The sequence below is a fragment of the Lactuca serriola genome, chromosome 9, assembly GCF_051521515.1.
Source record: "Lactuca serriola cultivar US96UC23 chromosome 9, Lser_US96UC23_V15, whole genome shotgun sequence".
In the NCBI taxonomy this organism is placed as follows: Eukaryota; Viridiplantae; Streptophyta; class Magnoliopsida; order Asterales; family Asteraceae; genus Lactuca; species Lactuca serriola.
Genome location: NC_136416.1, coordinates 169,915,351 through 169,987,439, shown reverse-complemented (window position 1 = coordinate 169,987,439; position 72,089 = coordinate 169,915,351).

The window sequence follows — 72,089 nt, the reverse complement described above, 5'->3', positions numbered from 1 at the left end:
AATCCATCACTCTGAGATTATCCAACCCTTGTCACATGTGACATAAAATATTCACTTAATAGCTAACTCGCTTCACTTAGGGGTTCCACAAAGCACAAACAAAGAAACATCCGCAGTAGCACTCCAATCCGTAGACTAATTAAGAAGGCTTTTCAAGCTTACTGGCTACCTGCGTCTTTCCTGCACTAACATTCTTCTTAGATTCTTCTAGGGCAACCAAGACACTGCTCCCTAACATCAGCTGCATAATGAACTACCCTAACACTCTCTAAATAGCTTATAAACACAATTACATATCACTGACACTAGATAATTCATCGAATGAAAGGTCTCATACTAAAACGGTTGGACTTAGACAAGAGTTGCACCAAATGGTTAAAACCCAACCTTCTAAAATTATCCACTCTTAAGAATATGTAACTAAGTATATTCGCTTACTAGTTAGCCAAGGTCAATGGGAACTCCTAAATGCATAAACTATACATGGCATCCTTTCACTGACTGATCGGTTCTAGCATACAAGTCTACAAGCTTATACAACAGGTATACCAATGCATCTCTCCTAGATTCTCAACCATATTCTAGCATGAAATTCTCATAAAATAGCAAAAAAAATATAACATGCATAGGTATTTTGGGAAGAGTTACTTGAACTCGACTGATTGTACGCATCACACCCTTTTTCATTAATTAAAATCCTTGATTAAAATGTTTTTTTTATGAAAAATCTACCAAACCCTCGATTTGAGTCTAGGCATACCTTAGAGTATGCCCAAATCCCTCAAACCATGGCTTTGATACCAACTTGCAACCACCCAAAAATGATGAGGTAAAATTTTCATTTTTAACATGGATGGATGCGTCACGATCAACCCAGGCCCTTTCCTAACAAACTGGAAGTACCTGAAACATAAATTGAAAAATGTAAACAAAAAGCTTAGTGAGTTCTCCAAAAGACCACATATTAATCAAACATACTGCCAAACATATCTAGGTGCTTGCCTACCACTTCGGTCTATTTTAGTCGGATACTATCAAGCATATACGGGTGCTTGCAATCCCTTTCGGTCTATTTCAACCAGATACTATCAAGCATATATGGGTGTTTGGAATCTCTTTTGGTCTATTTCAACCGGATGCTATCAACCATTTATGGGTGCTTGCAATCCCCTTCGGTCTATTTCAACCGGATATCGGGTCTACTTCACCCTACCACTACCGCATAATAAAATCACATAATCATCAAGCAAATATAGGCATAAATGATGATTCTCATAAAGAAAATCATCACACTACATCATAAACTAGTGAGTCGGCGTTAGTGCCTTTGACCTACGGATACTGCAAAGGAAGACTCACCTCAAACCGCTAATAACCAACTAACTGCTCGGGTCGTCAAACCGGATAACCTCGCACCAAGTAACAAAAAATACAATCTTAATTAATAAATAACCTGATTACTCAAAAGTCGAGGCTGAATCCAATATCCAACTTCCTAAAGTGTAAAAGACCATTTTACCCTTTCCTTTCTTGGACCAAACCCAATGCCTAGCCCATTTGCTCAAAAATCCCAATTTCCTAAAAGGCATCCCGAGTCCCAATATGGCCTATCTTCCTAATTTGGGCCAAAAACCATCATGGACCTAGTTCCAAGAAAACTCTTAGTGTATCCATGGCCCAATGTCAAAAGTCCAATGGACCAACAAGGCCCAAACATTAAAAGGCCTAAAATTGACTTACTGGGGAGTACGCCTCGCGTACAAGTAGGGTATGCATCGTATACTCACCTTCGAAGCACAATGTACAAGTTGTCTATGCATTACAATGAGCTTACTTCCCACGTACACCCTGCGTACTCATGGGAGGCCCAAAAATAAAAAATAAGCTCTTAATGGTCAAGACAAAAGCATCAGAACAATTATCTTGACCCTAAATGATGTCTTAAGACATAAAGTTGGCAACTTTACTCCTTTGCATGGCTTAATGGGACCAAACCCTCAATAAAATCCATAATAAACATTCAAACTCATGCATGATCCAAAATAACTCATCAATATGACATTTTTATGAACAAGGGACCTCCTAAAGGCCAAGATCCAACATTCTAAGCTCTTAGAGTAGCTCATACTAAGAAGGATGACTCTAAGGACCAAAATGAAGCGAAAATACTCCTTAAATTACATCTAACAACTATAGTCATCAAGATATAAATTTTATACATCTAGAAGATAAATCAAGGTGCACAAAGGTTGGATCCAACAGCTCCAAGAAATCTCACACTTCTCCTAGAAGCTCCTTCTTCTTTAATGACCACCAAAAAGCATGAAAACTCTCCAAAAGCTTAAGAACCCACCAATGGAGGGTAGGTTTCGATTTTAGGATTTAAAGGGATGGAGGCTGAAGATAATAAGGTTTAGTATGGAGTTAAGGAGATTAAATACTAAGACCCTAAATTAGAATTTGGGTCTGACTGGAGTACGCCATGTGTAACTATGGTACGCCCAGCATATTCGAAGGAGCACTGGCGACTCCCTTGCCTAGTACCCCCTGCATACTTCCCAAGTACACCCTGCATACTAGGCTCTCCCCCAATCCTTCAAACTTCCGAATGCCATATATTCTTCGTTCTAAGTCTGATTTCAATGATCCTTATATCCATAGAAAGGTGACAAGAATCTCTACACTTCTATGAACTCATACTTGACTTAAAACTTCCTGAACTAAAATCCAAAATTCAACAAAAGCCTGGACTGACACTTTACCATTATACCCATTAGCTCCAAAACACAAACCAAACTCTAGGATCATCAAACTTACCTTACCCACACCCAACGGGTCTAAATTCCTCTTTCTCAAAGGCCTTAAGCCTTATAATAACCAATCTTCGGGCCACAACCTCGAATATGAAAACGATTTGGAACATGGTGTTACAAGCTAAAGGATGTACGATGGGTTGTTTCATTCTTAACGTGGTTTCTAAGAAACTATATATATAGCCTGTATTGATATGAATAAAATAGGAGGTCTTTGTCTTTACCTCTCTCCATTATCTACGCATTATATTTAGTTTATCCAGAGAAGTTTCTTTCTCCTTTTTCTTGTTTCATAGTTTTGTAATAAGAAGAAGCTATCAGCCATTTTATTTATTTTATATTCTGCATTTACCTCCAGGTCGTAATCCACTTGGTTACCATTTGAGGTTTAAGAAAAAGATGAAAATTAATTGTAGTATTGATATATACAAGGCAAGGTTGGTGATCAAAGGGTATAGACAAAAGGAAGGTATATATTACTTTGATATATATTCAACAGTAATGCGAATAACATCCATTTGATTGGTGCTTGACATTGCAACTATTATAACCTACAGGTTCACCAATTGGATGTGAAAAAACTTTTCTAAATGTAGATTTGTAAGAATAAATATATTTGGAGCAACCTGAGGGAATTATTTTCCTCGGGACAAGAAATAAAGTTTGTAAAATAGTTATGTCATTGTACAGTTTAAAGCAAGCTCCAAAGCAGTGACATCAAATGTTTTATCAAGCCATATTGGAAAGTGGATTTAGAATAAATGAGTAACAAGTGTGTCTATGTGAAAAATACTACTCATGGTTACGTCATCATATTTTTATATTTTGATGATATGCTCATCATTAGAGTGATGACAAGATGATAACGTCTACTAAGGATATGTTAAGATCCAAGTTCAACATGAAAGATATGGGTTTAGTTGAGGTGATTCTTGGAGTCAAGATCACGAGAACCCCAGATAGCTTGGTATTAAGTCCAACACATTATGTGGACAAGATTCTTGAAAAGTTTGCTAATGTATATACTAGAATGTCTAGCACTCCTAATGATACTAGTCAACACCTATCTAAAACTAGAGGGGAGAGTTTTTCGTAAGTGAAATATTGAAGAATCATTGGCAATTTGATGTACTAATGAACAGTGCCAAACTAGACTTAGCATATGTTATAATCAGGCTAAGTAGATATACTAGTAAACCCAATTCTAAAAACTAGAAGTGTTGGGTTTTGATACGAAATAAAAGTTTGTTTCTTACAAAAACCGGCAACGGAAGACTTTAAAAATAACAAGTTTATTTTTAGTTCATAACAAAATAGAACCATCATGGATCCACTTATAGAGGTTAGAATGAAATAAAACCAACCATAGGATGTTTTAGAGATAACCTTTGAAGCCTTTGAACCCACTTAGTTTTGGGGTGTTGATGAAGATAACAAAAAATCAAAGTGTGTGATCTTCTCTAGAAGTATCCACCATCAAGAGTAAGGCCCTTGGAATGCTAGTTCCTTCTTGTATTCTTGAGTGTCTAAAGCTTTTAAGTGCTTAAATCAATTAAGCACTAAAGGGAACAATTCAAGTGGCCTTCTAAACACCAAGCTAACTTTAGAAGAGAGAGAAGAAGAAGTGAAGGAGAACTCACAGTTCTAGAGAGAAAAGAGAGGAAGAAGAAGAGCTTCACTCTTCAAAAATGCAAGCCTCATGCATCTCTTATATAGCCCATGAAAAGTAAGGCCTAATCATTAAAATAATCTAAAGTAATGGTAGCCTTTAGAAGCATGGGAGACAAAAGGTGGAAAGTTGAAAACACAACCTCCTACACCATCAATATGCCTTATAAATTATAAACTTTTTCTTTTGGTAAATGAGAAAAAGAATCCAACTAGTCCAAAATGTTGTGCATGACTTATTAATTCATACCATATGAAATAATAACTAGTAATACTCTCTTATAATTATTTTCACAAAACAATAGTTATTCCCTAATTAAAATTAATCATATTAATAATAAATATACCAAATGTGCAAACGTGAAAAAGGTGTGAACCTATAGGATCATATATTATTAGCAATATCACTCCATAATGATTGTCACAACCCCAAACCTAAACGGAAGAAACATTCAAGGGTGGAGGAAATCAGTATATTCCCAACGTATTGCTTAGCGAGTACTAGGGCTGCTGGGAAGCACAAAAGAGTTTTCGAAAACTCCAAGTTGTTTTCGGATCTAGGTTACTCTATGGCAGGGTTTTCGGACCTAGGAGAAAACACGAAAGAGTTTTCGAAAACTCCAATTTATATAATATACTCAAACCGAAAACCTACTTGGTGGGGGTATATACCATGTATTTGATTTAATTCTTTGACTTGCATTGACTTATAACAATTAAATCTAACATAGTTTTCACACATATTATATATATATATATATATATATATATATATATAACCCATATAACCATGGTTTTCAAAATGTAAGAATGTATAACTTATATAGGTATGGTTTTCAAAGTATGTTCATACAATAACTTATATAAACATGCCCTTATGGCATTCAAAGTTCTTATTGTATAAATGTTATGATGTGAATTCACTTACACATGGTTGTAGTCTAGACTTTTATTGCCATGAAATAATGGGTTGTTACAATGATTCTTGGGCATATAGATCCAACAATCTCCCACTTGCACAAGATTCATTATAGACTGAGATAGACAGTAGCTGATGTCTAGCGATGGGCTACTGCCCCTAACAACATATGAAGGGTGTAATCTCATCAACAGCCAATTCCAAGAGCTATAAGTTGCAATTGTTACTAAAGGTGTGGTCTCAATTATTCATTTGTCTCAAACATCATGTCGAACGTGATATATGGATCATGATCAATCTCATTTACTATTCAACTTTATGAAACAACGTTAAACCATATCAAAGAAAAATAATTCCTACAGTTCAAGTCCCAAATATGCATCTCAGTTCTAAGAATACAAAGATCATCTTGATTACATATGCCCATCAATGCAGTTCATGTCATACCCAACGATGGCCCTTATGACTGCTTTTTATGAAACAATGTTAAACCATGTCTAAGAACAACAATCGCTACACTTCAAGTCCCAAATATGTATCTCAGGTCTAAGATTAAAAATATACAACCTTGATCAAAACATCACTCTTGACTACGGTCCATAAAGTGTTTTTGATGCAAGTCAAGTCCAATACTTATTCCCCCAATCAAGTATCTATGAAGTTGGTAGCATCTCTTTTCCAATCTCGTCTCTATGAGAATCCACCAGTCCACTCATATTATTCCTACCTCATAGATTCTTTCACAACTATAAACAACTATGGACATTTAGAATAACCTAGTTATTCAAGGATTTAGACATGCTAATATAGAATACAACAATAATTTCATGACACATATCCAATATATCATTCATTACAAAATATGTGGTTTTATTTTTCCAATATCCAAATACTAAATTTAAATTAAATACATCAACTTGTATCAACAATGCTCTATAGCACCAGCTTGACTTTCATGCTTTAAGTAATGAAGCAGCTTTGTTAAGTAGATTTAAGAAACTTGATTTGTGTGAACTTAAAATACAATCATTCTCAGTTTTTTTTATATATATATATATATATATATATATATATATATATATATATATATATATATATATAACTCACGTATAAATAAAAACTATTGAGAATGAATTAGATGCTTGAATATGAATTAGATACCAATACTTGCATAGTGGGAGTACTCATAGTCATAATGAACTATACATTAAGCATCTTTATACGTGGTTCTCCAAACCACGAGATATTCTAACTTTGATGTGTAACTGTATATTAAAATCTACATGGAACCACTATCCATATAACTAACTCTTCATTCATAATGAGGACACACCTGATTCTGACTGAGAGCCATCTCAATCTATTTGAAAATTTAGCACATATGTAACAACTTTAAACATAGCTTCCTTTTAAATACTCCATAGACTAGGAATATTTCTCTAGTTATCGCAAGTACTATGGAATATTCCTATAAGTCGCACAATGACTTGTTCTCGGATTATACATGTATCATTCGTCATGCTCTAAGCATACGAATTATTTGGCCTTTATGCATAATAATGACATATATGAGTAATCCAATTGCATCAAAATACGTAATACAATCACATTATCTAGTTCAAAATCATTTGCATAGGATTTTGCTCAAAATCATGTCATATGTTATTTGACAAGATGACTCTTTCAGAGTCCTTTATCTTAAGCTCCTTTAAGATGCTTGACAATTAATGCAATTATACATAATACTTTAAGTTGCCATGGTCTATCTATATAGATTCTTATTCCATGAATTAATATGTCGACTGCATATAACTTTAGGAATGTTACTGCAATCCTACTAGCTTTGTGGAAAAACACAAGTGTCATCTTGATTCATTATTAAATCACACTATGTAATTATCTTATAAGAAATAAGATTCTTACTTTGAGATGTTAGCTTAAATCTTGGAAAGATTTTTATTCATGTATGTTTTCTCCCTTGAAAACTCAGTTACTCTTTATAGTCAAACTACATCGAGGAAGATTAATCATGCTCATACTTGATAATCATACATGAATGTTAGTTTCTGATAAACTATTTAGTAGATTCAACAACAGTTGGAAACTTGTTAGTTCCAAACTATGATGCATTTAGCTTATGGATCTTAAGCTATTAAAGTTCCATATAGCTCCCACTTAGAAAAAGAACTTTCTAATCACTTTTCTTAAGAATGACAATTGGTGGGGTTAGTAGAGACTTCATCCTAAACAATCATTTAGGATAGTCTACATAAATGCAGTTTGTAGATGCTATAGTGGTTAAAATTATTGTCTAACATAAGCTCTATAACTCTATACCTTTTAGATAAGGATAAACCATATCATCCTCAGTCAAATATAAGTATCTAATCCACTTGTTTAGTTAGAAATATATATTTAATATATATTTGTTGCAATGAACATAATTCATAAAATTTTATAAAGTAAATAGTTCTTTTAATAAACATCATGTGATAGACTAAAAGGTCTATTTTTATCCTCTTCAAAAACTTGTACCATTGACATTCAACTAGTGGCTAGGTGACCCTATCCCACTAGATAATTCGAAGGCTACCTCAAATTTCAAAAGATAGGTTAGAGTAAACAGGTGATCCTGTGCCACAAGAAACATACTAATGACAAGTGAGTGTTTTTGTGGGAAGGAATTGTGGACCACAATTCCTAAGATGTTTCAAGAAGACTTGGTTTTACAAAACTCATTTTCTTTATCATAACTGGAAAGGTTAATGATGGTTTCATTAAGTCATATTCCAATCTTCACTAGAAAATTTTTTTGAGAAAATCAAAGGTTTCAATAATAACGAATAAAATTCGTCAGTGAAATTGATTATGTATCGATCACCAAATCTATTCATGGATTGAAAAGATTACATATATCACTTGTGTATAACTCTTTGTCAAGACTTTTGTTCTTCAACTACTAATAGATAAAGACTCTTGTGAATCATCTTCCCATATAAATATGATTCACATATATCAAATGAATCAAGCTCATTTGCCTTCAAAAATTCCATCCTTTTGAAGTTGGTATATGTATTTCTTATTTATATTGTCATGATGATTATGCCATAGATAACTTCCAATCAAATATCATTTGATTATATAGGTGTTATGATCAGAAGTGAACTGCACAAAAATCACAACTAAATTTTAAATGGATTGCATAGATTAGAAGTTTTGTAAATAAGGGTTTATATATGTTTTACAATTATAGTTTATAAAAAACATGGTCTCATGAATATTGCATCCATCTAACAGTTCATGTACCCTTTTGTAAAATTCATATCACTTGTTATGAGGTTCTTTTGGTGCCAAATAAATCTTCATTTTATTTGCCATTAACCATGATCGGTTTTAAGTTTATTTTATACTTAAGACTTAATAAAACTTTAATCCGGTATTTTAAAGTTTAGTCATAGATTGTTTTTAAGAACCAACAATAGTCTTAATAAAACTTTATTTTATACTTAAGACTTGGAGTTTTGGATGAGTTATAAATGACTATTTTAAATCTCCTTTTAACAATAAAAAAACTTATGACTCCATGAATTTATAGAATAAACTCATTTTTTTATTAACTCAACTTTATGCATCTTATGATAAAATTATCATATTTTGATAAACCAAAACTAGGGTGATTATAATTAAGTTTTAAATATCATACAACATGCATAAAACATAATATCAACATGTTGCGTTATGTTTAAAGCACCAATATCATATATTAAGTTCTGACGCAAAAAATAATCACTAGTTGTATCATAAATGGAGCTCGCTTGCGAGTGTTACAGATTTTAGAAAATAATTAATTTTCTTAATTAACTTCGGTGGTGACACGTGGCTAGATCATGATCGTTGCTTCCTCCCCACGCCTTGCCACTGGATCGAGACAAGTGTCCAGTATGCCCAATGTACTAGGCTTGTTACGCGCCACGTACCATGTACACCCAACATACATGAGAATTACTCCCCGCATATGCATCATTTCCAACCAATAAATAGAGGCGTAAATCACCTCATTTACTCACACCAAATCGATTATTTCTCTCTCAAATACCCTCCTTAGCCCCTCCCATTCCCTAGAAATTCCTAAGTATTAGTAGCAACTCCCGGAGCGCTAGAAGGCTCCGAGAAGAAGAGCGTTCGGCTCACAAGTTCTGCCCATGCGCTAAAGCCCCTTGTAAGTGAGTTATACTTACCTTACTGTAAGTATAACTTATGTTTAATTTCATTATCGTTATTCTGAATCTATAAACAAGATTTATCAGTGATTCAAAGTCATTATACTTATTGATCTACTTACAGGAGAGGTGTCTAGAATGGTCATGTTAGACTTGGTTGTTGGATTTCAGAAAAGTTATATGCCGAAATGGTCATGCCTACCAACTGTTATGTCTGGCTGATCCTTACTTGATAGATCATGATGTAGACCTTGAGCTAATGAAAAATATAGACTAATAATTAGTCGCAATAAATATTAGACTAAAATCTAGTGATAATGATACTAGGTTTCATCGAAAGAAAATAAAATTGTTAGAAACAAAGTGCTGCCCGAGTTTGGAGTCATCACTTTAACAAGTGAGTGCATAGTTACTTTTATCTTACTTGTAGATATGAAGCATTTAATATAAATTATGTGTTGTGTGTGCATATTATTTGTTTTCTTGATGTTTATGTTGGATGAACAAAATATACATGTTTTATTTCATTTATATTGTATATGTATTTTATAGCTACAATTATGATGGGTAAAGGTGGGTAGATGATATATATGATGAAATAAATGATGAGAAGCCTCGATGTTTAAGCTGATTTGGTCATCTAGCGGAGTATAGAAGATGACCACGGACTATTCTAGAAAGTCTAGTGGAATGCTAGCAAGCTCGCAACCTGTAAGTGTCCGTGAACGAATTAGGAGCAGCCATTGAATATTAGGTTAGAATATTCCCTTGTATGGAAAGCACATTCCCTCCACTTTAGTTCTCTTTTTAGCGTTAGGTTTCAAGGGAGAGGTCTTTCTCTTGGCAACCATCTTTTTCTTTCTGACAGAAGGAGCTGGCTTGGACACATCATAGGTGGCCTCAACAGAGATAGGGGTGGACTATATAGAGATATATACAATCAAAGTCTCCAAGTGTTGTTTCAAATGGGGGGAATTAGATGGTATAGTGGCCAACATGTTTTCATCCAATCTACGAATGGGTCTGAAAGATTCTTGACTCAGAAGGTGATAAGTCTTAATAGTTTTAAAAGAGAGAAATACCTCTTTCGGAATAGTGTCGACTGGGATGGGCTCGTGCCTCTCCCGGTAGAGCTGTTGGATAGTCAAAGCCTAGAATCTCGAACTCAAGATCTCTTATGGCTTGAGTTTGATGGAAAACTTCCAAAAGTCTTGCCACAAGACTTCAGTTAGATCATCGACGTTTGTCTTCCCAGAAAAGATATTGTACACAACATAGAGACAATCCATGCTCATTGTGTCCGTGCCTCTATATTTCTCAGATAGTCTTCTAAGAATTTAGTGCATAAGGACTCTACATAACCCAGGAACTTCAGATTTCTTAAAATTCTTCACTTTGAACTCTCCAGCATACCCAATGTAACTGAGAAATGTTTGAAACTCTTCAAACGTTGGTTCTTGAACCTTGAAACCCTTATGGTTTTATGGAATCCCAATAGCCTTCAAAAAAGTTGACTTTTGAACTGGCACAATACAATCACCAGTGATTCTTGTTTCAAGAACTCCATCTTCTATCTTGATTCTATCAAAGGCTATATGAAGAAGATAAAAAGGAATGGGTGGATCATGGATCTTGGTGAGTGGAACTCCAATGGGATGGCAAGAAATAAACTCGATTATGACTCTAATGGACTCTACGTAGTCCATGGGATCCAATGAGAATAGTTGAGTGGTATCACGGAGAAAAGGTTCAGTGGAGGATGATGAGGCAGAACCTTTTGATGATTTCGTCTTGGGAGCATTTTTGGTGATTTTGGGAGTGGATTGTGAGGACGCCATTGTTGCAGGTTATGAAAGGTTGAAGAACAGTTTCTATTAGAGAGAAAAGAGATGAATGTTTAGAGAGCGTAAAGTAACAAAAGGGTTTAAGAAGGATTTTTATAGCTTCGAAGCAAGTGGGTCAGGTTGAGAAAATGTAATGATGGTATCCAGATGAGGATATGGACCGCATTAAATGTGTTGCCACTTTTAATATAAGTTGAACTGAAAAGTCAAAAAAGAATAATGGCAAGACATGCAAAATGGAAACCTTCATTTGATTGACATGATGCTTACTTTACGGAGACAGGTGCAAAAAGGTGCGATTTTCAAGGTTTAAAATATAATCATCATTAAAAAATATAACCATTTGAGTTATTAAGAAAACGTTTCACAAATACTGACAAAAAACCTTTTGAACTTGTTTTCAAGAGAATAATCTTGAAGCATGGTAATTCCAAATGATTTGGCAAATGGATCTCGGAGCACGGGAGTTCCGAGATGAATTGGCATAAGATATTTCCGAGAAGAGAAAGAAAAGTACATGTACATGATATAAAGTCTGAGATTACATAGACTTAGGTTGAATATCATGGGTAAAAGGAAGGAAGATCTTAGACGACATATTTAAACAGATTTTGAAGTTCCAAAACAAGAAGGAGCTAATCTCGAACAGGGTAAGAGATGAAAACACATTACCATTTCAGAATGGAATTCTGAGATAAACTTTAGAACACACTTTTTGATACAGATTCTGAGATGAGATCAAACAAAATACCAATGTAACTATATTGGTCATGGACTTCCAAAGATTGAATGAGCTGCACAACTTATAACTAAAAGAAGAGGTTAGATTAAAAGACATGCAAAATGATCCTATTTATTCCAAAAGGAAATGATTTCGAGATGAAAAATAAATTTGACTTCAGAATTATTTCACTTCCTGATCATAACATCAAAGAGTGCAAGCCTCTTGAAAGAATTGAGGATCAGGCAACATCATACCCATTTTTATCGAAAACCTTTGAATTTGGTTTCATCTAATGCCTTAGTAAAGACATCAACAATTTCATCGTCAGATGAAAAAAAAAATAAGTTCAGTATTTCCTTTTAAAACATAGTCTTTAATGAAATAGTATTATATATCGATGCGCTTCAGCATGGAGTGATGAATTGGATTGTGTGAAATTGCAATGACACTTTCTGAATCACAATAGATAGGCATTTTTTGAAACCGGTAACCATAATATATGAGCTGAGTTTTCATCCAAAGAACATGAGAGGTACAACTAACAGCAACAATGCATTCGGCTTTGGTTGTTCATAGTGCAATGTAGTTTTGCTTCTTAGATGACCAGCTAATCGGTCTTCCACCTAAAAATTGACAGGCACCAGAGGTTGCTTTTTCTGCCCAATTAAAAACCACCATCTTTCGAATCGGAGTATGCTTGTAGAAGGAAACTCTCATTTGCTGGTTACCAAATTCTAAGACTCTTTGTACCTTTGAGGTATTAGAATATTTGCTTGACAACCAAAAGATGAGGCATCTTTGGATTGACTTGAACTCTGGCACACAAACATGTGGAGAACATGATGTCTGGACGACTTGTTGTTAGATAGAGTGGTGACCCATTCATTCCTCTATACTTCTTTTCATCGACTACAACACCTGATGGGTCCGAGAAGATCTTGTGTTCGAAACCCATAGAAACCTTAGCAGAGGCACAAGTGTTCATCAAATACTTTTTGAGAAGTTCGAAAATGTATGTTTCTTGGTGAATAAAGATTCCTCTATTGGTATGTTTTACTTGGAGACCTAGGAAGAAACTTAGTTCACGATTCATGCTCATTTGGAATCGACTAACCATTAACTTGGCAAAATCAGCAACCATTGATGAATCCCTGGATCCAAAAATGATATTGTCAATGAAGATTTGAACCAACATGAGATGGTTTCCATTTTATCTTTACAATAGGGTAGGATCGAGAATTCCTCTTTGAAAACCAGAACGCTTGAGAAAGTCGACAAGAGCCTCATACCAGGCATGATGGGCTTGCTTGAGGCCGTAAACAGCTTTTTAGATTTTGTATCAATAGTTTAGATAGGAAAGATTGATAAACTGGGAGGCTGTTGGAGATACACCTCAGTATCAAGTTCACCATTAAGAAAAGCACTCTTAACATCCATTTGGTAAGTTTAAATCCTTTGTGAGCTACATACGCAAGAAAGATTCTGATGGCATCAAGACGTACAACATGAGAAAAGGGACGTAAAACAGTCTAGCTTGTTTCGGAACACCCATCTTGTACCTACAATAGGATGATTCTGGGGAGGAGGAACGAGAGTCCACACTTCATTTCTGTCAAAATTTGCCAACTCTTCTTGCATGGATGTAATCTAGTCAACATGTTCAAGTGCTTCCTTAATGGATTTTGGTTCAACCATTGAGATAAATGCCGAGAAATGACATTCATTTTGGATGTTAGCGACAGAGCGAGTTTGAATACCGGTGTTTCGATTTCATATGACTTGGTTTGGAGGATGATCCTTGGTCCAGATGTATAGTCTCAGAAGCTCTTATATAGCAGATGACCAGACATCAACGATAGGTTTGTGTTGCTCCCCATGAATGTGACAACCCGATATTTCAACTCTATGTAATGACCTAAAAAGTCAAGTATTGTAACCACTTTTGTGATGATGAAATTAACTTCGAAAATAAAACGTCCAAAAAGTTTCTATTTAATTACCTACTATGTTTGATGTCATTAAACCGTGATCATACGTTAAAAGAACGCCCAAATCCAACTTCGTATATTGAAGTTATGATTTTTCCAAGTTCGGCTTAGCGACAGATAGCTAAAAACTCGAATCGTAGATCGAGCGACTTTTGACCGGAATGACCTAAACGAGAATCGAAGGTCTCAACAATGGTATTTCAACGGTAAAAAGTCTGGCAAAAACAGACGTCAGATAAAGAAGTTATGAATTTCTAACGAAATTTTCTTAAACGCGACCTTTTAAAAATAAATAATAAAAATAATTTCAAAATTTGCCAACGGAATCTAAACGAAAGTTATAGAGCGTAGTCTCACCTACGCGTGGATATAAAGAACATCGAAAACGGAGTTCGTATGAAGAAGATATGAATTTTAGAAGTTTATTAAATAAATAAAATATAAATTTTATTATTTAATCTTGGTATTATCCGAAGGAAGAGTCAGCAAGACGATCCGAGTTACGCCCAGCGTATGCTCATACGCCTGGCGTACTCGGGGTCTATGCAAAGCTATGCCCCGTCCCATCCGAACTCCAAGGTAGTCGAGGATCCGGTCATGTGTGACGCACGCGTACGCCCAGCGTACCCGCGTACGCCCAGCGTATCCAGGCGGTTCCCACCCCCTATAAAAGGGATGCGAGGGTTCCGAAGAAAAGGGCCATTCTCTCTCATTTCTCTTGCTTTGTTGCCTCGTTTTCCGTGCCCGTGCTAACTCGAAGCCCCGGTCACTTTGCTCAAGTCCCGAAGGTCGTTTGTACTCCCAAGATTCCTAAGAATCCCGATAAAATCCGTTTTCCCGAGAAGAAATTCTGCCCGGTTTTCATCTCGCCTTTCTTCGATCTTTCAAGTGAGTTCATAGCCCTTAATTAACCCTTTTAAATATTCTATAAATGCTTTTATATGCTTTCAAAGGGGGGAATACAAGTAAAACACACGATTATTATCGTGTGTTATATAAAGTTTTATTATACACATTTATTTAACTGAATCATATGTGATTTATAAACTTTATAGGGAACTTTCGTATGTAATATATATCACAATAACATTATATCTTTTGAAATGTAAAATGTTGTTATATATGTATAAATTAAACACTCTGCTTAGATTACATGTATATGTGTCGAACTTAGACACTATAAAAATCTATACTTTCATAACAAGTGATTCATTTTCTAGGGATTTCTAAACAAACGAGACACACTTTTAGAAAGCTATAATAGGTATAGTTGTACGAGTACATTACTAACTTTTACATACTAGAAACACGATTTTCAAGAAGTCACTTTCACATACAAGAACAAACGAACATTTTAACACATAAATCTGTTTTTATACTAAGTTTTGTGAGACATTAACTTCACGTACGTTCGAGTACACATTTCAAGTCCTGTATTATATACCAGAATCCCTTGGAGGGGGAGCATGGTGTTTGTGTATAGATCTATACGGGCTTGACAACCCGCGCCCTGACTCTTAGCTACAGTCCACCATTTGGGGTGACAAACGTCAGAACATTCCAACGCCTGAAGAACGTTGTGTATAGGCAATCCGAGTCAATAGTATGGTTATAAAGCTCACATGAGGTATTAAAAATACATTGATTTACGAGGTTTTTCAAACATATTGGATATTTTATACGTACATACATTTTCTAGAAACAAACATTGGTCTTGATAGAAGGCTACATTTATGCTAGTAGAAAATATGGGATTTTCTAGGAACAAACAAACAAAAACAAAACATTTCATTTCATACAAACATTGTCATTTAATAATTATGAAACTCACCAGCTTAAATGCTGATCTACTCCTTCAAAACTACTTGTATGTCCCAGGGATTCAGTAACTACAGGTATCAAACAGCTTTTGAAGAAGGGACGATGTGTCGTCAGTTTAACTTCATATTTTGGCATCATATTGTAATTGGTTTTGAACATGTACTTTTTAACAATGTAAACTTTCAATTATATATATGATGGTTGTGTTGCTTTCTTTACTATGTATTCATTTGTTATGCTACCACATGAAGTCATCCACCCCCGAACGTTTCCGCCGTTCCGGTTTGGGGGTGTGACAGATTGGCATCAGAGCAATGTTTATAGTGAACTAAGTATATCGAACCACATAAGATATACAAACAATAAATGCTTAAGGGACTAATACTCTCTAATAAAACATTTTTTGTTTTACGCCTAAGTCGCGTTTCGTTTAACTTATAATGTTAGTTCATTCAAGTACAAATACATGCATACAACAAACTTATTTTCATGATTATAACTATACGAGAAGTATTTAGACAAGTTGGACACTACGATTAAGACTCGATATATGTAATCGGATTTGGGACAAATATAGCATGATCAACTATATTTGTCCGAGATCGGATCAATATATATCGAGGATTGCTCGTAGTGAGCAACAAGTCAAAACTTACCAAAACATTACGAGAATCAAACACACAAATTTAAATACTATAGGAGTATTTATTACTTAGAATAGCTTAACATACCTGTTTAGTCTTACATGTTCCAAACATTATTCAATTCTTATAAACCCTATTCTCGTACAGTCAAATGGCTATATTTCACCACCCCGACGACCCCTACTATCCCAACCAAGGCAACGGGGGATGGATCGGAGAGGATCCCGAGGAGGACGAAGAACCCATAGAATTGGATGATGACTCCGGTACCGACTCAGAACCGGAAGTGATCAACCCACAACCCGCACAACCTCCCGTCTTCGTAAGGAACTTTCAAGGACCGACTCCCGTCTGGGGAAGTCACCTCCACCATTGGAGCCAACAACAAAACCTACGCCCTCCCTACGGCATGTGCCAAGACTTCTACGATGTCCGGTGCGGAGGTTCGGCTGATCGGGCACTCCCAGTAATGGTAGGCAAGCTAGCCAATCAGTCCTACCAGTCCGGAGTTCAAGCTAGCCGGATTCGGGATGTCAATGTAGAAGTACAGGTTCACACTTCTGACATCCGTAGGCTGGACAGAATTCAGGACAATGCCCAACTCCAAACCGAGGCATTTCAAGCTCAAATGATTGCCGCCCTTGCCGAATTGAGGGAACAACAAGCCACTTTTGATAGGCGTCTAATGGAATCGAAGCAATCGGATGCGGAGTCAAGCTCCAAGCGCAACCTACATCGCAAGTAGTGCTTGCCAAAATCTCAAATTTTGTTATAAGTTAGGACCTCGGCTAAAAGTTTTTAAATTTCTTAAACTTTGTAACCGGAGACCCTTATAGGGGTCAAATTTTCGTGATCATTGTATCAACTATTATATTAATATAAGTGGCACTATTATTACTACGTGGAGTATTTCATTCAATGCTTAAAAAGTTATGGAAAATCCAAATGCTTGTTTCATATTTTCAGTCTTACAAATAACTATCATTCTTCTATTTTGAGACTCGTGCTATCATCTGTTGTTGGGCTATAGCAATATAGTTCATGAGACACATACAGTTTCTATGCTATGGAATTCTTATCTTTATCTTTTCAACCTATAGTTGAAGGATGCCTCCACGTAGGAACCCAAGGCGAAACAACGGTGGGGAAGAACCTATACCACCACCACCTCCACCTCCTCAATTTGATGTTGTCATGTTCCAAGGATCAGTCACCGCAGTTGTAGCAGCTGCCATGTCACAGATCAATAACCCGAGTACTACTGGCTCGGGAACTGGCACACACCCATCCAACCATGGCGACAGTCATGGGCAATCCCGAGAATCCACCTATAAGGACTTTACTAATGCCAAACCCCGGATGTTTAATGGAACTGGTGGTGTGATGACTCTGAGGCAGTGGATCGAAAGGACAGAATCAGTCTTTGAAATATGCTCCTGTCCCGAGCACAGCAAAGTCAAGTTTGCAACCTTCACACTTACTGATAGGGCTTTAACTTGGTGGAATGGCCATGTTAAGGTACTTACCCTGATAGTGGCAAACTCCATAAGCTGGGAGAGCTTAAAAATCATGCTGATGAGAGAATACTGTCCACAAGGAGAGATTCAAAAACTCGAGCATGAACTCTGGACTCTTGGAATGATTGGTACCGACACAGCAACTTATACCAACAGATTATGCGACCTAGCAATCCTTTGCCCAGATATGATTGCTCCTGAGAGCAAAAAAATAGAGAGATATATTTGGGGACTGTTGCCCCAAATTCGATCAAGCGTGTTAGCTTCAAAACCTGACACTTTTGAAAGTGCCAAGGAACTGGTACAATCTCTTGTTGATTATGGAAGTCATTAGAACTCAACGGTTTCTACACCAGAACCCTAAAAAGGAAACAACAACAACAATAACAGGAAGAGAGTATGGAATAAAGGGAAGGGTGGGTCTTCCTAAGAATCCGCGAAGAAACAACAACTAGTTTCAGTGAATGCTGCTACTATACTTACTATCATTCCTAAAAATCCCTACCCAACAAAGCCTTATGGGGGTAACCTTCCAAAGTGCACCAAATGCACTTACCACCATCATGGACCTTGTCGGGAAATGCAGTGCTCCAACTGCAACAGAAAGGGACACACTGTCCGTTTCTGCAAGGATCCCGCAAAGCCGATCACTCAAGTTCCCAGTGCGGGTGTATACCAAACTTGCTACGGTTGTGGCGAGGTGGGCCATTACAAGAGAAACTTCCCAAAGGCAGAAAATACCAGCGGGGTGGGACGAGTTTTGGCTATAGGCCACGATGAAGTTGTAGCTGATCCGACTGTAGTTGCTGGTATGTTCCTTCTCGATAATTCATATGCATGCATATTATTCGATAGTGGAGCGGAGAGAAGCTTCGTGAGTCAAAACTTTATTCACTTACTTAAAATAAACCTAGCAAGTTAGAAAAATCTTTCACTGTAGAAATGGCAAATGGAAAAACGGAAAACACTAACTACATATACATGGACTGTACGTTAACTTTAGACGGTCATTCTTTCCCAATCAACCTCATGCCGGTCCAAATTAAAAGTTTCGACGTCATAGTCGGCATGGATTGGTTAAGTCTTCTTCGCACCAACATCATGTGCTTTGAGAAAGCAGTCCGTCTTAGTCTTCCTAACGATGAAACATTAGTGATTTACGGCGAAAAATCAAGTACAAACCTTCGCATCATTTCGTGCATCCAAGCTCGAAGGTGTTTGTGAAAGGATTATCATGCATTTCTTGCACACATCGTCAATACGAGTCAGGAAGTAAAGGATATTAAGAGCATTCCAATAGTACACGACTTTCCTGATATCTTCCCAGAAGAACTACCGGGATTACCACCACAACGCCAAGTCGAGTTCAGAATCGACTTAGTTCCAGGGGCTACCCCAGTAGCGAAATTGCCTTATCGCCTAGCACCAGCAGAGATGCAAGAACTTTCCAGTCAGCTTAACGAACTCCATCAAAAAGGATTCATCAGACCAAGTTTCTCACCTTGGGGAGCACCGGTCCTGTTTGTAAAGAAGAAAGACGGATCGTTCCACATGTGCATCGACTACAGAGAACTGAACAAACTTACTGTCAAAAATCGTTATCCTCTACCCCGCATTGACGACCTATTTGATCAACTTCAAGGAGCAAACTACTTCTCAAAAATAGATCTACGATCCGGATATCACTAATTACGAGTGCTAGAGGAGGATATTCCCAAGACAGCCTTCCGAACTCATTATGGACACTATGAATTTGTAGTGATGTCGTTCGGATTAACCAACGCACCAGCAGTATTTATGGACCTAATGAATAGGGTGTGCCGTCCTTACTTAGATCAGTTCGTCATCGTCTTCATCGATAATATACTTATCTACTTCCGAAGTAAGGAAGAGCATAGTCAGCACCTACGAAAAGTCTTAGAAACATTGCGATCGGAGAAGCTCTATGCGAAGTTCTCTAAATGCGAATTTTGGATTCGAAAAGTCAAATTTTTGGGCCACGCTGTTAGCGAGAAAGGGATACACGTGGACCCCTCCAAAATTAAGGCCATTGAGAACTGGTCGGCACCAAAGACACCTACAGAGATTCGTCAATTTCTAGGTCTCGCTGGCTACTATCGCAGATTCATAAAGAACTTCTCTAGCATTGCGAAACCTCTTACTACATTAACCCAGAAAGGCGTGGCCTTTGACTGGGAAGCGAAACAAGAGAAGGCGTTCCAAACACTGAAACAGGCCTTGTGCACCGCACCGATACTATCCCTTCCCTAATGGATAGAAGATTTTGTAGTGTATTGCGATGCATCAAACCAAGGACTTGGTTGTGTCCTTATGCAGAGAGGGATGATTATTGCTTATGCCTCCCGACAACATAAGACACTGTTGGGTCAAAATATGGTTTATACTTTACTTTTCTGGGCAATTGTATTTTTGTGTAATAATTGTGGAGTTTTTGGTCTTGTTTACGGTTGAGTTTACGGCCGTAAACTCATTTACGGCCCATGTGTGTCCGGCCCATATCCAACATGTATAAATAGAGGTGTTAGGGTGAGGAGTAGAGATTAATGAATAGAAGAGAGTTTACAGCCAGAGAGAAGTTTTGTGTGTGTGAATCTTTTGTATCCGGATCTTCATTCTAATCAATTCATACATAAATTCATATTATTCTCCTTCTCCTTCTCTTCTATTTGATATGACATCATCTGTTTGATTGGGAATCCGCACCATCAAATGGATCTGATTGATACACAGGCTAATTAGGGACTTACAATTGGTATCAGAGTCAAGTTGTATCAGTCAATTTTCTCAGATTTGGGGCTTTATTTGATCTTATTTTCGAAATATTTTTGCGTTTTTGGATAGATCTCGCAAAAATAAGGGGGGTTTGTTCTTCGTGTTTTTCATAAAAAAAAGGTTTTTGATCGAGTTTTTGAGCTTCAAAGTCGAAAAATCGGTGTTTTTGGTCGGAGTTTGCGGCCGGCAACAAGGGTTTCGGAGGTTCACGGCCCGAAGTTCGCGGCCCGATCTTGCGGCTCGGAGTTTAAGGCGTCGGCTTGCAGTCCTCGGTGGTTTACGGCTCGCACGAGTTCAGACCTCGACCTCGCAGCTCGTCCTCGCTAGCAGCTTCCTCGCATTCGCACTTAAGAAACTGAAACGGATATTAGGCGTGCTGGGATTCGAACACAGGTCTCTTGCTTAATAAACCCACGCTCCTTCCAACTCCTCTAGGTTACTAGATGTAATGCTACTTCCGAATTTAATTCATAAACCATCCCTATCGATTCCAACTTTCACTTTTTAACACTTTTAACCCAAAAAATTAAATTTCCTTTACTTTTAAATTCTTTTTTCATAAAAAAAAAATATATTAATTAATTAATTAATTAATAATAATTAAAAAAATAGCTTTTTTTTAAATTTTTGATTTTAAATTTTGACTTTGACTTCCAAGTTTGACCTTTGATTTTAAACTTTGACTTTTTCGTTTAACTTTTAAAATTTCAAATTTAAGTTTTCAGTTTGACTTTTAAGTTTGACTTTTGAGTTTAATTTTTTAAATTTGACTTTGAAGGTTGACTTTAAAAAAAAAAAGACATTTTAAATTTGACGTTTAATTTTTATCTTAGCTTCTAGTTGTGCTTTTTAATTGATTTTAAGGTCTACGAGAGAGTTGAAAACATGAAAGATAGTCGTCAGGATATCTTAAGACAGAATTTCAACATGTTCGATTATATCCCTGGAGAAACCCTGGAAGCTCAGTTGCAGCGATTTACTATACTTATTACCGAGATGAATATAGCTGGAATCTTCTTGACTAAGTCCGACATAAACAAAAAGCTGCTAAATTCACTTCCGAAATCGTGGGATATGAACGTGGCCATCATCAAGAAGACAAAAGATCTCAATCATCTTAGTCTTGGTGATGTTATTCAAGAAATTGATGCTTTGAAGTGTAGAGAAACAATGAGTTCTGAAAACATTCCAGTCACTGAAGTTACATGTACTCCAGCTTGTGAAGCCACGATTAAATTTCTTCGGGGACAAATTGATATATTTAAAAGAGAAGTTGAAGACCTGAGATATGAAGGATATCAACTCAGGAAAGGACAGAAACCCCTGAAGGCTGAATTAGAAGCTAAAACCAAGGACTTTAGGAAACTTCAGGAAGAGTATAGCAGCAAATATGAAAATTATGATTATGTTAAGAGACAACTTGCTGCTGTAACTGAAGAACTTGACGCTTTAAAAATTAAGTGTGGAAAAACTGATGTCAGTTTCAAAAATTATACTGCGTCAAGTCAGACAGTCGAGTCCTTATATGAAACCCAGTTAAAATTCAAAGAAAATCAAAACAAGGGTCTAGGGTATGATAGTGTACCTCCTCCTTATAATCATAACTACACATCCATCCCTATGACACAGGACGAAACTGACAGGGAGCCACATCTTCAATATAGAAAACGAGTTGGATTTGTGTTAGGAGGAGTTATTAATATTGAAGATTCTAATGTTGTTACTTCTTGTGCAGGCAAAGTAACAGAGGATGAGAACAAGGAGAGTTCTTCTGAAAAAACAAACGACCCCTTGAACTTTGAATCTGTTGCTTCTAATCAACCTCCCGTTGGTAAATATAGGCCACCATTTCAAGCTAAACAGAGTGCCTGTTGCAACTGTGCGTGTGGGACAAGTAAGAGACAAGGCAAGGATATGCCACCAGGGGCAGGAAGAGACAACTCCCCAGTGAAGAAAAAGACATGTTTTCACTGTGGAACACTTGGACACATTGCCAAAAATTGTCCTAATCGCGCGTATGTTCCTTACTACGCACAAGGATGGAAAAACGTGCCAAGTGGGAGATACTTCAAAAGAAACCCTTCCAGGTCACATTCAGATAATGGTGACTGGAACGCGCACAAGGCCAAGAATCAAACCCAAAAGGCAAAGAATCTGAATCCCAAGGGCAAGAAGGGAATGCAGACCCAGAAGTCTAGTTCAAGAGATGATCCTATGAAACCAAGACCGGTTAGGTCAAAGTCATCTAGGCAGACGGCTTCAAGTTCGAAATCAAGTGCCGAGGCACCCATCGGATCGAAAAAGAAATGGGTTAAACCCAACTACAAATGGGTTCCAAAGGCTCAATCTCCCAAATCAACTAACGACTCTAATGTTTCTACATTTTCTGTTTGTGATAAGCAGGATATGTCATGGGAGAAAGTTTTGTGTGTTGATGACAAAGTCGACCCAGTTTCAAAAAGGACTGGGTTCCAAAGACCAACTAATCCCGCTCTGTGCTGGAGCAGCTATGGAGGCATATCATCAGACTTCGGTTTGTTGGTAGTGGCTGCTCCTGTCATATGATTGGGGACATCTCTCAACTGTACAACACTCAGAACATTGTTTAGGAGAATATGTCCTCTGCGGGAAGGGAAGAAAAGAAGTGATCACTCATGGGGTTAGTGCTTAATGACATGAAGAATTTTCGGATCTGTTCTGAGATTATGCGTGCTGTTCTCAGACCTTCTGAATGAAGATTCAATCGGTGACTTACGGTTTGCGGTTTCTTCTCTAATACTCCTAAGTTTTTTCTTAACATGATTCGCTTTAAAGACTAATTTTTGTTTTAGGATAGTTTAAATTTGCGCATTTACTTTCGTTTCTCTCCTATGCACAAATTTAGGGGGAGAAATAAAAACAAAACAAAAATTAGAAAATTTAAAAAAAAAATCCAAAAAGATTAGAAAATCACAAAATCAAAAGAAATTAAAAAAATTGTTGGTTATGAAATGTGCTGCTTGAGGGAGATGTTCTGGGAAGTGATATTATCAACTGATAACAGGCAACCTGAGTCTGCGTAACGTACCCGAAGTTGAAGGGTCTATGCTCTGACTTGATATGTTGGTAAGCACGAAAATTTTTAAATGGACTTGACTAGGGAGGGTTGAACTTAGGAAATTTATAAACTTGACAAATCTTGACCTAGTTAGATACGTTCAGCCTGACAATACGACGCTCGGATAGGTTGAGCAGGGAGATATATATGGGAATCTACTCATCACATTAATTGAACCCGTACTTGGAACCGTGGCTTAACTTTTCCTCGATGTGCGGATTATGTCCTTAATTCCGGTTGGATGGGGCGACTTGTAAATTCTGATAAATTAGGTCTGTAGAATATAATTTTCTTTCTTTCCGTCTGTTAGTCATATGTTGTCTCCTTTGCGTGACTTCCAATCCGACCTGGTACACAACATATGCAACTCTATTTCTCTGCAGGATATATATATATATACATATATATATATATATATATATATATATATATATATATATATATATGTGAAATATATGTGTGAAATACTTCTCATCTGTTAGCCATATGCTGTCTCCTTTGCGCGACTTCTAATCCGACCTGGTACACAGCATATGCAACCTTCTTCCTCTCAACCCCTCTGAAGTAGTTTGCAATAGAATTCTGAATCTCTTCTCTCTCTGAATGGTTGTCTGCTCACCCGGTGTAAGAGTACTCTGGAAGTTCTTGATGGCTGGGGCATATCAAGAAGCGAGAAACACGTTCTAGTACACTTAAAATTGAACACATACAGATTGTCTGTAGATCTCGCTGCTCAATTTAGGTGGACAACAATATCCCTGGTCGTCGTCAGCTGAATGGACCTTAAGATATAGTATCTAAGAAATTAGGATCAGATATAAATTTTATGTTTTTAAGTTCACCTTGTCTTGTAACAAATAGTATGTCCTAAATTTGTCATAATTTTTCGTGTTTAAGTGGACAACAATACCGAAGATCGACCAGACAAAAATGTGAACACGAAAGGTACCGACAAGTGGATAAAGGTTGTCTAAAAACTTTGATCCCAAATCTCTCTTAAAGTTAGATATCATTTTTATTTTTGTTAAATTTGTCATAGTTTCTTCTAATTTAAATATTAGGGGAGAATTAAAAATAAAAAATAAAATAAATAAAATAAATAAAATAAAAAAATTAAAAAAATTAAAAAAATCAGAAAAATTAAAAAAAATAAAAGAAAAATCAGAAAAAATAAAAATCCAAAAATAGTGTTATTTTTGTTTTATTTCTTGTTCAGAAAAATCAAAAATCCAAAATTATTTTTGTTTATATTTTAATTTGTGTGCTAAGTTTTCTTTTAGTTTTGTTTTTGTCTTAAATAGTGATTTCAGGTATAGATAAGACTCATGGAGTTTGTGTTGAAGATTTCTGAGCTAAAGGCTTCGTCCGTGAGCATCGAAGAATTCGCATTTGAAGGAGCAAGAAATGAAGATTATTCTTTCAACATTCAATCCTTCAACCCCAGAAGGAAGGTGAAGCTGCAATTGAAGATTATGTGACGGATTGCATTGAAGCCTCCTCAATCGGTTTGCTGCTATTGTTGTACCTGCTGAAGTGATCTAGAAGATTTGTTCTCTCTGATGTTCTCTCTGAAGATTCTCAAGCTGAATGCGCCATCTTTCAAAAATTAGTATGTCAAGCCTCCTCACCCAACGTGCGTTCAATGCTAAATTCTGAAGAAAACCTCAAGTGCTCAAGATGAAGTCATTCATTGAAGATTCATATGTTCATCCTGATGCTGTGAAGAAATTGAAGATAAATGCTGAAGCCAACCTCTCATTAAAGATTGACAAGAAGAGCCAGCTACCTTTTAGGGGGAGCTTGTTGGGTCATTAAGAAAAGAAAGCTATAAACCAAGGGGGAGATTGTTGGGTCAAAATATGGTTTATACTTTACTTTTCTGGGCAATTGTATTTTTGTGAAATAAATGTGGAGTTTTTGGTCTTGTTTACGGCTGAGTTTACGGCCGTAAACACCTTACAGCCGTAAACTCATTTACGGCCCATGTGTGTCCGGCCCATATCCAACATGTATAAATAGAGGTGTTAGGGTGAGGAGTAGAGATTAATGAATAGAAGAGTGTTTACAGCCAGAGAGAAGTTTTGTGTGTGTGAATCTTTTGTATCCGGATCTTCATTCTAATCAATTCATACATAAATTCATATTATTCTCCTTCTCCTTCTCTTCTATTTGATCTGACATCATCCGTTTGATTAGGAATCCGCACCATCAAACGAATCTGATTGATACACAGGCTAATTAGGGACTTACAGACACACGAAGTGAACTATACGACCCATGATCTTGAGTTAGGAGCAGTGGTATTTGCTCTGAAGATCTGGAGACACTACTTGTACGGAACAAAGAGTACTATTTTCACCGATCACAAGAGCCTTCAACAGATCTTTGATCAGAAGGAGCTCAACATGCGACAACGAAGATGGGTCGAGTTACTTAATGACTACGAATATGAAATTCGTTATCATCCTGGCAAGGCCAATGTGGTAGTTGACGCCCTCAGTCGAAAAGAATACACTGGTCGGAGAGTCAAATCCCTGACTATGACTATCCATTCCCACTTATCCACCCAAATTAAGGAGGCTCAACTGGAAGCTTTGCAACCTGAAAATGTAGCGGGTGAATCCCTGAGAGGAATGGAGAAGAATCTAGAAATCAAGGGTGGCAGAGCGTATTATCTCATGGATCGAATCTGGACACCGAAACATGGTGGTTTCAGAGACGTAGTCATGACCGAAGCACACAACACAAGATATTCCATTCACCCAGGTTCAAATAAAATGTATCTGAATTTTAAGAAACTGTACTGGTGGCCTAACATGAAAGCAGAAATTGCTACCTTCATAAGTAAATGTGTAATAACTCACAAAAAAATATATATATATATATATATATATATAATATATATAATCTGATTATATCAATCTAAAAGAAAGGGGATTAGTTCACAATTAATGGGTTAATTATATACAAATTATGAGGCTTAATGATCAAAACCGTCACCTTGATTAGGCTAGTTAAATACGAGCAAATGAAAGGGTTTCGCCGGTTATAGACTTAGGCATTATATAAAGCTTGAGAAATCAAGTGAAAACCCACTGGAATTGTGAAAAGAGACGAAGAATCAAGGGAGAAATCGGGTGTGGAGGTTGTTGAAGATTTTCAGAGTTTTCTAGGAATTAAGGTATGTATATTCGATTTAAGCGTGATTAAGTTGCTTGATTAGGTTTGTCTGATTCGATTATGTCTTTTGGTTCCATACCACGTTTTGTTTCGGGCCACTAGTGATGCAGCTGACAAAAAAATTGAAATGTTAATTCTTGAAAATAAAAAAATAAATATTGCTTACCTGTATGATTACCGAAAATTGCTTATGGGTATATTTTCGTATGATGTGGGGACGATTAGAAGTGTTTTTTACATATTTATTTGTCATTATATTGAGTTAAGTCAAAGCTTCAGTTTCCTTTAAAAATGGCAGCTGAGAAATAAGTTACGGGTAAAGAAGAGAATATGTCGGACTATTCGTTATTGAATGGTTGGACATAATACTTTATTTAAAAAAATAATATAATGCAAGTACAAAGGGTAACTAGTCAAAGTCTTGTGGCAAGTTCACCGTATGATTTACCTTTTTGAAACTACATTTTACATATTCGACCTCTTTGGTTTTTATGACTTGCTGGTTTCTTTTTATAAGATACGAATTTAACAACTTCTTTGGTTTTAGTCCATACAATTTTTACATTTTGCTATGGATCTTTTCATTATGAAACATACAGTCGTTTTTTTTAAACACCTTATAAATATTAGAGGTACCATTGTAGGCTGAAATACATTATTTAATTGATTATTTTATTGATTTTCTTTTATTAATGCTAAAGGTGAAACTTTGTCATTTAATTATATTGGTATAATTAAAAAGGATAAATATATTTTTCAAAAGGTTACTATGAATGTCACGATTAACGTCATTAAGTATTAACCACTATGTTGGCCGAATGAAACACGAGGATATCGGAACCAAAATGACCGCATAGAGTGTTATGTAGAAGGGAGCCTTAGAAATATGTTGGTTAAATGTAGGGAGCGTGCAGCGTGACAAGCTTTGGTTAAGACCTAAAGCCAACAAGGTGAGTTTCGTGTGAATTTTGTGGTTGTTTGCATGAAAAGTTGATTCTAAATTATTTGTATTTATATGTTACTGTTGTTATTGCTATGAATATTTGTGTGAAATTTTGTGAATTATTTCATATAAAAGGGTGAAAGTGGTGGGTGACATATAGGGAACAGGTGTATTTACACGGTCTTATTATTAGTCATCGTACGGGGTGTTAGTACGCGGCGGAGAGCTTCGCTCTGTTTATCTATCCGTAAGCATATTTGTTGTGCCCGGCGGTGGGACTCGTTCCCTGGAAGTGACAGTAGTTCCCTAATGTGTCACCAAGGGTGGAAAGAAATGAAAAGATTTATATTGATAAATTGTTGCATTATTTTATTTTATTGACATCAATATGCATGAAAACCACGAACTCACTAGGCCCTAGGCTTACCCATTAGAATTTTTAAATGCACGCAACCCAGGAAATAACGTAGCAAGTGGCAGCGGGAATGGAAAGGATAAAGTTCAGACTTGAAGAAGGCGACAAGTTTTGAGGAAGAAGTAGCGCACCAAGTGTTTAATTAAATTTCTATTTGCTTCCGCTATTATTATTATTAATAATAATTACGTTAGTATTTAAATCTTGAATTTTGGAAGTTTTGGGACTATGTTAAGTTATTTTGGTATTTGAAATTTGGGGCGTTACAAATTGGTATCAGAGCGTGGTTTAAGCAGATTAGTCGTTGTTTAAACGCCTAAGCTTAAACGGGAGGAGCGGTACATCGCCTAATTTGGAATGCGTCTCGTTTGTAGGTACGATGGATCATTGAAAGGCAATCGTCGATGGTGGGGTGTCAGTTGAGGGTACTAGTGGGTTACTTCCCCACGAGAAGTTGAAGGCCGAGTTAGAGCTCTCTGACTCGGAAGGCAATCTGGAACCAACGACCCCACTCAGCCTCTCTGAACGAGATGAAGAAGACGAGGATGTTTAATCCGAGGTGGAGCCCGAAGAAGATCCTGAGGAGGAGCCCGAAGAAGACCCCGAGGAGGAATCCGAGGGAAATCACGTGGAGTACCATGCGGAGCAAAGATACGAAACGTTCCATATGCCTTATGTGGAGTACACGCCAACTAGTCCTGGTACCCACTAGGAGCGACTTTATAAAGATGAAATGCCACAGGCACAACTCGAGATTCACAGTTTGAAAAGAAAGATTGAAGAGATAGATGAACATAGGTCAAGGCTCGTACAGGAGAACCAAATAAGGGTTGATGCTGCTATGAAAAGTAAACGCAAGATACGAAGGTTGGAACAGGAGGTGTCAGAGCTAAGGAAACCGACTATCACTAAGTTGTGGGAAGGGTTTGTGGCTTGGGCAAAAAAAGCCAAGGCCACGACTTACGGGTTCCTAGATAAGGTGGTTGGAAGAGAACCACCTCAGGCCGAGGTGTTGGTCATTCAAAGTGGTCCCGGAGATCGAAAAGCTAAAAAGATAAGGAAGTACTTGAAGGAGGGAAAGAGAATATTGAAATATGATGACATCGTTTTTAAAAATTAGAAAGTAGGAGTGCAATGATTTGTCTTTTTTTTTATTATTTCTCTTGGTTGTTGGCTTGAGTGACTTGATGTGAACAAGACGTATGCCTATTTTTGAAGTTTTAATAATTTGGAATAAAATTTATGTTTGTTATACTTATTGTGTTATAAACATAAATATGTAGTTGATATGTCTTCACGAAGGTCTGGGAGGTTCACTAGGGTCACTCCGGAGGAAGAGCGCATCCCAATTGGAGCTTATGTTAGAGCACCAGGAGATGTTCCAGAAACCCCACTGAACCCGAACGCTAGTCGTGGACGGGGCCAAGGAAGAGGTAGGGGTAGAGGAAGAGGCCGAGGTGCTGTTACAGCACCGATACCTGTACAATCGGCCCATGGTAGCTCTGGATCCCACTGCGGTCGAGGTCGAGGTCGTGGAAGGGGTCGTGCGGCAAACACGATCACTAGAGAGGAGTTGGTTGATGAGATTGCTCGAGCAATTCGAGACACCTTACCAGATGTAATTGCTTGGGCACGAGAAGCAATAATGGGTGAGTATGAAGGTAACTTGGGTGGAGGTGAAGAGGACTACGATTACAGTACACCAAATATGAGTCGTGAACCAAGTATTGCACAACCCACAAGGCATCATGGCAACCACGATCGGCGGGGTTGTAGTTACAAGACGTTCATGAACTGCAAGCCACCCATTTTTAACGGAGAGATTGATCCTGTTTTGTCATCAACATGGATCATGGAGATTGAGGGAACATTCGATACTAGCAAGTGTGTGGATGAGGACAAGGTGATTTATGCTGCGACAATGCTAAAAGGGGAGGCAATACATTGGTGGGGCATGGTGAAGGAGGTTAGGGGGCGTGAGGCAGCCAAGAATATGTCATGGGATGAGTTCCTAACAATTTTTAAAGAAAAGTTTTGCCCTCGTACAGCGGTTAAACAGTTGGAGGAAGAATTTTTAAGGTTGGAGCAGGGGAATATGACTGTGAGGGAGTACACCACAAAGTTCACGGAGAAGGCTAGGTTTGCCGAATTTTACGTATCTACGGAAGAAAGAAGGGTGGAACGCTATATTTGGGGATTGAGAACAGCTATCCGTGAATTTGTGCAAATTCAGAAACCGGGTACTTTCCAGTCTGTTGTTGATGCTGCAGAAGGTCGCGAACGTGAGAAGAATCGTCAAGGTGAAGACAGGGCTTTGGGGAAAAGAAAATGGGAGGGTACAAATAATGATTCGAAGAAAGGCAAGACTTCAGGGCAAGAACGTAAGGTTGATCAAAGCTCTGGAGTAAAGCAATGTCCGAAATGTAACCGTTATCATAAGGGGGAGTGTAACATGAATCAGAAAGTTTGCTACAAGTGTGGTAAGCCAGGGCACATAGCCACAGAATGTAAGATAGGAAGGGTATGTTACGAGTGTGGTTCCCCTAACTACATTAAGTCGGAATGTCCCCAGGGTAAAGGTAACAACAATCAAGGCAGGATAACAGACAATCGGTCGATGGATAAAAAGGTTGACACTGGTAGACCAAAAGCTAGAGCTTTTCGCATGACGGCTCAGGAGGCTCAGGAGACCCCGGATGTGGTGACAGGTACTTTCCTAGTAAACTCAATTCATGCTAGGGTGTTATTTCATTCTGGTGCAAATAGATCTTTTGTGTCTTCTACTTTTTGCAAAAACCTGGGTAGAAATGCAAAGACTCTAGAACATGCCTTAGAAATTGAAACTGCTGACGATCATTGGGTAGTAGTAAGAGAGGAATATGATGATTGCTCTATCGAAATCGAAGGTAGTGTGCTACCATTAAAACTATTACCTATAGCCCTAGGTGATTTTGATATTGTTATAGGGATGGATTGGTTGTCGAAAAACCAAGCGATTATAGATTGTGAAAATAGGATTGTTCAAGTTTGGGTGCCAGAAAAAGGAATGATAAAAATTTACGGTGATCGGCGAATTAAGGACTCTATTTTGATATCAGTGACTAAGGCAACTCGTTATCTAAAGAAAGGGTGTCAAAGTTATTGGGCATATGTTCTCGATTCCAAGAAGGACAAGCCTGGAATAACACATATACCAGTTGTACGCGAGTTCCAAGATGTGTTCCCTGATGACCTAACTATCTTGCCACCGGATAGGCAAGTGGAGTTTCGAATCGATCTTACCCCAGGAGTAGCACCGATAGCTCGTGCGCCCTATCGGTTAGAACCAACCGAAATGAAGGAGTTGATGACTCAGTTGCAAGATTTGTTCGACAAGGGTTTTATTCGGCCCAGTACCTCACCGTGGGGTGCACCAGTACTATTCGTCAAGAAGAAGGATGGGACAATGCGAATGTACATTGACTATAGGGAGTTAAACAAGGTGACTATAAAGAACCAGTATCCATTACCGAGAATCGATGACCTATTCGATCAACTCCAGGGGGCAAGTTACTTCTCAAAGATCGATTTACGGTCGGGGTATCACCAGCTGAAAGTCAGAGAAGAAGATGTGTCGAAGACAGCCTTTCGAACTAGGTATGGTCATTACGAGTTTTTAGTAATGCCATTTGGTTTGACCAATGCACCAGCTGCATTCATGGATCTGATGAACCAGGTGTGCAAGCCATACCTAGACAAGTTTGTAATCGTCTTTATCGATGACATATTGATATACTCTAAAAGTAAGGCAGACCATGAGCAACATCTGCGGCTAACACTTAGTTTATTGAGGAAAGAAAAATTATTTGCCAAATTTTCGAAGTGCGAGTTTTGGCTTCGGGAAGTCCAGTTTTTGGGACATGTTGTAAACGAACAAGGTATCAAGGTGGACCCAGCAAAGATTGAGGCGATTGAAAAGTGGGAACCACCAAGGACCCCTTTAGAAGTTCGAAGTTTTCTTGGGTTGGCAGGATACTATAGACGGTTTATACAAGACTTCTCGCGCATAGCTGCACCGCTAACTACCCTGACAAGGAAAAATGTGAAGTTCGAATGGAAGCCAGAGCAAGATAATGCCTTTAACGTCTTAAAGGAAAAGCTTAGCAGTGCACCAGTATTATCTTTACCAGAAGGCAATGATGGCTTTGTTGTTTATAGTGATGCATCCAAGTTAGGTTTGGGGTGTGTTTTGATGCAAAACGGTAAGGTGATTGCTTATGCCTCACGACAATTAAAGGTTCACGAGCGTAAATACCCAACACATGATATGGAGTTGGCTGCAGTAGTGTTCGCTTTAAAGATTTGGAGACACTATTTGTATGGGACAAGGTGTCAGATCTTCACTGATCACAAGAGTTTGAAATACTTGTTCGATCAGAAAGATGTGAACATGAGACAGCAACGGTGGATGGAACTATTAAAAGATTACAACTGTGAGATATTATATCATCCGGGGAAGGCAAATGTGGTAGCTGATGCACTAAGTCGTAAGGAAAGAAGAGAACCACCTAAGATTCGAATGATGAAGATTAGCATAACCACCAGCTTACTAGATGATTTGAGAAAGAATCAAGAGGAGGCCTCGAAGGAAGAGAAATGGAAAAGTGAAAGGGTGGCGGGAGTAATACAATCATTGGAAAAGGATAGTCGTGGCTTGAAGTGTTTCCAAGGAAGGGTTTGGGTACCACGAGTGGGTGAAGTGCGTAACTTACTTCTCAAGGAAGCACACATGTCAAAGTATTCAATCCATCCGGGAACAAACAAGATGTATCAAGACTTACGAAAATCTTACCGGTGGCCTGGTATGAAAAAGGATATAGCCTATTTTGTTGAAAGGTGTTTGACGTGCTTGAAGGTGAAGGCTGAACACCAAAGGCCATACGGTCAGTTACAGTCAATGGAGATTCCAGTGTGGAAATGGGATCACATCACAATGGACTTTGTGACTAAGTTACCAAGGACACCAAAAGGTTATGACGCGATTTGGGTAGTTGTGGATAGATTAACCAAATCGGCGCACTTCCTTCCGATTAAGGAGACGTACCCGTTAGAAAGGCTAGCTAAATTATACGTTCACGAGATAGTGAAACTGCATGGAGTTCCATTATCTATTATTTCGGATCGGGATAGTCGTTTTACGTCGACATTTTGTGGTAGCTTCCAACGAGAAATGGGTACTCGAGTAAAATTGAGCACGGCATACCACCCGCAAACAGATGGGCAAAGTGAACGGACAATACAGACCTTGGAAGACATGTTAAGGTCTTGTGTTATTGATTTTGGAGGGTCGTGGGAAACTCATTTGCCGTTAATAGAGTTTGCCTACAATAATAGCTATCATGCAAGTATAAAAGTCGCACCATATGAGGCTCTATATGGCAGGAAATGTAGAACTCCATTATGTTGGAATGAGGTGGGGGAGAAACAGGTGGCTGGACCTGAACTTGTTCAGCAAACTACCGACAAAATCCAGGTGATTAGGGATAACATTAAGGTTGCTCAGGATCGGCAGAAAAGTTATGCAGATAAGCGGAGAAAGCCAATAATGTTTCAGATCGGTGATAAAGTTATGTTAAAGGTGTCCCCATGGAAGGGCGTTGTTCGTTTTGGTAGGCGGGGGAAGTTAAGTCCTCGCTACGTTGGACCCTTTATAATTAAGGAACAAGTTGGAGAGGTGGCCTATCGATTGGAGCTACCAAGGGAAATGCAGGGCATTCATAGCACATTCCATGTCTCTAATCTAAAGAAGTGTCTAGCGGATACCGCCATGGAAGTGCCACTTCAAGAAATTAAGGTTGATGAGAAGCTACGATATACAGAAGAACCCGTTGCGATTATAGATCGAAAGGTCAGAAAGTTAAGGAATGTGGAGATACCACTGGTGAAAGTTCAGTGGAAGTATCATAAAGGTTCGGATGCAACATGGGAGACCGAGCGAGATATGAAGGCTAAATACCCTCATTTATTTGATTAATTTAAATTCCGAGGACGGAATTTTTCTAAGGGGGGAAGTTTGTAATAACTCACAAAAAAATATATATGTAATATATATAATCTGATTATATCAATCTAAAAGAAAGGGGATTAGTTCACAATTAATGGGTTAATTATATACAAATTATGAGGCTTAATGATGAAAACCGTCACCTTGATTAGGCTAGTTAAATACGAGCAAATGAAAGGGTTTCACCGGTTATAGACTTAGGCATTATATAAAGCTTGAGAAATCAAGTGAAAACCCACTGGAATTGTGAAAAGAGACGAAGAATCAAGGGAGAAATCGGGTGTGGAGGTTGTTGAAGATTTTTAGAGTTTTCTAGGAATTAAGGTATGTATATTCGATTTAAGCGTGATTAAGTTGCTTGATTAGGTTTGTCTGATTCGATTATGTCTTTTGGTTCCATACCACGTTTTGTTTCGGGCCACTAGTGATGCAACTGATAAAAAAATTGAAATGTTAATTCTTGAAAATAAAAAATAAATATTGCTTACCTGTATGATTACTGAAAATTGCTTATGGGTATATTTTCGTATGATGTGGGGACGATTAGAAGTGATTTTTACATATTTATTTGTCATTATATTGAGTTAAGTCAAAGCTTCAGTTTCCTTTAAAAATGGCAGCTGAGAAATAAGTTACGGGTAAAGAAGAGAATATGTCGGACTATTCGTTATTGAATGGTTGGACATAATACTTTATTTAAAAAAATAATATAATGCAAGTACAAAGGGTAACTAGTCAAAGTCTTGTGGCAAGTTCACCGTATGATTTACCTTTTTGAAACTACATTTTACATATTCGACCTCTTTGGTTTTTATGACTTGATGGTTTCTTTTTATAAGATACGAATTTAACAACTTCTTTGGTTTTAGTCCATACAATTTTTACATTTTGCTATGGATCTTTTCATTATGAAACATACAGCCGTTTTTTTTAAACACCTTATAAATATTAGAGGTAACATTGTAGGCTGAAATACATTATTTAATTGATTATTTCATTGATTTTCTTTTATTAATGCTAAAGGTGAAACTTTGTCATTTAATTATATTGGTATAATTAAAAAGGATAAATATATTTTTCAAAAGGTTACTATGAATGTCACGATTAACGTCGTTAAGTATTAACCACTATGTTGGCCGAATGAAACACGAGGATATCGGAACCAAAATGACCGCATAGAGTGTTATGTAGAAGGGAGCCTTAGAAATATGTTGGTTAAATGTAGGGAGCGTGCAGCGTGACAAGCTTTGGTTAAGACCTAAAGCCAACAAGGTGAGTTTCGTGTGAATTTTGTGGTTGTTTGCATGAAAAGTTGATTCTAAATTATTTGTATTTATATGTTACTGTTGTTATTGCTATGAATATTTGTGTGAAATTTTGTGAATTATTTCATATAAAATGGTGAAAGTGGTGGGTGACATATAGGGAACAGGTGTATTTACACGGTCTTATTATTAGTCGTCGTACGGGGTGTTAGTACGCGGCGGAGAGCTTACGCTCTGTTTATCTAGCCGTAAGCATATTTGTTGTGCCCGACGGTGGGACTCGTTCCCTGGAAGTGACAGTAGTTCCCTAATGTGTCACCAAGGGTGGAAAGAAATGAAAAGATTTATATTGATAAATTGTTGCATTATTTTATTTTATTGACGTCAATATGCATGAAAACCACGAACTCACTAGGCCCTAGGCTTACCCATTAGAATTTTTAAATGCACGCAACCCAGGAAATAACGTAGCAAGTGGCAGCGGGAATGGAAAGGATAAAGTTCAGACTTGAAAAATGCGACAAGTTTTGAGGAAGACGTAGCGCACCAAGTGTTTAATTAAATTTCTATTTGCTTCCGCTATTATTATTATTAATAATAATTATGTTAGTATTTAAATCTTGAATTAATAATAATTACGTTAGAGTGAAAGATTTGCATAAATAAGCATCGATGGAGCAGCTTCAACTAAGGTTTTGTTGCGTCTTTCAACTACACTATTTCTTGGAGGGGTATAGGGAGTTGAGAAAATGTGGTAATACCTTTCTTAGATAGGAAGTTCTCAATGGTGACATTGGTAAACTCCGAGCCATCATCACTTCGGATTCGACGAATAGGCAGTTTCACTAGAACTTCATTACCCTTAATGTAGGTAATAAGTTTCGTGGTGGTTTCTGACTTGAGCATGAGGAAGAAAACCCTGGTGAACCTTGTAAAATCATCCACAATCACAAGAATGTATTTCTTATGATGTAGACTCTCTACAGTGGAGGGTCCACAAAGATCAATATGAAGCAGTTGTAACGGTTCCGAGATTGAGTTTTCGATGATGAAAGGACGACCTTTCTTCTATTTCTTCCCACACTCACAGGAAACACATAGATGATTGTTTTCGAACTTGAAGAGAGGCAAAACTCTTACCATTTCACCAGAAACAAGATCATTCAAATACCGAAAGTTAAGATGAGCAAACCTTCGATGCCATAACCAACTGACATTAGGAACTACCTTTGAGAGAAGATAGAGTTATGTCTTGCCAACGATCATGTTGATGTCAAGTGGATACATGTTCTTGTTGTGTAACATCCGGATTTTCAGGTACATTATTTATTCATTCATTTTTGGAGATTTTGGGAGGGACTCGGCGAGTTGATGCTTAGACTCGCCGAGTAGTGACGCGATTTTCCATCCGAGTTAATGACCGGACTCGGCGAGTCGACAGCATGGACTCGGCGAGTCTATGCTGTTTAATGAAACCCTAATTTCCGGGGTTTAAGACCTATTTAAAGGCCCTTATGGCCTTCATTTGCAACTACCAATTAATAAAGAGAGACCCCAGAGTGTGTGAGCGTTTTGAGAGAGAAAGGAAGCCATTTTTGATCCTTGTGTGGGTGATTTTGCAAGAAGAAGGTGACCAAGGCAAGAGGAAACTGAAGAGGGTGCTAATCTATGGATTTCAGAGCTTAGGGACTTCATCTTGAGGTATATATTCGATCCCCTTTCAGTTTTGGTGTAAGTTTTGAGAGTTAGGGTTTCTAGCCCCTTTTTGAGTAAAATTTGTGAAGCAATTTGTCCCTTCTTGTGTTGAGGCTTCGAATCTAGATCCAAAGAGGTCCAGAGACCTTAACTTCTTGATCTTTATGGGTGTCATGGAGACTTATGAGCTTAGGGTGGCATATTGAGGCCATTTCTTCAAATAGAGCCATTGGGTCGTTGCATGGGCATCAAGATCCAAACTTTATGTGTTTATATTGCTTAAGTAGGCCAGATCTATGAGTTAGAGGAACGGATTTGACCTCAGGAGCTCATTTGAGCTCGAGCATGGCATGAACTCGCCGAGTACCAAGAGCAGACTCAGCGAGTAGGGTTAGGGTTTCCCCATAGTTCACTCAGTGAGTGCTTGCCGAGTTGGGAGAATGACTCAGTGAGTCAGAAGGAATTAGAGGACTGTAGTTCAAGGCGGAACTCGTTGAGTTCATAAAGGGACTCGGCGAGTTGAGTCGGGGTGGCCCCGTGACTCATGCCAGGTGGGACCCATCGAGCAGGGGAAAGACTCGACGTGTCATGCGGGACTAGAGGGATAGTGGACACGCGTAGACTCGCCGAGTCACCTAAGTGCACTCGGCGAGTCGGGTCAGAGTCTGACCGTTGACTTTGTTGAATTTGAGGATTGGTCAACAATGGCATCTTTGTCTCAAGAGAGGGTTGAGTCTAGTCTCTAGAGTTATATTTATGAGAGTATTTTACTTTATGTGATTAGGCGGAGGCTAGACAATATTGCTATAGAGTCAGAGATTTACGGAGACATCTGAGGTGAATCATCTCATTATACTTTACCTTGAGTGGTAAATAGGGTTATGTGACAGAGTATCTTGTATGATATGATTGTGATGTGTTGCACTGCATTATTTCTATGTGATTTGTGTTGTGTGTCTTCCAGAGTTCATAGAGTTAGGACCAGAGGGTCCACATAGTTAGGACCAGTAGGCCCACAGAGTTATAGCCTCGAGTGGCTAACATGTGTTATATGTGGTATTTTGGGGAACTCACTAAGGTTTATGCTTACAGTGTTATGTGTTATGTGTTTCAGGTACCAGTGATGACCGCGGGAATGCGTCGACATGATTAGTACACACGCATGGGATTTATGTAATTTGATCTTGGGAAATGTTTTTGTGAAACAAAGATATGATACAATGAGATTTGTTAATAAATGTGTCTGGAAAATGTGTTTTGAAAAATTAAAAATTGTTTTAATTTTTACGGTGTTACATGTTGGTATCAGATCCTTGGTTTGAGGGATTCGGATGCCTCTTCGGGCATGTCTGAACTCAAACTAAGGATTTGAGAAAAGTTTTATTAACAAAACAATTTTTAAAGAGTAAAAAAAAGGAGTTTTGAGACAAACAGAGCGGAGCCGTGTGTACGATCAGCCAGCGCCTGAACGGTGATTTCCCAAAATACCCTCGTAATAAGTGTTACGAGATATATATTATGTTATGTTATAGGATGAGCTATATTATGCATGCTAGAGTAGACTATGTATTCTTATTAGGACTAGAGTGACCTGATATATGATGCCTTAGTCTAGGAGTCTTGCTGCTAGGGATGCTTGAGAGTGTTTAGATAGCAGTGAGGAGCTTATGAGAGATCAGCTAGTGAGTAGCATATGATTTAAGAGAGTAGTGTGCTTGAATTTGGGACTCTGGGAGGAGGACTTGGGATGAATGCTGAGGCAGTGTGGTCGGTAGTATTGGGCCCGTACTACCGAAGGCACCGGGTCGGTACGCAACCCAAGTAAGAATCCTTAGGGTACCAGAGACCAAGTAGGATTGGGATATCGAGTGTGTGTACACCCGAGCGAGTCTCTGATATCTTGTGTTGTATTTCAGAGAGACATCATGGTGGGGACGCGCCACAGACCAGGGACTAGTGGAGGGGGTGTGAGCGACGAGGAGCTCCGCCAGATGATTCATGATGAGGTGGCTGCTACCATCAGCACTGAGATTCCAGAGATGTTTGGGTCTATGAAGACCACCCTAATAGATACATTTGACGAGAGATACGCTGCTCTTTCTGATGCTGTTGTTGTTGCGGCCAATGTAGCTGTAGCTGCGGCTTGACCGCAGGGTGGTGATGCGCTGCTGTTCCGGGAGTTCAGCAACACAAAACCACCAGAGTTTGATGGGACCTAGGACCCGATTGCAGCGATGAGGTGGATTTCAGACATCGAGGGGTGTTTTTTCACCTGCTCATGTCCAGAGCATTTGAGATTCCAGTTCGCGTTGAACCAACTTTGCTTGGGAGCGAAGGAGTGGTGGAAGTTTGTGACGGCGCATTCTTCGCCTGCTGAGCTTGCTACAGTGACTTGGGAGAGGTTCACTGCTATGTTCCGAGATGATTATGTTCCCCAGGTGGAGAGGGAGCATTTGGCCCGGGAGTTTCTGACCCTCAAGCAGGGTATTGAGTCTGTCATAGTGATTAGGAGGATGTTCCACGAGCGGGCGATGTTTTGCCCAGAGCACGTGTCCTCCGAGCAGGCACATATGAGCCAATATCTGAGAATTTTTAGGAGGGATATATGGGAGTTCATGGCGAACTCGACATACTGGACATTTGTTGAGCTTCAGGCAAATGCCCAGAAGAGGGAGATAGAGCTGGAGACCCAGGCTAGGGAGGAGGCTGAGTCTCAAGGGAAGGATCGGCGACCGGCGCAGTCTCAGCCGGCAGCCAAGCGGGCCAAGCCCACTGATTTGAGATCTGGGAGTCTGAAGGGCCACACTTGTGGCAAGTGCGGCAAGAGCCACGATGGGGTGTGCAGAGTGAGGTCTTGCTACAAATGTGGAAAGGAGGCACATATGGCCAAGGATTGCGCTAAGGGGTTTGCAGTATGCTTTCACTGCAACCAGACCGGACACCGGAAGGCAGAGTGTCCACAGTTACGAGGAACAGCCCAGGGAGCATCTTAGGGATCTTCCCCTACTACTATCAGAGCTACTGAGAACCGGCCAGTGAAGGCCGGGGTACCGAAGGCACGAGGGAGAGCCTTTCAGTTGACTGCGGAGGAGGTCCGCTCAGCGCTCGATGTCGTGCCTGGTATGTATCCTTTCTTGTATTTATTTTGATGTTTGGGATATTGTGTTTATTTTATGTTATGCGTAGGTACTTTTCTTGTGAGTTCTGTACCTGCCTTTGTGTTATTTGACTCGGGTGCGAGTCGGTCTTTTGTATCTTTGACTTTTAGTCAACACATCAGTATTAGCCGAGAGGCGTTGAGTCGACCTCTGAGAGTTTCCATAGTTGACGAGAGGACGGTGTATGCTACCGAAGTGATCCGAGGGTGTGTACTCGAGATTTTCGGCGTTGATTTTCCGATTGATTTAGTTCCTATTACGATAAGAGATGTCTGTGTCATCGTGGGTATGGACTGGTTGAGCAAAGTTGGAGCGGTCATCGACTACGAGAGACAGCTGGTGACTATATGAGACCCCAGTAGGGGAGTTCTTACGGTGTACGGCGAGGGTACACGATCTGGGTCAGCATTTTGTTCGGCCGCTAGAGCGAGGCAGACTCTACAGCAGGGCTCTAGTGGGTTTGTGGCGTATGTGATGGATACAAGGGTTGATTCAGGGAGGCCGAGGACAGTTGATGAGGTTCCGATAGTGCGGGAGTTCCCGGATGTTTTCCCAGAGGAGTTTCCCGACGTGCCTCCTGAGAGGCAAGTAGAGTTTTGTATCGATTTGGTTCTAGGGGCAGCACCTATCGCCAAGGCGCCCTATCGCCTTGCACCTCCAGAGATGCAGGAGTTATCCTTGCAGCTTCAGGAGCTGCTGGGGAAGGGTTTTATTTGGCCGAGCAGTTCGCCGTGGGAAGCGCCTATCCTCTTTCTCAAGAAAAAGGATGGTTCACACCGGATGTGCATTGATTACCGAGAGTTGAACAAGTTGATGGTCAAGAACCGTTACCCGTAGCTGAGGATCGGCGATTTGTTCGATTAATTGCAGGGAGCATCTTGGTTCTCCAAGATTGACTTGAGGTCTGGATATCATCAGATGAGGGTTCGAGATGAGGATATCTAGAAGAAAGCATTCAGGACTCGTTACGGGCATTACGAGTTCGTGGTGATGCCTTTCGGGCTCACCAACGCACCGACGCCGTTCATGGATCTCATGAACAGAGTGTGCAGGCCGATCTTGGACCATTCGGTGATCGTGTTCATCGATGATATATTGGTGTATTCGAAATCCAGAGAGTAGCGTGAGGAGCACTTGAGGGAGATCCTTGGAGTTCTACGATCGGAGAGGCTTTACGCCAAATTCTCCAAGTGTGATTTCTGGTTACAGGAGGTCCAGTTCCTTGGGCACCTTGTTAACCAGAATAGGATATTGGTCGATCCGGCCAAGATCGAGGCAGTGATGAGTTGGGAGGTGCCAAGATCCCCCACCGAGATCAGGAGTTTCCTAAGGTTGGCTGGCTATTATAGGAGATTCATCAGGGATTTCTCTAAGATCGTCGTGCCACTCACCAAGTTGTCCCAGAAGGGTGTTGCTTTTTCATGGGGGCCAGAGCAGCATGCCTCTTTTGAGACACTTCGCCAGAGACTATGCGAAGCCCCGGCATTAACCCTTCCGGAGGGGATGGAGGACTTCGTAGTGTGTTGTGACGAGTCGATATCGGGGTTGGGAGTGGTGCTTATACAGAGGGGTCATGTGATAGCATACGCATCGAGGCAGCTGAAGCCTCATGAGATGAGGTATCCCACCCACGATCTGGAATTGGGGGCAGTGGTGTTCGCCCTCAAGATCTGGCGTCACTATCTGTATAGGGTTCGGTGTACCAAATACAAGGACCACAAGAGCCTGAAGTGTTTGATGGATCAGCCCAACCTTAATATGCGCCAGAGGAGATGGTTGGATTTGGTGAAGGATTACGATTGTGAGATCCTGTACCACCCGGGCAAGGCTAACATTGTAGCCGATGCCCTGAGTCGTACGTCGGAGGGTGCCCCGATACGGGATGTTTGTTTGAGGCTGATAGTGATGACCCCGGTATTTGACGCCATTTGAGGGGCCCAGGATGAGGCCATGAGACCAGAGAACCGTAAGAGGGAGCAGGTTATCGGGCAGGTATCGGAGTTCGTCACCGATAGCCAAGGGCTTATGACCTTTCAGGGACGGATTTGGGTGCCGTTTTTGGGTGGAACGCGCACCATCTTGATGGAGGAGGCACATAGATCGAAGTTTTCGATCCATCCCGGGGCCACTAAGATGTATTTGGACCTAAAGAAAGAGTATTGGTGGCCCTGTATGAAGAGGGATGTCGCATGGTTCGTTGAGAGGTGTTTGACCTGTCGCAGGGTTAAGGCCGCATGGTAAGTTGCAGCCGTTGGAGGTTCCCAAGTGGAAGTGGGAACAGATTACAATGGATTTTATCACCAAATTGTCGAGGACTATTAGGGGCGTCAATGCAATTTGGGTGATTGTGGACAGGTTGACGAAGAGCGCTCATTTCCTTGCTATCAATGAGAGCTCTTCCGATGAGAGGTTGGCAGAGTTGTACGTGAAGGAGGTGGTATCACGGCATGCAGTGCCGATCTCGATTGTCTCAGATCGAGATGTGCGTTTCACCTCCAGGTTTTGGAAGAAATTTCATGAGGAGTTGGGTACGAGGCTGCATTTTAGCACCGCATACCACCCACAGACCGACGGGCAGAGCGAGCGGACGATTCAGACGCTCGAGGACATGCTTCGGGCATGTGTACTGGACTTTGGAGGGATTTGGGACACATTTTTGCCTTTGGCTAATTTTTCCTATAACAACAGCCATCATTCGAGCATTGGTATGCCACCCTTTGAGTTGTTGTATGGGAGGAGGTGTCGGACTTCCATTTGCTGGGGTGAGGTCGGTCAGCGTGTGATGGGTAGTACAGAGATAGTACTTCAGACGACTGACCAGATTCAGTAGGTCCGGCAGAGGTTACGGACGGCTCAAAGTCGTCAGAAGAGCTACGCAGATAGGCGTCGCTCGGAGCTCGAGTTCCAAGTTGGTGACTTCGTACTCCTTAAGGTATCTCCTTGGAAAGGAGTGATCCGATTCAGGAAGAGAGGCAAGTTGGGGCCTCAGTACATTGGTCCTTTCAGGGTGACCGCTTGGGTGGGCAGGGTAGCGTACCGCTTGGAGCTACCTGCGAAGTTGAGTCAGATTCAAGATACCTTCCACGTGTCTCAGTTGAGAAAGTGCATCGCTGATGATTCGGCAGTGGTTCCATTAGAGGACGTTCAGGTGGATGCAAGCATGAACTATGTTGAGAGGCCGATCGCGATTCGGGATAGAAGGATCAAGACTTTGCGAAACAAGGAGGTGCCATTGGTTCAGGTCCATTGGCAACATCGAAAGGGTTCCGAGATGACCTAGGAGCTGGAGTTGGATATGCGCGAGCAGCATCCAGAACTATTTTGGAAAGAGACTTCGAGGGTGAAGTCTGATTCTAGTGGGGGAGAATTGTAACATCCGAATTTTCAGGTACATTATTTATTCATTCATTTTTGGAGATTTTGGGAGGGACTCGGCGAGTTGATGCTTAGACTCGCCGAGTAGTGTTGTGATTTTCCATCTGGGTTAATGACCGGACTCGGCGAGTCGACAGCGTGGACTCGGCAAGTCCATACTGTTTAATGAAACCCTAATTTTCGGTGTCTGAGACCTATTTAAAGGCCCTTATGGCCTTCATTTGCAACTACCAGTTAATAAAGAGAGACCCCAGAGTGTGTGAGCGTTTTGAGTGAGAAAGGAAGCCATTTTTGATCCTTGTGTGGGTGATTTTGCAAGAAGAAGGTGACCAAGGCAAGAGGAAACTAAAGAGGGTGCTAATCTATGGATTTCAGAGCTTAGGGACTTCATCTTGAGGTATATATTCGATCCCCTTTCAGTTTTGGTGTAAGTTTTGAGAGTTAGGGTTTCTAGCCCCTTTTTGAGTAAAATTTGTGAAGCAATTTGTCCCTTCTTGTGTTGAGGCTTCGAATCTAGATCCAAAGAGGTCCAGAGACCTTAACTTCTTGATCTTTATGGGTGTCATGGAGACTTATGAGCTTAGGGTGGCATATTGAGGCCATTTCTTCAAATAGAGCCATTGGGTCGTTGCATGGGCATCAAGATCCAAACTTTATGTGTTTATATTGCTTAAGTAGGCCAGATCTATGAGTTAGAGGAACGGATTTGACCTCAGGAGCTCATTTGAGCTCGAGCATGGCATGAACTCGCCGAGTACCAAGAGCAGACTCAACGAGTAGGGTTAGGGTTTCCCCATAGTTCACTCAGTGAGTGCTTGCCGAGTTGGGAGAATGACTCAGTGAGTCAGAAGGAATTAGAGGACTGTAGTTCAAGGCGGAACTCGTTGAGTTCATAAAGGGACTCGGCGAGTTGAGTCGGGGTGGCCCCGTGACTCATGCCAGGTGGGACCCATCGAGCAGGGGAAAGACTCGACGTGTCATGCGGGACTAGAGGGATAGTGGACACGCGTAGACTCACCGAGTCACCTAAGTGCACTCGGCGAGTCGGGTCAGAGTCTGACCGTTGACTTTGTTGAATTTGAGGATTGGTCAACAATGGCATCTTTGTCTCAAGAGAGGATTGAGTCTAGTCTCTAGAGTTATATTTATGAGAGTATTTTACTTTATGTGATTAGGCGGAGGCTAGACAATATTGCTATAGAGTCAGAGATTTATGGAGACATCTGAGGTGAATCATCTCATTATACTTTACCTTGAGTGGTAAATAGGGTTATGTGACAGAGTATCTTGTATGATATGATTGTGATGTGTTGCACTGCATTATTTCTATGTGATTTGTGTTGTGTGTCTTCCAGAGTTCATAGAGTTAGGACCAGAGGGTCCACATAGTTAGGACCAGTAGGCCCACAGAGTTATAGCCTCGAGTGGCTAACATGTGTTATATGTGGTATTTTGGGGAACTCACTAAGGTTTATGCTTACAGTGTTATGTGTTATGTGTTTCAGGTACCAGCGACGACCGCGGGAAGGCGCCGACATGATTCGTACACACGCATGGGATTTATGTAATTTGATCTTGGGAAATGTTTTTGTGAAACAAAGATATGATACAATGAGATTTGTTAATAAATGTGTCTGGAAAATGTGTTTTGAAAATTTAAAAATTGTTTTAATTTTTACGGTGTTACATGTTGGTATCAGAGCCTTGGTTTGAGGGATTCGGATGCCTCTTCGGGCATGTATGAACTCAAACTGAGGATTTGAGAAAAGTTTTATTAACAAAACAATTTTTAAAGAGTAAAAAAAATGAAGTTTTGAGACAAACAGAGCGGAGCCGTGTGTACGATCAGCCAGCGCCCGAACAGTGATTTCCCAAAATACCCTTGTAATAAGTGTTACGAGATATATATTATGTTATGTTATATGATGAGCTATATTATGCATGCTAGAGTAGACTAGGTATCCTTATTAGGACTAGAGTGGCCTGATATATGATGCCTTAGTCTAGGAGTCTTGCTGCTAGGGATGCTTGAGAGTGTTTAGATAGCAGTGAGGAGCTTATGAGAAATCAGCTAGTGAGTAGCATATGATTTAAGAGAGTAGAGTGCTTGAATTTAGGACTCTGGGAAGAGGACTTGGGATGAATGCTGAGGCAGTGTGGTCGGTAGTATTGGGCCCGTACTACCGAAGGCACCGGGTCGGTGCGCAACCCAAGTAAGAATCCTTTTTAGTGTGTTTGTGGCTTCTATCTTAGGATCAACGACATCTTTTCTATTCAATGAAGGTTTCTTACTAGCGTTAGATGTTGACTTGGAAGTTTGGCCAATGGATGGATTGTTAAACTTGGGTTTGATTGGCACTAAGGTAGTTTTAGAAATCACTTTAGAGTCCGAAACACACGAATCGGATGAATTATCACTTATGGTTTCTACATCAACGTCAATGTCTAAGGATGCCCAAACAAAATTTGATTTTTCAGAGTCAAGTCAAGTTGTCTCAGGAAGAATTTCCTCAACAAGGAAATTGTTAGGAGGACTGTGGTTCGGAATGTAAAGTACAATGTTAGGAATGTTGGGAGAAAATTCCATGGTGTGATTCAGGTCCAGGGGTATCAGAGCTGAAAGAGGCGTGGAATCGGGACACCTGACAACTATTTGTTGAAACTCAGGAATCAAAGAAGAAAAGCAGTCTAAGGTCTCATGAAGGGGTGACAAAGGTGAAACAGGGGTATTTGAATGTTTGTGGTTCAAAATGTCTCCCATTAAAGTTAGATTTTCTAACTCCTTCAAGGGACGAGTAATAGGTTTTGGAAACTCGCTTATGAGACTAGGTGCTTTAGACCAAAGATGAAAATAATTGTGAGTCATCCTTTTGTTTGCTTCAAGAATGTGTATGGAATTATGTAAAGCATCTATTTTGGCACTGAGGCATTTATTATTTGAAATCAAAACATTTCTTTCAGAATAAGTGATTTCACATTTGTCTTTAAGAATGATACATTCATCTTTTGACATTACAAGTTCATGCTCTAAAAACTCTATTTTAAGCTTCTTATCCTCGAAATGTAATCTAAGACGACTTAATTCACTCTCCATCTTCTCACTGGCTTATATGGCAGACTCATAGGCTTTGTAAATGATGTTAATATCTGACAGGATTTGGGTTTGCTAAGGGCCACAAAGAGATAAATAAAAATTATTATTAGAAATCATAGATTTTACCTATGGAAGGATGCTTCTTCCAGGTGTGTCGTTAGTCACCATGTAGCTGTAGTTTGGTTCAACATCATCATCATCTCTATCTAGTCCATATGACCGATAGCCTTCATCACATTCGATGGTTTTTCTAGCCATAATACACATGTTTCCACTAGTATTCACATCATCTTCATCTCCAAATGACCAATATCCTTCCATATCTTTTGACGTAGTGATTACAAAAGCTTTTTCACAAGCATCCATTTCTTGGGCTCGTCATATATAGTATGCAGAGTCCTTGATCTTTGGTTTTTGTGAAGCTTCAGCTAAGAATTATTTGGCAAAGTGACTTGCATGACCACACTTGTGACAAACAATTTTTGGTATGTCTGACTTCCGAGTCTCGTGAGATTCCAAGGAGTGAGTTTGTGTTAGAATGTTTGGCTTGTATGTAGGTAGATTTTTGAAAGGTTTATGGTATGGCTGGGGATTACGTTGATGAGGTGCTTGGGAAATGGTTGTGGTATGGTTTGTGAGTAGGATTAAAAGGACACTTATATTTTATGAAGAACAAAGCAAAATCTTGTTGAAAACGTAGTTCGGAGTCCACTTCTTCATGGTCGAGGTCGACATTAAATTGATAGTTTGAACTGGAAAGACTAGCTAGAGTTGGTGGCGAGGATTGAACGGGTGGGATAGATGGGATTACAACTTTGAAAGGGTCTGAAATAGAAAGGATCTGAACATAAGGATCATAAGAACTGACAAGCGCAAGAGGACCTCCTCAGATTTCTCTTAAAGTTTGTGCAACATTCGATTCATAACCTTGAAGCTCATTAAACAATTGGTAAAGCTTCAGTTTTTTCAGAGATCTATTACTTTGAAGACACGATTTAACGTTTCCCCATCCTTTACTAGGACTATTGATGAATTTGAGATTGTACTCTAGAGGAGTTTGGACAATTACATGAGCTATCATGTTGTTGACATCGATTTTGTATATGTTAGAGGCCGAGGGAACTGATTCACCGGGAGTGGTGGTGAAAGTATCGAACTTATTGACGATGGAAGTCAAAAACCATTTCGGAAAATGCAACTTGAGCTGCATGTAATTTCTCAATCGCATCAGCAGTAAGAGGTGTTTGACGTTGTTCATCTTGTCCCATAAGATTTTCAGCAACATCTCTTACAGTTTGTCTCACAAGAACATGTGGACCTTCTTTAACGGATCTCTAGATAGCTTCGCCTTTTTCTTTACCAAGTAAGAACCATTCCATTATGACTTTCTAGTTATCATACTCTTCAACAACTAGCAATGGGTCATGAGAAGGGCAACCCAGGCTATTTGTTATTTGTATCGAATACATTTGTTGAGAATTACAGCAGCCATTAAATCTAAGATATGATAGCAGAAGTGGTATATAGAATAGCTTTTATCCTAAACACAAAAACGATTGAAATAACAAGGTAATTTTGAATCAACTATAATATGTTCTTATGGATTCCAAGGACAACCACTCAAGATTCGATACCAATTGTGAGTACTAAATCAAGGCGTAAGGACAAGGTTTGAAAACTCAAACCTTGAGTTAATCTAAAGATCGATGTCTACTCTTAATTGATGTTCCAATCAAGTCTGGTAAAACCAGTCGAGACTTGAAGTTAATATTCAACAAAGTACACAAGTATTTAATGAAGAAACTACGAGTATGATAAATGTAAAGACAATAAATGAACAAGAAGAATTTAGTGAAGGTTTTGAGTTGAGTGAAAGGTGAAAGAAAGTTAAGAGAAATATTTGTTACCTTTGGAAGAACAATCCGTGTTTTTCTTGTCATAAAAACACTCCTTATATAGGAAAAGGAGGTACATCGTACAAACTACATTTCATACTTAGGACGGGATAATGAACAACTTCTAACAACTGATTATCCAACTGATACAAAAAGCTAAGTCTTATGAAATGTTACATCACATAAAAGACAAGAAATAATAAACGCATAAACAGATTGTTAATCTCAGATCTTTGCTCCATCTCAAAATTGTCTTCACTTCGAACTCCATCTCTACCTTGGAACTTGCTGACTTTGGATCTTCAATGCTTGTGATTTCTAGAGGTTCACTTTCAGGTTCCAACAGAATCTCCTAAGCAGTATTGTCTTCTCGATGATGATACTTAGGCTAGGTCCCTTGAATTAGATGCTTTAGGGACAGAAAGTGAGGATAAATGGGAATGGGTAATCGGGTTGAATGATTTGATGAAATTAATAAACTTAATTATTGAGGGATGAAAACCCTATGTGCTCAGCAAACTCCCAAGCATGACCCACTCAGTTTCTTGTATTACAAGTGGTGGCAATAGAGCATAGTAGTGATGATTTGTTGAGATATCAATTGATTATAGGCCATTAGAAGAATAGATGTTGTAAGGTATGTACTATTTTTGTTTATGCTTATGTACTGTATTGACAATGACATCATAATGTTTTTAATATAATGAAAAAACATTGCTTTGGGAATGCTTTGATAATTTACTTATCATATTTTTGGGAACAAATTCCGCAATATTATTCATACAAATGATACTCTGATTTTTAAATAAAGCATAAACAAATCGGTCTTTTCTGGCCGTTAAATTGGGGATGTCACAATTAAGTTGTCAAATTTAGGGTTTGCAATATTTAATTAAGCTTTGAATTAGTATCTGAAATGTTTTATTAAATTATGAATTTTTATTTTTTTTATCCAGATCAGAATTTTATACTTGTAAAGGATATATGAATATAGTGTATTAAACTATGGATTTTGTATATTAACCAGTGAATTTTATTAACAGCTTAATATAATACATTCAAAATTTAATACACATATATGCCTTAAGACATAAAAGTATAAATCTAAGTTTTAAGTTGAAAAGATGGTTGTGAATATATAACTTTTGTGTATTAAACTGTAAATTTATTGTATTAAACTATCAATTTTGTATATTAAACTGTGGATTGAATGCATTAAACTGTGAATTTTTTTATCTGAAGTTATAAATTTAAATTTGAAGTTAAGAATATATAATATTTATGTGTATTAAATAATGAATTTGTTATATTAAGTTCTGAATTTTGTGTATTTAGCTGTGAATCCACTATATTAAGTAAAATTGTGTTAAAACACTAATGATATATGTATGAATTTTTGTATTAATTTTCTTATAAATATACTTATTTTGTGTTGTATAAGTATGTAAGAATGTATTAATTTTTAGATAATTGTTTTGCATTAAACTCAAAGTCAGTGAATTAATATGTTTATTAAACTATGAATGTAGTGTTTAAGCTTAATATAATAAATTCACATTTTAATAAACATAAATGCCTTAAGATATAAATATATAAATCTAAGTTTTAAGTTGAAAATATGGTTATGAATATATAATTTTTGTCTATTAAACTGTAAATTTATTTTATTAAATTATTAATTTTGTCTATTAAACTGTGGATTGAATGTATTAAACTATGAATGGTTTATCTAAAAAGTTATACATTTGAATTTTAACTTAAGAATATGTAACATTTCTATGTATTAAATTATGAATTTGTTATATTAAGTTCTGAATTTGGTGTATTTATTTGTGAATCCACTGTATTAAGTATAATTTTGTGTTAAAACACTAATGATTTATGTATGAATTTTTGTATTAATTTTCTTGTGAATATATTTATTTTGTGTCGTATAAGTATTTAAGAATGTATTAATTTTTAGATAATTTTTTTGCATTAAACTCAAAAAAAGTGAATTAATATGTTTAATAAACTGTGAATGTAGTCTTTAAGCTTAATATAATAAATTCACATTTTAATACACATAAATGCCTACATATATCAACGTATAAATATAAGTTTTAAGTTGAGAATATGACTGTGAATATATAATTTTTGTGTATTAAATTGTGAATTTATTGTATTAAATTATCACTTTTGTGTATTAAACTGTGAATTGACTGTATTAAAATGTAAATATTTTATATGAAGTTATATATATAAGTTTTAAGTTAAGAATATATAACATTTATGTGTATTAAATTATGAACTTGTTATATTAAGTTGTGAATTTTATGTATTAAACTGTAATGTACTGTATTAAGTTGGGAATTGACTATATTAAGTTATGAATTTTTTATTTAATTTTGTTTTAAAATATTATGTATGATTTTTTGTATTAATTTTCTTATGAATATATATATTTATTTTTGTTTAGTATAAATACGTAAGAATGTATTAATTTTTATATAATTGTTTTGCATTAAATTCAAAGACCAAAATGAGTGAATTAATATATTTATTAAACTATGAATAAAATGTTTAAACTGTAAACGCATGACTTTATATACAAATATAATTTTGAAAGAATGGTGGTTGTGAAGGTCTCATATATGATTGGTGACAGCGTGTGTAGTGGTGGTGATAGTGTTTTGGTTTACTTCACTGAATATTTACATTAGTGTAAAATAGATTGTATTAAGTTGATTTTTAACATATTTAATAAGCATTCACAATATATATATATATATATATATATATATATATATATATATATATATATATATATATATATATATATATATATATATATATATATATATATATATATATATATATATATATATATATATAAATCAATTAACATAACAAATGTATATCATAAAAGCATTGTATATCTACTTCTGTTATTCGATTCTTAGAATGTAACGTCATTCATTGTATCCTTCTACGCTCCGAGTAACACTAAATAATTTTTTTGTAAGAAATAACACAAATCAAAATCAATTCTGTGCCTTTGTGGTATTTGTTTCCATTATTTACTAATTTACCGGCGTAAAGAAATTTAATGTAAAATTTTGGAAACGGAAACCTATAGTTTATTCACTTGCATTAAATGACATTCTAAAATTAAAACTGAACCAATTGTACTATTAAGATGTTTATTAGAATTCATTTTATTTGTATTTTATATTAGTAGGTCAATTATTCGTTGCAAAAAAGCATTTCTGTAATTTAACCTCTTTCAACTGATTATATATATTCTAAAATGATCCTATATTGTTTTCATACAATTGATGCCTCTCTTCCACTGAAAACCTTAATTTTACACATAGATAAATAAAAAACGTCATATTATTATTTTCATAATTTCTTTTTTATATTCATCCATCGGAATTTATATTTACGCAACTAAATTTAGATGTATAAAAACATTTCATAGTTGTTCCATGTCGAAAATATATATCGAAAGCTCGACCATTCATGTAAAATCAACTTTCGAATCTTTCGTTATTTCCTATATAATATCAAGATAAATTGAATGTTAAAAGAAAGATTAATAAAGAATATAACTAGGCAAAGTTGATATGTCAATCTCTTTCAGTCTTTCGACCCTTTAATGAGTTTTAAAGTTGAAGATTAAATTCCAGATAACAAATGATTTTTCAAAATAAGTAAAAAAGATATATATATATATTAGGTTCAAATGTTTTCAGTATTTATTGTGTGCATGTGTAATTGATTCTGGACCAATCAGTTTAATTATTTTAAGAAAGTAATTAATGCATATTAAATGTTGAAGATGTAATTAATATTCATTATATCTTCAACATATAATATGCATTACTTACTTTCTTAAAATAACTAAAATGATTGGTACAGAATCAATCATACATGCACACAATAGATAGTGAAAACAAAATAACCTAACCCATATATATATATATATATATATATATATATATATATATATATATATATATTAGGTTCAAATGTTTTCAGTATCTATTGTGTGCATGTGTGATTGATTCTAAACCAATCAGTTTAGTTATATTAAGAAAGTAATTAATGCATATTAAATGTTGATGATGTAATTAATATCCATTATATCTTCAACATATAATATACATTACTTACTTTCTTAAAATAACTAAAATTGTTGGTACAGAATCAATAATACATATACACACTAGATAATGAAAACAAAATAATCTAACTCATATATATATATATATATATATATATATATATATATATATATATATATATATATATATATATATATATATATATATATATATATATAACAAGAAAAATAAAATATAAATGTCTTTTAATATTTATTTTAATAATTTAATTCTAATTTTTTTCTTTGTCTTTGCTAATCGATCGAGTGACTTCTGGGACCATTTCAGTTGTCATCCATATGGAATCATTATCTTAAAACCACACAAATTAAAACACATTCGTTGCATTTAATCCCATTTTAAGTATGAGTACAAATCGACTTTAGTCCATTTTGAATAATTAATTACTTGATTTGGAATTACTATTGAGACAATTATGATGTGGGTTACCTTTTTCTTGATTTTTCTCTATTGAACTTATTTATAAATACAATGTATATATTTGTATAATACGTATAAAAACATTCAAATATATACATGCTATACATATAGAGGTATTTAAAGCCCAAATAAATACGTACAAGCATAAGTATAAGATAAGAAAGGTCATCGACAATGGCACGACTCCTCACTTCGTCCCTTTTGAGGAAATGTGATTAAGATGCTTGAATTAACAAGTTATGATGAATAAAAAAAGATAAGATTGGAGGTTGAAAACTGAAATTCTGTGGGCGAATTTGAAAATCATTGCAAGCTGTAGGTTCAAGTGTTGAATTCTTATATTAAAAATCAAACCACTCTCACAGGGATATGTAATATGGATGGTCATATGCGTTTTTTTCCTAAGATTTTGGTCTGATATCAGTATAATACATTTACATGGAAATACCACGAAAATAAATAAATAAATAAATATAAATAAATAAACAATATTGTTGAGGTCTATAGAGAAAAAAAAAGCATAATATAAAATAAAGAAATCAAATTTCCTTTTATTTTAACCTTTTACTCTCAAGGTAAGAGATTAATACAGAAAATTAGAGGATTTCACATGTAATTATTTTATATGAGTATGAACATGGATATAAACAAAATGTAGAAGGATTTTTGTTTTTTCTGTAAAACTCGCCGAATTGGCCGATTACTCATCCGAGTACTTGCTATTCGACTCCTTACCGAGGCGAGTTACAGAATCTCGAGTACTCTCCGATCAGCCCTTATTGAACTGAGCAGTGTGGTCAAAATCGGTCAACTCGGTGATTAATATGTATAATATAGTTAATGATTTATTATTTAACACACACACATGTGATTAGTACTACACATATATCTTAACTTTTCTGTAATTATTCACAAAATCGGACCATTATGTGTTTTTCAGTTTTTATGTATTTACAAGTATCTAATTTTGTTATATATTTCAATCAATTTATGATTTTGACATATATAATTTCTTTAAAAATATTTCTACATGAATTACCGAATCTGAGTACTCCCCGAGTACTCGCTACTCGGTAGTCGGCCGAACATGTACCGAGTAACGAGCTCTACGACCTTGTGTGTGTGTGTCTATATATATATATATATATATATATATATATATATATATATATATATATATATATATATATATATATATATATATATATATATATAGAGAGAGAGAGAGAGAGAGAGAGAACTACATAAATGGTCCATGTGGTATCCTAAAATCTGAAGTTTACTCCCTAATTTAATAAAACCTCACAGATGGTCTCCGTGGTTTCAAAACTTTTAACAAGTGGGGAAGAATTGTAACGCCCCGATTCTCAGGTATTGATTTATATAAGAATTTTATTGGTTTCAAGGTCTACTCGACGAGTTGGTTGCCCTACTCGTTGAGTACCAGCGGGTTGGTCCACGTGTTTTAGTAATCTACTCGTCGAGTCCAAGAAAGGACCCGACAAGTAGGAGCTGGCTGATGAAACCCTAAATTCCAGGGTATTGCACCCTATTTAAAGGATCATTGGCCTCCCCCAGCGTCCCCTTTTAAAGCTCATTGGCACCCTTAAACCCTAAATCGTGTGTGTGTGTGTGTGTGTTTCTTTGGTGTGTTAAAGCTTAGAAGAGGGATCTTGGTGAGGAAACACTTGGGGAAACAAGTAAATTGAAGCTAGGAACTCGTGGGAAGAAAAGATCTACTTCATTTGACACTCTCTTGAAGGTATTAGGCTGTCTCCTTGGCTCATTTCATCTTTAATCTCTTTTGGGTGGGTTTTAGGAAAAGTTCTTGTGTTTTAAGTCAAGATCTAAAGTTGCAACTTCAGATCTGGACTCCCTTTGGCCTCTAGATCCATAAAGTTATCAATTTTGGCAAGTATGAGCCTTCCTTCAAGTGCAAGACTTCTTTGCAAGGTTAGTTTTGTCATTTTGTGGCTTTAGAGCTTTGTATGCACGTAAAGTTTGCATCTTTACATGATAAGCATGCCTTGGGAAGCTGGATCTGCAATATGGAGCCTTTGCATGGCTTAAGAAGCATCTGTATGGATGAAGGACTGAAGGGACTCGGCGAGTCCGATGAAGATTGTCGTGAACTCGGCGAGTCGGATTAGTGACTCGGCGAGTCGGATGGGGTTTTCCCAATTGTTGGACATATATGAACTTGGTGAGTTGCAAGGGGAAGTCGATGAGTCGGCCATGGATTTTACGACTGTAAACCTTAGGAACTCGACGAGTCACTCTACTGACTCAGCAAGTTGGTGAGTTATGCATGGAACTCGGCGAGTAGCTGAGGGTACTCGACGAGTTGAGGTCAACATGGACTGTTGACCTAGTCAGTTGACTTTGACTTTGACCAAGGGTTGACCACTTGACTTTTGGGGATAGTTTGGGAGATTGGAAATTTACAAGTATGGCTTATAATGAATATAGGTGGTGGAGTTCGTGGCAGTGATCCAAGAGGTTGAGCTGATCTTACGAGTCGACAGTTGCGAGGTGAGTTATCCTCACTACATTAATAGGGTCTAAGGCACCAAGGTCGGCTCTTTATGGATTGTATCCGGTTATGGCATGATATGTTTATTGATTACATCCTGGTAGTTAGGATGGTGATATGCTTATGCATAGTGAGCTAGTTAGTTCAGTGTCCTGGTTATAGGATGATTCTACGTTAGTGACCGGTTAGGTCTGTATCCCGTTTATTGGGATGTTGCTATGATTAGTGATCTGTTAGATCGGTTTGACTGTTATATGATATGAGCTAGCATATGATATTTATGTGCAAATGTTTGTTTGATTGGGGATTGGGTTGAGGCGGTCCTGCTTTGTGTTGTAGGCCAACATACCCGATGAGCGGTCCGGATAGACTGTAGGCCCTATGAGGCGGTCCAGTCATGCCGAAGGCTCGGGAGTGGTCCAGATAGGCTGTAGGCCCTGTGAGGCGGTCCAGTCAGGCTGAAGGCTCATTATGCATGATGTTTTGTATTTGTTGATAGGATATGATTATGGTTATATGAGGGTGGTATTTTGGGGGAACTCACTAGGCTTTCGGGCTTATAGTTTTAGTTTATTGTTCCAGGTACTTTTGGTGATCGCGGAAAGGTGAAGGCATGATCGTACCGCTCTTCCTATTGTTATGATTTTATGATTTGATACTGGGATACTCTTATATTTATTATTTCGAAAAAAAACTTTGTAATGTCAAATGGTTTTAAGTGTTTTGGAAAAGTCTAAATTTGGCATGATTTTTATGGGTGTTACAAGTTGGTATCAGAGCCTTGGTTTGAGTGAATTGGAGGAACATTCGTGTGAATCCAGTCTCAAATCGAGGAAAGATTTTCAAAATGGTTTTCGAAAGAAGTAAAGGAGGATGCAGAGTGTACGATCAGTCGGAGCCAGTAAATAGACCCCAAAATACCATATAGTTATTTGATTATGTGATATGTTAGAACAGCATGCTAGTACTAGGCTAGGGTCTTCAGGAATTACATGATAGAATTGCCTAATTACATGATGTGACAACCTGAAATTTATTCAGTCATTTTTAACCCCTTCTTCCGTTAATAAGCCTCATTTTATTTAACTGTCCGTTAACTTTTGGACTGGTTAATTAATTTGGGACTTTTTGAATGACTTCATGTAGGTTGAAATAATTAGAAACACCTACAAAATGCCCTTAAAAATTTTTAGTTTCAACCAAGTCAAAGTACGACCGTTTAATCGAGTGCGACCAAAAAGCCCCGTTTAACGGCAGTATCGGGTAGATTTCCACTGAGCCCCAACTCAAATCCCTATATAAGGGTGAGTGGAGTCCATTTGAGACTTTTTCACTCTCTTTTCTCTCTCTCTAACCTCTCTCCTCAATCCAAGATCTAGGTCTAAAAATCACACTTTTCAAGCTTCAAATCACTAAGGTAACTTCCCTAACTCATAGATTAGCATCTTAGACCTTCAAATTCGTGGTTAAACAATCATTTAGGACCATTTTCATGTGTTTACGGCCCTGGAACATGCTTGGGCCATAAACACACATATAAGGGGTTTTTGAGCCGTTAAACACTTCCAATCGACCTTTGGAGCTTATATATGGCTATATGACTTAATGTACTGGACTTAGAACACCTTGAAACGGGTTTTTAGAGAGTAAACATGAGTTTACTGCCCAAGAACATGCTTGGGCCGTAAACTCACCTTCATGAGGAGTAAACTCATATTTGAGTGTTTAAAAGCCACTTAAACACACCAATAGCCTTGGGTTAAATTCTAGAATCAACCACCAACAAGTTAGGGACCTTAAACTCGATTAAAACAACTCCATAAGGAGTTCACGGCCGTAAACCCCTCATGAATGGGTTCCTGGGCCGTAAACTCCTATAAAGGGGTTAAATGGTGCCCTAAACTCACCCCTTGACTTGTAAAAATGAGTAGAACCACTTATGATTAACCTATGGCCTTCAAAACACATAATGGATGTGTGGGTGAGAGTTTACGGCCGTAAACTCATAGTTTACTGCCGTAAACTCATCAAATAGTCCATATGTTTGAATTAGTCCCTTTCTAATGCCTTAGAACAAAACCTAGCATCATCCCTAAATTGGTAAAAGGCCATTTAGCACTCAAGAACCTCATCCATGAGTTTACGGCCATAAACTCATGGGTATGAGGTGTTTAGGGCTGAAATCTCTCCTAAGAGTTTACTCTTGAAGAGTAAACTCCTTATCCAAGTCATACACACCCTTAAATGTTACCCGGGACACCCCTAGCACTTAATCAAAGTGTTTTCCGCACTTTAGGATGCGTATACTTGTTTAATTAGTATTATATGTACTAATTGTATGTAAACATATGTTAATAGGTCACTAAGTGTGTTCAAGTCTTTACTTGACACCGAGCACCCAACCGGCACCTTCATTCGATCCACTTACGACAGGTGAGTTCATACCCCTGAATTAACATTTTTAAATGTTTTTACATGTTTTATGGGGGAGGGGGAATACAAGTTAAACATGCCAGTTATCATATCAATCACTTGTGATTGATAACCCGCATGCACAACGATTTATTACACTGTCAACTGTTTTTACCAAATATGATATTGTACATGGTTTTTCTAAAATGTCTTTACTTGTTTAACTCTTTACTTATATTGTTTTATCAAAACTTGTTAATGAAAGGTTTCCAAAGGTTTTCTAAAGGTTTTCAAACTCATTTTACTAAAGAATACTAAGTCGTGCTTTTCTTAAGTGTAAAGGTTTTCTAAAGTTTTCATCAAAGTTTTCTTCCACGTTTTTATACTCCTACTTGTTAAGAAACTACTGCTTCGTTATTCTTCTACTTTGTAAATACTCCCACTTAGTTATATGCTATTACTATATTGACGCTTCTACTTCGAGATACGCTTATACTTGTTTACACTTTTACTTCGTGATATACTTTTACTTTAAGACACACTTTTACTTCGTAATACACTGTTACTTCGTGAGATGCTTTTACACTATGATGCACTTTTACTTCGTGATACACCTTTACTTAGTGATACGCTCCTACTTCATGATACACTTATGCTTGTTAAACGCTTCTACTTCGAGAAATTCTACTACTTCGTAAACGCTCCTACTTTATTACCGCTTCTACTTCACGAACCACTCCTACTTTATTAACGTAACTACTTCACAAACGCTTATACTTTATTAACACTCCTACTTCGAGAAACGCTTCTACTTCGTGAAACATTCCTACTTTGTTAACACTTCTACTTAGTTAAATGCTTCCACATCGTTAAATGTATGCCTGTACTTGTATAGCTATATAAATAATGATTAAAGGACTTAGGAAGGCTAGTTCGCCCTATTTCCTTTTCTTCGTTGAGATGTGGTCTGGTGGGATTGGATATCCATCCAAAGGTCGTTTGATCATTAGTTATATATCAGGTATACATGTATAGACATATGGGTTTTACATCGGTCAGTTCAGTTATGAGTCTCTACTGCTAGTCCAGCACATTCATCAGAATTCACTATTTGGGATACATCTTCAGGACACGGCCTTCTCCGTTGTCTAGTTGGTAACCAGAGTCTCTTGTAGGGAGAGCGGACATTGTGTGTATAGATCTATACGGGATTGACACCCCCGCACCCTGACTGCTAGCTACAGTCCACGGCCTACCAAGCCAAGGGGTGACAAATGTCATACTTACACCGACACTTGTAGGGCGTCAAGTACTCTAGTGTCGATTAGTATGGTTACGAGTATATCCATGTTACCTTATAATTCATGGTCTTAAGGTAATGATATTTATCACTGTATGCTGGAAACACATTATTAGAATTACACTGTTTTAGACCTTACCAACTGTATCTTTCATTTGATACTGTCTGGGGTCTGTATTCACTATTTTTAGACCTTACCTGCTGTATCTTTCATTTGATATTGTCTGCGGTTTGTATTCCCTGTTTTTAGACCGTGCTAGCTGTATCTTTCATTTGATACTGTGTAGGGTCTATATTCACTGTTTTAGACCTTGCTAGTTGTATCTTTCATTTGATACCATCTGGGGTTTGTGTCTCCTTTGTATACTGAGCCAGGCGTGTCGTTCATTCGATACTCTCCTGAAGTCTATGATTCTTTTGCCTTACTCAGCAGTCTTCACTGTTGAGGCATATGTTATTTTCCCTGATATTCTCCTACTTTATTTAAAATCAAATCTCGTATTTTGATAATGATAGTGCTTAAGGAAAAACTACTTTTTACAACATAACTCTGTCCGGTCTTGGTAGAAGACTACTTTTATATAAGAAAATATAGGATTTTCTGGAAAGGACTCTAATACACTGTTGATTCTAAACTACTACTTTTATAAAGTTATTTGGATAAAATGACACTAAATACTTATGAACTCACCAGCATTTGTAAAAATGCTGATACTCGCTTTCAAATAACTTGTATTCTCAGGTCAGCAATAGACAGGTATATTCCAGGAGCTTTTGATGAAGACAGTTTAGTACCAAGCTGCACCTATATTACCACTTGTATTACTTTGATGTTTCTATGTAATGTAAACCCTGTAAAACTATTACCATTAATGCAATGGTTGTTATACTTTGATTACTATACTGCATATGTTGTGATACTTGACATGACGTCATCCACCCCAGAACGTTTCCGCCGTTCCGGTTTTGGGGTGTGACACATGATGCTTGCTAGCCTAGGGTTTCATTTATATGAGATTGAGATCATTACTGTAGTTGCTTATTGTATACAGCACGGTCGTACAAAATTAAGATCGTATAGCCTGAGAATGTTTGATTTGACCTTATGTTCTGTTCTTATTGATTAAGGGCTTAGGGTAGGGTCAAATATTTGAAAGTATATAGGTTCCACTATTATGTATGACTAGCATACTAGTGTGTTGCAGGGTTGGAGGAAGTTTCATGAATGAATGGGTTGTGTGAGGCTGGTAGGTCAGTTGTGAGACAGTTAGCCTTCCTCTAGGAGTGAGGTTGAGCGACCACCATATGCATGTATATTATTAGGGTGTTGTGATGATACTTGAGACAAATATGGGTAGGTGTGGAAGGTAGTATGGGCTCGTACTACTGAAAGCACAGGACCCATACGCGTCGCAAGGAAGTCACAACCCCTAGGGTTTAGTCAGGAGTTGGTTCCCAGTTATTTATACGGATTTTCTGATATCTTCCTGTTATATTTTTAGTATGGTGGTTACAAGGTGCTTTGTGACTGGATCCAGATCGATATCATGGCAGGGCGATCAGGAGGCCCCAGCAGCGCCTGACGTTATCGGCCAGGAAGGTCCAGTGTTGACCGAGGATCGAGTCAGGGAGATCATCCGCAAGGAGGTGTTCGAGATTATCCGGGGTCAGATTCCAGAGTTGTTTGGGTATATCAAGACTACTATGAAGGAGTACTTCGATGAGAGATACGCAGCCCTTATGGAGACGGCTGCCGCTGCAGCTACATCGGCTGTATCAGCGGCAGGGGGAGGAGTAGGAGCCATTCGGGGCTTGTAGTATAGGGACTTCGATAACACGAAGTCCTCTACTTTTGATGGGACTCAGGACCCCATCAAGGCTATGATGTGGGTTTCTGATATGGAGGGGTGTTTCTCTACTTGCTCGTGTCCTACTGACCAGAAGGTCAGGTGCGCTCTGAACCTACTAAGGTCTGGGGCCAAGGACTGGTAGAGGGTGACAAAAGAGTCGTAAACCGATGATCAGAGAGCTGCTACTACTTGCGAAAGGATATGTTTTGTACCTGATACATTCCACGGGTTGAGCGTGAACGATTGTCTCAGGAGTATTTTAGTTTGAGACCGGATGAGGAGTCGGTGACGGAGATCACCCGTATGTTCACAGAGAGGGTGATGTTCTGCCTAGAGTTTGCTTCCAAGCAGGCTCAGATGACTCATTATCTGAGCATGCTCAAGACATACATCCGTCAATTTGTTGACACACAGTGATGTGATACTCTACTGGATCTACAGGAGGCCGCTAGGCGGCGTGAGTTGGAGATTGAGCTGCAGTTGGGAGAGTAGCGACAAGCCCCGGTACAGTCTCAGCCGGCGCTGAAGCGGTCTAAGACCGTTGATTCTAGAACTGGGGGCCAACAGAGCCGCACTTGTGGAAAGTGCGCCAAGGGTCATTCTGGAGTTTGTCGAGCGGGTAGTGGGTGCCACAAGTGTGGCAGGGAGGAGCACTATGCTAGGGACTTTTTTCAGTCCGCCCCTGCATTGGATATGAGGATATGCTATCACTGTCATCAGGTTGGTCACGTGAAGACCAATTGTCCACAGCTCGCAACCAGGCCGACGCAGGTTCCAGTGCCGGCTACAATGAGGATTGTAGATGGGTGGCCAGTTAATGCAGAGCCTCCGAAGTCTCAGGGGCGTGCCTTACAGCTTACGGTCGGGGAAGCTAGGGTAGCACCATATGTGGTTGCTGGTATGTTTCTATCCTTTTATCTCATTTATTAAATTTGTTTTATAATTATTTGTTGTACCTGTTATTAGGTACGTTTTTAGTGAACTCTTTGCCTGCATTGGTTTTATTTGAATCGGGGGCAAGTCGGCCTTTTGTATCTCAGACATTTAGTAGGGAGTTTAGTGTGCCAGTAGGCGAGCTAGAGTGTCCGTTGTGAGTCTCTATCGCCAACGAACACGGGGTTTCTGCTTCTTCAATCTACTGAGGATGCGAGATGGAGATCATCGGAGTATCCTTTCTGATAGAATTGATTCCTATTCCCACGGGGGAAGTGTGTGTGATTGTGGGGATGGATCGGCTTAGTCGATTTGGTGCCATGATAGATTGTGAGGGCTACCTGCTGGTAGTTCGAACTCCAAGTGGGGGAGAACTAATTATATATGGCGAGGGCACCAGAGTGGGATCAGGGTTTTGTTCAGCCGCTAGGGCTCGACAATATATTCAGCACGGGTGTGCGGGTTATCTAGCATATGTGGTGGATATGCGGGTCAGAGATCAGACTCCAGTTTTGGAGGTTCCAGTGGTTAGAGAGTTTGCTGACATGTTCCCGGAGGAGTTACATGGGGTACCTCCAGAGAGGCTGGTCGAGTTCTGGATCGACCTAGTGTTGGGTGTGGCTCCTATCGCCAAGGCGTCATACCGGTTGGCGCCACCTGAGATGCAGGAGTTGTCATCACAGCTACAGGAACTACTGGGCAAGTAGTTCACTCGACCTAACAGTTCTCCATGGGGAGCACCAATCCTCTTCATCAGGAAGAAGTACGGTTCGCACCGGATGTGCATTGATTTTAAGGAGTTGAACAATTTAATGGTGAAGAACGTTATCCATTCCCGAGGATAGATGATCTCTTTGATTAGTTGCAGGGTGCATCATGGTTCTCCAATATGGATTTGAGGCAGGGTATCAGCAGGTCCGGGTCAAAGAGGAGGACGTGGAGAAGACCGTGTTTCGGACTCGTTATGGTCATTACGAGTTCGTGGTGATGTCGTTTGGGCTCACCAAGGCGCCGACAGTATTCATGGACCTGATGAATCGGGTCTGCAGACTGATGCTTGATTGCTCGGTCATAGTGTTTATTGATGATATCTTGGTGTATTCCAAGACCCGAGAGCAGCACGAGGAGCACCACAGGGAGTTACTAGGAGTTTTGAGACGAGAACAGTTGTATGCTAAGTTCTCAAAGTGTGAGTTTTGGTTACGAGAGGTCCAGTTCCTCGGGCATCTCGTTAACTAGGATGGGATTTTGGTCGACCCGGCCAAAATCGAGGCAGTCATGCAGTGGGAGGTGCCGAGATGTCCCTTAGATATCAAGAGTTTTCTGGGATTAGCAGGGTACTACCGCAAGATTTTAGTACCCCTCACTCATCTGACAAGGAAGGGGGTGAATTTCCGGTGGGGCCCTGAGCAACAGAGGGCGTTTGATACCCTCCGTCAGCGTTTGTGAGAGGCTCCAATTTTGACTCTCCCAAAGGGAGTTAAGGATTTTGTGGTGTTCTATGATGCATCCATCACAGGTTTAGGGTCGTTCCTCATGCAGAGAGGACGAGTGATAGCCTACACATCGCAGCAGTTGAAGTCGCATGAGACTAGATACCCTACGCATGATTTAGAGTTGGGATCGGTGGTGTTCGCTCTCAATATATGGTGAAATTATCTATATGGGGTCCATTGTACCATATACACGGATCACAATAGCTTGAGACACATCATGGATCAGCCGAACCTAAACATGAGGATAGCGGTGGATTCTCTGCTTGCAAGCTTGATCAAGGATGCTCAGGTTGAGGGCATGCGACCGGAGAACTGGAAGTTGGAGAGGATCAAGGGCGTGAACACCCGGTTTGTGCAGGATAGCCGATATCTGGTGGGGTCAGACAGACAGTGATGGAGAAGGCTCATAAGTCTCATTTCTCTATTCACCTAGGGGCCACCAAGATGTATAGAGTTATGAGTTTGAGTTATTGGGGTCCATGTATGAAGCGAGAGATCGCTTGGTACACCGATTGGTGCTTGACCTGTAGGATAGTGAAGGCCGAGAATCAGAGGCCGCATGGTATGTTGTAGCCCTAGATATTCCCATGTGGAAATGGGAGCACATCACGATGGATTTCATTACCAAACTGCCGAGGATGGCGAAGGGGTTGGATGCTATATGGGTTATCGTAGATCGATTGACCAAGAGTGCCCATTTCTTGGCTATACGGGAGTGTTCTTCGGCCGAGAAGTTAGTCAACGTGTATGTTCGCAAGATCGTCGCTCGCCATGGGGTTCCGGTCTCCATTGTTTTCGACCGAGATGTAAGATTTACCTCCCGTTTCTGGCAGAAGTTCCACAAGGAACTGGGCATGCAGCTGAACTTTAGCACAACATTTCATCCGCAGACTGACAGTCAAAGTGAGCGGACCATTCAGAACCTCGAGGATATGTTGAGGGTGTGTGTTATTGATTTCGGTGGGAGCTGGGATTCCCACCTACCCCTTGCAGAGTTCACCAACAACAGCTATCATTCCAGCATTGGCGCCCCGCCTTTCGAGCTGTTGTATGGACGGAGATGTCTCACCCCAGTTTGTTGGGATGAGGTCGGACACAGGGTGATGGGTTGGATGGAGGTAGTCTTGCAAACTACCAAGAAGATTCAACAAATTAAGCAGCGACTGCAGACCGCTCAGAGTCAGCTAAAGAGTTACGCCGACAGACGTCGATCTGAGTTAATGTTCCAGGTTGGTGATATGGTACTTCTGAAGGTCTCACCCTGGAAGGGTGTGATCCGCTTCAGGAAGAGGGGGAAATTGGGTCCCCTTTACATTGGGTCGTTCAGGATCATTGCCTGGGTTAGCAAGGTGGCATACAGGCTAGAGCTACCGGAGAAGCTTAGCCGGATCCACAACACTTTCCACATTTCGCAATTGTGAAAGTGCGTTATGGATCAGGAGAAAGTGGTGTCGTTGGATGATATGCAGGTCGACGATCGCCTGAATTACGTGGAGAGGCATGTGGCCATACTGGAGAGGAAGATGAAGGTTCTACGGAACAAGGAGATACCTTTGGTGAAGGTACAGTGGGAGCATCAGAAGGGATCCAAGTGGACGTAGGAGCCCGAATCCGAGATGCGGGAGCATTATCCGGATCTATTTGCTACAGCAGACTTCAAGGACGAAGTCTAAGTCAAGTGGAGGAGAATTGTAACATCCCAAGATTTGGCAGGTATTCTCGAACCCTTTTCTATTATTACCCTATCATTTTTAGTCCTTGGGGTTGGAAGTGAAGGGCCAAGATAAGTTTAAGTGCCAAGTTTTGCAAACTTAGGCCAAGAGGGATTACGTTGCACGTACATAAGAGTACAGTAAGCATACTAAGATCCGCCTTAGTACGCTGGGCGTACACTTGTGTACACTGGGCATACTAATGTCAGGGTGAAACCCTAATATTTAGGGTTTGGGGCCTATACAAGCAACATTATGAGCACCAAAACCTGTCTTACCTCAGCCTCCACAGATTACATTCGTCCTCCCCAAACCCTAGCCTCTCCTTTGTGTGTTTAAGCTTATTTGGTGTGTTCTTGAGTGCTTTAAGAGGAAGGTATTGCATCAAAGAGTTGGAGAAGAAGATCAAGCTTGTAGATCTGAAGTTAGCTTGTGCTCAAGAAGCTCCAGAAGGTATAAAGTTCCAAACTTTATGAATATATGCATAGATCTCACCATTTTACTTCAATAGAACCATTTCTTGTCCCAAAAGCCATAAAGTGGTGCATGTTGTGTTTTGGATGAAAAGGGTTGTCCTTCTAGACTCTTGAAGGGACCTTGAGTGATAAAAATGAGGTCCCATTAGTTGTATGTTTCCCATGCATGGAGAAATAAGGTCTTAATAGATAAAGACCAAGCATTAAGAACTTTATGGATGTCCAAAGTGATAAAGTTCATGACTTTATGGATCCTAGGCATGTTAGGTCTCTGGATCTGAAATTTGGGCTTAAGTCCTTAAGCCATTAAGCACTTAATAAGGTTTTGCCAAACTGTAGAGTACGCCCAGCATACTAGGTTAACCACCCCAATGGTGATTAACGACTGGGCTAGTACGCCCCGCGTACGAGAGGAGTACGCCCCACGTACGTCCTCTGTTGGGCCTTTGTCAAATGGGCTTCAGATTTTGGGCTGGTTATGGACTAAATGGAATTGGGCCTTTGCTGGACGTTGTAAATAAGATATTTTGGGCCCAGTAGTGATAGTGGATCATGGGGTCAGGTCCAATTAGGAAGTTGGGCCCAATTTAGTAAATTGGGCTGATAATGGGATTTATATGTGGACTTTCAAGTCAAGGACTGGGTGATTGGGCCTTGGCCCAATAAAGAGAATGGACTTAATGAATGGTGTGGACTTTTAGTCAAGAAGGTTATTATGGTTATTAACTTAGTATTTATTGTGTAATAGTTTGGGATTCACAGCAAGATAGCTGTTGAAGATTTACAGTACTTCAGCACTACTTGTGAGGTGAGTCATCCTCACTATATCAATAGGGTCTAAGGCACCAAGGTCGTCCCTTTATGGATTTGTATCCAGATTATGGCATGATATGTTTATTGATTACATCCTGGTAGTTAGGATGGTGATATGATTGTGCTTAGTGACCTGGTTAGGTCAGTGTCCTGGTTATAGGATGATGCTATGTTAGTAACAGATTAGGTCTGTATCCCGGTTTTTGGGATGTTGTTATGATTAGTGATCTGTTAGATCGGTTTGACTGTTATATGATATGAGCTAGCATATGATATTTATGTGAACATGTTTGTTTCATTGGGGGTTGGGTTGAGGCGGTCTTGCTTTGTGCTGTAGGCCAACATACCCGACGAGCGGTCCGAATAGGCTGTAGGCCTTACGAGGTGGTCCAGTCATGCCGAAGGCTCGGGAGCGGTCCAGATAGGCTATAGGCCCCACAAGGTGGTCCAGTCAGGCTGAAGGATCATTATGCATGTTGTTCCGTATTTGTTGATATGATATGATTATGGTTATATGAGGGTGGTATTTTGGGGGTACTCATTAAGCTTTCGGGCTTACATTTTTAGTTTATTGTTTCATGTACTTCTGGTGATCGTGAAAAGGCAAAGGCATAATCGTACCACTCCTCCTACTATTATGATTTTATGATTTGATACTGGGATACTCTGATATTTATTATTTTGAAAACAAACTTTGTAATGTCAAATGGTTTTAAGTGTTTTCGAAAAGTTTAAATTTGGAATAATTTTTATGGGCGTTACAAATTCTCGACAAACTTCACCAAACATACACATCTGAATAAAAGAATATCATACACAAGCCAAGTGACATGAAAGTTTTGAAAAAACAGATTCTGAAGTTGCCTTAATAGTAGGACGATCATTTGAAGTTTGTAAATGGCAAGTTAAAAGAGTTAGAAAATGGAAAACATTTCATCAAAAAGTTTGTGTATCATTTCGAGTCTGTAAATGGGTCTTCATCAGAATGCCTCGAATGAGCTAGCATCCCAATTGAAAGAGCTCCAATTCATTCGACTTTTTGGATCCCATCAAAGAGTTACAAACTATGCATGTTACTATCATCAACAAACATTACAATCCCATCTAGCTTTTCTTCTCTCATAGCTCTAAATCATGAAAAACGAGGTCGACTTTAATGAAATTCAAGCATATTGATTGGGTTTGTTGAGTTTACCTTAATGCTCGCAATTACATCAGGGATTCCATCTTATGTCGAGCATCCCAAAAAATGGGCATATTCTTTAGGAATCCAATATGTCACACCCCAAAACCGGAACGGCAGAAACGTTCTGGGGTGGATGACGTCATGTCAAGTATCACAACACATGCATATAGTAATCAAAGTACAACAAAACATTGCATTAATAGTAATAGTTTTACAAGGTTTACATTACATAGTATCAAAGTAATACAAGCAAAATATATAAAGCACAGCAAGGTACTTAAGCCATCTTCATCAGCAGCTCCGGGGATGTACGTGTCTAATTGCTGACCTGAGATTACAAGTTATTTGAAAAGCGAGTATCAGCATTTTTACAAATGCTGGTGAGTCCATAAGTATTTAGTATCATTTAGTCAAATGACTTTATAAAGTAGTAGTTTAAGTGTTTTCTGTGTATTAGTGTTCTTTCCAGAAAATCCTATATTTTCTTTAATAAATGCAGCCTTCTACCAAGACTGGTCAGTGCAATGTAGTAAAAAGTAGTTTTCCCTTAATTGCTATTTTTATCAAAACATTGAATTTGATTACTAAAAAAAGCAACAAACGGTAGGGAAATAACATATGCCTCAGCAGTGAGGACTGCTGACTAAGGCAAAGGAATCATAGACTCCAGGAAATTATCGAATGAACAACACACCTGGCTCCGTCTATCGAGTAGAGACACAGACCCCAGAAAGTACCAAATGAAAAGTACAACTGGTAAGGACCAAAATAGTGAATTACAGACCGCAGATGGTATCAAATGAAAGATACATCTAGCAAGGTCAAAACAGCGAAAACAGACCACAGACGATACCAAATGAAAGGTATATCTCGCAAGGTCAAAAACAGAGACTACAGACCCCAGATAGTATCATAGGAAGGATACATCTAGCAAGGTCAAAACAGAGACTACAGACCCCAAATAGTATCATAGGAAGGATGCGTCTAGCAAGGTCAAAATAGAGACTACAGACCCCAGGCAGTATCAAATGAAAGATACGTCTAGCAAGGTCAAAACAGTGCGACTCTGAAAAGTGACATCAGCATACAGTGTAAATTGCTGACGAAAATACCGTTACCTTAAAGCCATGAATTATAAGGCAACCCAGGATACTCGTAACCATACTGACTAGAGTTCCAGACGCCCTACAAACATCTATATAATGTGACATTTGTCACCCCTTGGCTTGGTGGGTCGTGGACTGTAGCTAGCAGTCAGGGTGCGGGGTTGTCAATCCCGTATAGGCCTATACACATAATGTCCGCTCTCCCTACAGGAGACTCTGGTTACCAACTAGACGATGGAGAAGGCCGCGTCCCGAAGATGCATCCCAAATAGAGGATAGTGTGTTTCTAGAGGTAAATGAGTTTCTAATGTAAGTGATATACTAGAGGTAGATACTTCCAAACAGTGGGTAGTGTGTTTCTAAAGTAAGTGTAGAATAGAGGTAGAGACCCTTAACTGACTTGACTAGAAAATTTCTTGTATGTCCATACTCATATACATAGTATTTAACTAATGGACCAAACGACCTTCGGACGGCTACCCGATCCCACCAGACCACATCTCAACGAAGAAAAGGAAATAGGGCAGACGAGCCTTCCTAAGTCTTTCAATCATTACTTATATATACCTATATAAGCACGGACATACATCTAACTATGACTAAGTGCGCTTCAAGTAGAAGTGATCCTTGTGAAGTAGTAGCGCCTAACAAGTGAAGTAAAAGCGTTCGAAAGTGAAGTAGAAGTGTCGTATAAGTATAAGCGTATCACGAGACAGTGACGGCAATAATTGAGATGAGGGCGTATCAAATATAAGGGAAATAGAGTCGATATCAAGTATAAGTGAAATAAAGTTGTTATCAAGTATAAGCGAAGAAGAATCGTATCACTAAGTAAGAGCGTGAATAAGTATAAGCGTCATCAGGTATAAGCGACCATCAGTATAAGTGGAAGCATTACAGAGTAGGAATATGAAATAAGTATAAGCGAATCAGCAATAACTTCAAACAAAAATATACGTAAAAAGGAATCTTAATGATAAGCCTTTACGAACAGAAAATTTCACACTTTGCATTCTTTTGTAAAATATGTTTGAAAATATTGGAAAATCTTTCACAGACCAGTTTAGAATGAATTTAGTTTAAAAGGTATAAATAAGAGTTTTAAAAACAATTGAAGAAGCGTTAAAGCGTCCTACTCGGTAAAAACAGTGTATAGTGGCAAAATCTTGTGCATGCGGGTTATCAATCACATGTGATTGATATGATAACTGGCATGTTTAACTTGTAATCCCCCCCCCCCTATAAAAACATTTAAAAGCATTTAAAAGGTTCATTCAGGGGTATGAACTCACCTGGTGTAAGTAGGTCCGACGAAGGTGTCGTTTGGGCGTTCGGGGTCACGCAAGGACTTGAACACACACAAGGACATATTTTAACATATGATAACATATGTTCACATACAATTAGCATATAATATACTAATTAAACAATCATACACTCTCAAAGGAGCGGAAAACACTTTTGGTTGAATGTTTGGGGTCCCGGGTAGCGTTTAAGGGTGCTAAGAGTCTCTTATCAGTTGTGGAACTTTGCTAAACTCAAATATCAAGTGTGTGAATGGATTTAAAGCATTAACATGGACCAAACAAGGAGTTTACGGCCCAACCTAAGGGAGTTTACGGTCGTAAACTCCCAAGGTCCTATTCTTGGGTGTTTGATGCTTCTAGCTTGTTCATTGAATTATTCTAAGCATTTTTTCCTAAAGGGCATGAGTGGATTTGAGTCTTCTAAGGGAACTAACTTGGAGTTTACGGCCTAGGAACTCTCCCAAGGGAGTTTACGGCCGTAAACTCTCACCCTTAGTGTTTTGTGAAGTTTCAAGCCTCTAATGCATTTCTAGTGATTTCTAATGAAGTGTGTGTTGGATTAATGTCTAAGTCCATAACTATAATTGGTAAGACTTGACCCGACCCGGCATGGTCCATTTGGGTTGCATACCATCATGCACTTGGATAGACTATAATGAGAGAAATAAGACACTTATGGTTATTAATATATTATAAGTTCTAGTATATTAATAATAAGAATAATGAGATTATTTAATTAGTATTGATCAATAATTAATCTAGGATTAATTAAGTGATCAAAAGAAGACTAATTAAATATATGGGTTGATTGTGTAAATCATCCATACTTGTATAGTGGGCTAATGCTCCATGGATAATCAAGTTGGGCTAAAACCCATAGGATGGTTCATGGATGCTCCATGGTGTATTTGAACCCATGGATCCAAGGAAATGGAAAGCCATGACAATTAAGAGTTTACCCTAATTGTAACACTATATAAAGATATTATTCTTGGCAAAATCGGCCACTAGTATTATTCTAGAGAGGGCTAGCCGATTTCATGAAGTGTAGAATTCTCTCAAGCTATTCTAAGTGTTTTGATGATTGTGATTCCATTTGAGGTGTCACACTTGGGGCACTAGGCACTCAAGCTTCATGAAGACTTTCTACATCAAAGAGGTATGTATTCTATCTTGCTATAGTCATTGTTTTGTATGCTAGATTAGGATAATACCTTGGAAGTTCTTATTTGCATGTATAATAGAGAAAACATAGATCCAAGGTA